Genomic DNA, 56,232 nt, shown 5'->3' on the forward strand with positions numbered 1-56,232 from the left:
CACATGAAGCTTCGAGCAATGAACCCTTTTCCGAACCAATTTGCTGGAAAGCTTCAAAGCTTCATGAGGCTTCATCTCGCCATCACTAGTTTTTATTGTAGGCAATGTAGTCCGTCCGTTGCAGGCAACTCTAAACTTGTTAGTTAAAATATTTTGCAAATATCAAGTTTCGAGGCATTGCCAATGTTTCACTGGGGTATGTAAATTAAGACAACTATTTATTAGCATGCAAGGTCATTGATTAATACCATGCTGTAACCCAAAAAAAAGGGTGCGACCAAATCATGTGCTTGTGTGACCAACTGAGAAAGTTGGGAGCACCAGTGCTACCAGTGGAAAAGTTAGTCTAGAGCCCTGGACCTATAACAGAAACAATGCAGATGTTAAAAGCAGAAATACTGGTACATATAACACATGTATCACCACAGGACCCAAGGTTTCATTTCAGTTTATTCAGTTACGCTGTCCAATCACAAAGGTTTATTTGTACATTCATTACCATTATGAACAGTGTAAAACCTTCTGGACATGCACGTCTTTATGTGTGAGCGTACGGGATGTTATATTTGATTAGTGCTCTATTTACAATTCAATAAAACCGCTTACAAATATTACATGCAGTATACATTTATGAACAAAATCAAAAAGCGCCTTTTTCACAATGCATCACTTAGAAGATGTCGTCCATCATTGGCCAGCAATGTCCCACATTCAAAACTTTAACCTTTTCTTTATATACACTTCATAGGCCGCAACTCTATGTAGTTGATTCTTTATTGATAATCCAACAAACATTTCAAGTAAGTCCAACTATTGCAAGTGTGCTCTCCCTGGTCAAAAAGTCCTTAAGTAATCCACTGGGGGAGAAGATTCTAACTACACGACTTACCAATCCTATTTCAGAGCCCACTGAATTATTAAAAGGACTTTTACATAAAACCTTTTCCAACATGTAATCTTACTTTGCAGCCTTGTCTGCGTGCGCAAAATAACTTTGTAATGCTGCATTGAACCAAAATAGGAAAAAGGAATTTTAAAAATATTGAAATAGACAAAACAGCAGCGATTAAAAAAAACAAAACACACGGTGAGATTTAAGGTTTTGGATGTGACGTACCTTCTTCACCTGAGATTAGATTTCTTTGTAAAAGAGCGGAAGATGAACGAGACCAAGTGGCACTTAGAAAGGCTTAATGCACTGATTAATGCTGACATGAAAGTAATAGTGATTGAGAAAGACACACAAACATACATACAGTAAGTGACATATGTACAGGGCTGGGTATCATTTGAAGCTATTTGATACTGGTGCCTATTCAGTACACGCATATAATCACATTTTTCTACACAAACCTGCCTGATTTCTAACATAAAATATCAGGCAATATCTAATTAAATGACAATGAGCAAGCATTCTGTGCCAACATTCAATACAGACATTGTTATGTCTGTACTTGGTATCAAGGTTGGATACCCAGCCCGACATACAGCACATATTCTGACTCGTCTTTTCAAAAAGAAACCAGAACAACAACATAAAGCTAAGATGATTGTTTGAGATTTGTAACACAGTCAGCCAAATTGTTCAGTGTAAGGCAACTACAAAAAGGAAAAAAAAACAGTGCTTCATTTATATTTAAATGAATTGGCCATGTCATCCAGTTCAGTCAAGGTTGTCAAAAAGGCAACATTGTCTTTGCATTGTAATGAGAGGAGTTACACACCGTCATTGACAGAGCAGCAGTACTCTAATCAGTGTTAATGTTCAGGACAGATTGTAACACATGCACTAACATGTACTGACTAGAATTTGTAGTGAAACTAAAAATGGTTTTATTCCTTCACCCAGTAAAGCTTTAATATCGGATGATATTACAGACTATTTAAAAGCATTAATCTGCAAAGAGAACAGAAGCTACACTTGGTCTAAGTTGAAAGGCTATTTAAGGATTCTGTAAAACTCAAACATGGTCTTACTAAATGAATAGTGCAGAAAGGGATGTTCTTATTTAGTGGAGTGGCCGGATCTTACTGTACAGTATGATGCCACCAACCACTGGTGCAAAATAAAAGTTAGTAACAGATTCTTCACACAGACTGTAATTGACCGATCCCCATCCCCCCCTTAGCTACTGTTGCTGGGTCGGACAAGCTTGACAAAAAGAAACATGGCGACGCTGGTCCGTTTAGGTGGGTGCCGTAGTGTGTATTAGATCGACGATAAGGACTACAGTATGCGATATATTCACGATGATAACTTATCCCGTTGGGATGCTAGACGTCATGTATATCCAAATAAATAACACCAAAAGTTACATCGGGGCGGCACATAGCCTTACAAAGATACTATAAACAAAGATAAGGTAGCCTCGATCTTTTCCGATAATTTATGTCATCTTAAAAACATCCCAGCAACCAATCAGTTTGGCGGGACTTAGGAAGGGTCAATTCTTACTCCATATACTTGCCCACACTAAAGGGGAAGTGCACATCTGCTAATGCAGACACAGAAGTCAATAGCAAAAGAAAATATCACTAATCAATTGAATAATTTAGTAACAATTGTTCCCAGCTTCTCTACAATGGAAATACAAAAGCAAATGTTAATAATGATATTAACACAAAACCACAACTGGTACCATTAAAAAAAAAAAAAGACTAACAGCAAAAACAATGTGCAAGTCTGCATGGAGGCCTCCACTCGTCTCTACAGAGTGGAGATAAAAGGCAAGTCTGTTGCATTTCCTGATTTCTTTTTTTTTTTTATCTGAGTGAAAACGTTTAAATTGGTAAGCGAGATCTCAGATATACGACATGAGCGGGAGAGCAAGTCATGTACAGTGCAACTGTTAGATATTCTTCATATTGAGATCCTCATTCTCTCAAGCGAATGTACAATGTGACAATAATTCAGTGTAGAGGTATGTGTGCCCTTATACGAACCAAAACTGAATATCAGACACTTCCACAACCATCAGTGATGCATTGATACTGTACAGCATTATATATATGAATGCTCTAGTAACTGTTACTAAGCGAGGAGTGACTTTTATCTTCACACGGTTGTGTGACTTGTGCGATCAGAGAGCGTTACTTCTGTGTGTGCAAGGCAAGGAGTGTGAACTTTTCCACGTTGTACACGAGCATCAGCTGCCCCCTTCATATATGGCTTTCTTGACATATATCAGATTTTTTTTTTTTGTGAAAGAAAACATTAGTAATTCTCTTATTTCACTGTGCAGGGAAGCTGCTGGTAATGGATCCTTCCTCCCCACTCAGCTTCCTCAATGTACTAAATACGTTTAATCATTTTCCGTCCTGTCTATATCTCAAAGTCAAGGCTTGAATTTGACGTTTACTTTGTGGAAACAGAATTCTCAAACTCTATTCAGCAGGATATATTTGAATGTATTGAAGATAACACAACTACTGTATGTGTGTTCTGCAATTATCTATCGCCATTTCCTACAGAGCTTTTTCCATACGGAGAGTACAAAATATCATGTGACCCCAAACTTTTGCTGCTATTTCTTAAGAATCTCTAATGAAGGAATAATGGTAATGTATCACTAGGATCAAATACAAATCTGGTGTATCGTTCTGGTAATATTTGTTCATTTCATTTCATTTCAAGTGAGAACATTCTTGCCGTTGCATCGCTGCGATGTGATGTGCCGCATGCATTGCTACTTCTGCAGGAGGTTTCTCAGATAGAAACATATCATCGGTGAATCAGAGGTGCATCACCAACCAATAACCATGTCTGGTTTTCAGCTTAGGACTCATTAGTTTACAGTGACACACAGACTGTATGCCAGAGTTAAATCCATCTATCCTGGAACTATAGCAGACTGTTTGACTATCAGTCTGTCTCACTGGCTACCCACAGGTTAAGTGTATGGGTGCATATGTGTGTGTCTGTCAGCACCAGGGTTCCCGCTGGGCTCTGCCTCGGGCCAGACTGTCTGCCCTCTGCCAGGCGCTGTTCATCAGGGCGAGGGCCTCACCACAACGCTTCTGTACGGACGGATCCCACACTTCTTTGTGAGGGAGGTCAACCTGTGTATAGTGAGGACATACATGAGGGTTCAGGCAGATGGGACAGCCAGTGCTAGTAGTTGTTGGATTTAAGATCTTGAATGTTAATATTTTTGGGACAGCGAATATTGCTGTATTATATATATATTGCAGATCTTTATTTCCCTAAAAACACTGATAACTACATCTATCTACCCACCTGGAAAACGGCCTTCCATGTGTTGTCTAATACCTCCAGCAGTCGGTCTCTCTCTTCACAGCCGCTGAAGTATAACACCCACGGAGGAAGGAACTGGGTCCGATCTGCCGCAAACTCCTACAGAGGGAGAAAGTGGGAAGGCTCACATTAAAGGTCCTAAACACAAGAGAACTATACCAGTGCTATACACTGGTCAATCTCGGAACCAATCGGCTATCGATCTGATGACATAAACCTCATTGTTTACATTCCGATTAGCAACTTGGGATGCGAGACTATAGTTGGAGTTCAGAGATGACGTGTCCGACCGGATTGTTTCACAAGTAGCCAGTTTACAAACTAATTTTAATCCAATAAAAACCTAAATCATTGTCAGACGATAGCAGGTGGGTTCCCAGAATGCATTTCGGCCAATGCGCTATGCCTCTTTCGCTCCCCACACGGACTGTTTACATGCATTCAACCAAAGCCTACTCGAACGTGATTGGTCAGTACTAATCGGACAAAATCTTGTCCCGTTGCCTACAGATTGTACATGTGAATGCAGAATCTGTTTATTATATTATGATGACATTATATACTTTTATATACTGTATAATGTACTGTCTGTTAATTGTTTATACCTTTAGATACATAAGAGTAAAACAAAAATTGAGCTAATGCTATAAACCTAATTTCCTCTTGCTCTCCCATCATTATGCGTCCATCATGTTAGTTATGGATCAGGAAACCATATTTCTGAAGCTGTAAATAATGAATGAGCTCCGTTCAGTAATGCTATACCGTTCTCTTAGTCTCATTTGAGGTTGTTAATTAACAGAAAATGTTGTGGTGGAAGGCACTTCATGACAAAAATCAACTAGATTTTAATTAAACCCTAACCCCATTAGGTCTCATAAGATGGGGAGATGCCTGAATCCTTTAGCAGAACACTACTAACACCCCAACTAAGTTAGTCAAGTTTGTTTGGTATACACACACACATGATGAGGGCTGGGCCTCTTTTTGGAAACATAAAACTTAATTTGTGATGTTTTCCCATTCAATTTAATTTGTAAAACATCACAAATTATATATATTTTTAATGGTAATAAGCATGCATACCCTGAGCAAAAGCACATTCCTGAAATTTAGGAGAACCCAATAACATAGCTTAGTTCCATAGTTAATATATTAAAACTGTGCGACACATGAATACATAAAGTAATTAGTCTAAAAAAAAAAAAACACTAACACCAAGAGGAGTTAAACAGAGGGCCACTCACAATGACACAGTACTGCTTGTCGGCCTCCACGCTGACAGCAATGACATCACAGATATCGGCGCTGCCCAGCGAACGGAAGAAGCTGGTCTGACAGTCCTGATGGCAAGTTAGCAGCCTCCTCTCTGTCATCACCAGGCAACATGGGATACATGGAGTGGGGGCCACACCCTGAGGGATGACCTGCAGGTAGAGGCTGAAAGTTAATTATACCTTGCATATACAATGCAATGTATACGAGACAACCTGGATACCTTTTGCACTTTATGAACATCAGCAGCTGTTGTAACAAAGTCCTGTACAGCCAGCACAGTGCATGCCTGCAGGGATTATTTGTCAAGGAGAGTTCACTTCTCACAGTCCCTTCTGGTTGGAAGCTGTGAGGAAAGCCAATCCAATTTGACTGATGAGTTTCCCCACTTAAAGGGCGGGTCCATCTGCATTCTTTTCGGTTTTCCTCAAATGGCAAATCAGCCGTTGCAAAAAGCAGGTAGGTTACCATAGTAAGCTAATCAATAAGGTTATGAATAATGTGAATGCTAGCTGAGTCAACTTTAGCAGAAGTTTGGAAAAAACTGAAACGGTTAGTTTGGATTTTTTGAAGTGGGGTTGTATGTATACTCCTGTGGTCTGCAAGTTGAAATGACTGTTTTTGTGAATGGAGTCTGGTGGCTTTGAAGAGAGAGATATAACAGCAGCAGTCCACAGCAGTACGTTGTTTAGCTTTCGTGCCAGTCTGCTTCTCTAAACTGGGAGCATGCCGACCGCCATCTAAGTTACTTTATGTACTGTTAATACACTGACTATAAGGATGTATATATACTGTACATGTAGCAGCGTCATCATGCAGAAACCTACGTCAGGTCACGAGGGAAAATGTTATTAAGGGGGTTGAAGGGAAAATAGCATTTTGAAGCTAAAACATACATACTTAGGATTTGAATACACGAGGAACACCACTGGGAAGCTACAGAATGATATAAAAACCTAAAAAAAACGTAAATAATGGACCCACTCTTTAAATTCAAATTAAATGCAACAATGTGTGGGATATCACAATGAGTGCATTGCGAGTTATTATCACAAGAACAAGTGCTCGCTTTGTTCTAATTAAGCAAGTTTGAATTGTTTCTTTTTTAGGTAAAAGTATATTGACAGTACATGCCACTGATCTAGTCTTACAGCATATACAGTTGAATAATTTTAGTTTGAAGATGTTTTTTTGCACTGTACTAATGAACAGGCTTGTGACAACCATTATTGTCCCCCTGCGTTTTATTAAAATATTGAGATACATGTATTATTAGAAATGTAAAAAGTGTTTTCTAAACACATGGTGTATGTGATATACAGCTCCTCACCCCTTTGGAAACGGACTGGCAGAGCAGCAGCATCCAGTCGGCCATGTCCTGCTCATTGTTGGCGCAGAGCTCCAGCGGAGGACGCTCTGTCAGGATGACGTGGAAAGCGTGGGGGCGCTCTGTGCTGTTTGAGCGACGGCAGCCTCCACAGTGCTCGCCTCTGTCGGGCACAAAGAGCATGAAAATATATCAGTGAACACCATTTTCTTAGAGTTTCTTTTACTGCTTTTTAACAGTAAAGGCCCCAAAATGTTAATCTTTCAGCCAGTTGAATCTTACCCCATAGTGACTGACAGCAGAGGTGTCCCATCAGTTCTCTCTGCATACAGGTACAGAATCCCCTTGCTGCAAGAAAAGAGGAAAACTATTTATATTAACATATGGTATATTACCTATGTATCGTGACATCCCGAAGACATATTGATACCAGCTGAAAGGGGCGATGATGTGTACGACCTGCCCATACCTGAGGACGAGGTAGCAGCTTTTCCACAGCTCTTTGCCCAGGTAGGTGGATCCAGCCCGGAACTGCAGAGTCCCCTCCTTGGTGCTGGAAGGTTGTCCAGGGATTGGTGGGCCACCCTGGGGTGACAAAGTCATGTCCATAGGATCCTCCCAGTGGACCAGTGAATACAGTTGGATGGACACTTCATATACCTGCAGGAACATGGAATAATATTTCATTTGTAAATTCTTTTCATAATTCATTTTTTAAAATGTCAAAATAATGAAATACTTTGTAATTTTGTCCGTTTATTCATAGATTAATAAATGAATTTGTAAACACATTTATTAATGCCTATTTTTACTGTACAAATTGTTATTAATCAATTAAATGCTCTATTACTATTTACGTGACTCTTGTGTTTTACTCCATAAATTAGGGCTGTCAAAGTTAACGCAGTGGCAACACGGTAATAACCCGGTGGCAACACGGTAATAATGCGAGGTGTGGACTTAAGTCACTAATTTGATGACTTTAGACTTGACAAAGTCAAAAAAGACTTGCAACTCTACTTGGACTTTAACACCAGTGGCTCCTGACTTCACTTGGACTTGAGCCATTTGACTTGAAAATACTTGCTACCCTGCCCCCCAAGCTCAAAGATTAAAAAGTATGTTATTTAAAAAGTGTTCCTTTAATGTCCTGGTTAAGACAAGACTTTGTAATTTTGTGGTTGATGAGTTACATGTATGTCAGCTTTCTCTCTGTTCAGACCAGACCTGTAATGAAGAGCTAAAACAGTATATGTGAAGTTCAATGTGTCTGTACCTCACAGTGAGATTCCTGCGAGACAAACTTCGTGAGAGACAGTTTTTCCATGGTGGCATCAGTCAGCACAGATGGGTAAGGAGGCTCTCGACAACCCTTCACCATGGATGACTTGAGAACAGACAAAAACCACCTGTAAGTGAAGAAGGATGGATTGGACAAGGTCAGAGGAGGGACTAACTGTGATAATGTGTCCTGTATGGCTCACATATGACCGCAGATGAGTAGTTGTGCATGCTGGCTCTTTGCACAGGGACACAAGGACGGCTGTACAGAGATATACAGGTACACTCACTGAGTCAGAGAGGCATCAGCTGTGTCCAACAGGAATTTTCTTCGTCTGTTGGTGCAAACCACCATCACTGTCTGTTGGTCGAGGCCCACCTAATGGAAAACAGTATTACAAATAATTTATCAGACACTCCAGCGGACATATTCGTGCGAGGCGAATATCTGCTTTGCATTTGGTCTGAACACACCTTAAGATGTCCATAAGAAGACATAATGAAAGGGTTTGTAGAAACATGTGTAGGTCAAATAAGAGCGGCCCGAGCGTCGGACAAATGAGAGAAAATGACAAACCCTGTTGTGCAGGACACTTACCGACAGATAGTCTATCTCATTATAAGAAACAGCATCTTCTACTGTGTAGGGCTTCTCTGCTGCACCTGTGGAGGAAAGCGAAAGTAAAACCAAGACATGCAGTAAGCACATGTTCATGTAGAGTATTTTCTGACTACAGAATAACCTCATTTAAATGTGTTCTCTACTTCCTAGAACGTCTCATGGGAACATTACAATGGTAGAAACTGTCAGATCTGCAGGGATTTGTCAGAAAAATAAACTCTCAGGGTTGCTAGTAGACACTATTGGTTTACAAAGTCATGGTCAAAATTGTTTTCCCTAATTATAAAGAAATTACGAGATCAATGCCTGTTTACCATGTGTAAATAAAGTCAATACACGCTGTGTTTTTAGCCACTTACCCTTCCTAAGCAGGTAGATGTAACAGTCAGTCAGCAGCAGGTAGAGGGGCTGCAGGTCGCCCTCCATGTGGCCTGTGCTCATTCTCACCATCTGAAAACACAAAGATATATCAAGTCAAGTGTCAACAACCTCCATATTCATCTGTCTCAAACTGCTCTGTTCACTAGTGATGGGTTCTGGCAACTGGATAGCAGCATAGCACAAATGTTGCTTTATTCACTTGATACTTGAAATGTTTTTAGAAGCTATTGTGATTTGTAATAAAACTGCATCTATTTTGTTTGCAAAGTGTGGTGCAAAGACCGAACAGATAGATTACTATAGCCTGAGTAAAAGCCGTTAAAAAGGCAATTGGCAAACTGAGCCTTGCAACACTTCCACTGAATAACGGTCTCCAAACCACTTCTGCCATGTCAAAACAAGTATGAGGTAAACAATACCAAAACTGGTTTAAAGGGATAGTTTGGGTGTTTTTAAGTGGGGTTGTATGAGGTACTTATCCATAGCCAGTATATTACCTACAGTAGATGACAGTCAGCACACCACCAGTTTGGAAAAACAGACAGGAGTTACCGCACTGAAGCAAAGCAATGTACTGTTGTGGACGGGGCCGGCAGCAAAATGTATTTTAGACACTATATTTAGAATATTTTCACTGCTTTACCTTGTTGTCAGACAGCCCTTTCAGACAGGGAACTGAAGCCATTGTAGCCATCTATGCTCTCACCAAAACAACCAGACTCCATTGAAAAAACATGTTATTTTACCTCACAGAACACGGGAGATGCTGGTCTACCATTGCCAGCAACCCCTGTGTTCTGCGAGGTAAAACTACTATAATTTTCAATGGAGTCTGGTTGCTTTGGCAAGAGCATAGATAAAGGCTTCAGTTCTCAGTCCTAAACATAGACTATATAGCTGCTTCACGGCAAGGTAAAGCGGTGAAAATATTCTAAATATAGCGTACACTTAAACTGATATTGATTTTTTTAGGTGGGCCTTTCTTTTAGGTGTCTAAAATACATTTTGCTGCCCCGTCCACAGCAGTACATTACGTGCCGACCGTCATCTACTGTAGGTAATACACTGATTATGGTACCTCATACAACCCCACTTCAAAACACCCAATCTATTCCTTTAAAGACTCCTTTCAAGACAATTATGACAGTAATTTACTTTCAGGTGGGCCTGGTAAACAACCATGACGTCACTGTGTTCCCTTACTTCTCTAATTTTTATCATTTGATTGTTAATGTTACAGTTGAGCCATTAAACAAATACATTCACATTTTCTCCAAAGAAAGTAACTTCTTTCAAAATAAATAAAATCACAATGAGTCACTGTGTCTTCACCTTGAAGAGCTGCTCCTCGTTCTCTCTGAACACATGAATCATGAGAAGAAGATGGTGATTGTTGTCCACCCTGAAATATGAATCATGAAGAACATTAGACACACTTTAAACAACATTATAACAACAAACAACTCATTTTGTAGAAATTCCTTACTTAAACTCTGCAGGATGAGAATTTTCTGTTTCCTCAGTAAACGCATCCTTGTTGGTTTCCTCTCCTTCATCTGTTTCTTCCTCCCTGGTCTTCATCTCGGGCTCCTGTCCAGTTGACGCTTTTGCCTTTCCCTCATCTTCAAGGCCACCTGAAAGAGTCTGTGATTGGCTATGCTCTGTAGAGTCATAGTGGCCACCACCCGTGGGAGTAGAGTCTGGACTGTCAGGGGTAAAGCAGCGTACTTCTGCAGACGCAGGAGAGGCCTGCAGGAAGTTGTGGCTTGAGGCAAGAGGGGAGAGAGACGACTCTCCTGGAGCTGGGTCAGGTGGCTTACCCTCTGAATCCTCCCGAAAGGGCTGCTGGGCAGGAGGCTCAGGGCCCCGGTCACAGCCTTCACGAGTTTTCTCCTCTCGGTGCTCCCAGACCTCCTCCCCATCCAGAGCCCCGTTGAGCCGGTCCATGACATCACGGAGGGGTTGGCCCACGGTTTCCATGGAGGTGTCCGTCATCTCTGGGAGCCGTAGGAGCCCTTCTACTTCGTCCTCACCTACTTCCTCCACAACCTCTGATCCCACCCTGCTTCTCCTCAGTTCCGCCTCGGCATCCAGCTGAATTACCGTGCCGTTTAATGATACCACATCCTCTGAGGCCAGGTGGCTGTTGTCCATTTCCATGTGCTCAGAGGACATGGAGTTATGGATGCTGCTGATAGAATCTGTGGAGCCCTTCCCTCGACGCTTCTTGGCTGGTTTCCTTCGTCTGGCCATCCTGGAAGACCAGAGTGGTTAGTTGTGGTTCCTCCGTTTTATTACAATTATATTTAAGACCTTTGCACACCAAGTCCGTATTCTTCATCCAAAATTGATGCACGTTTAATAATAAATACAACCTCACATTGTGTCAATCACGTTTACATATGGAATTCAAAACATTGGTCCGTCATTAAAGTTTTCAAAACAGGTTAAATTTTCTGAGATTTTTCAATTCTGTCAGAGTTGTTTGACCACTCAGAGCCACCGTAAATACAAACCTCATCATCCAAAATATGGCATCTGATAATGCCGGGTACACACTACACGAGAATCAAGCTGATTTTGGGTGCGATTTCTCGCTCCGAACAATCGTCAGCAAAGCCCTGATTTTTTGATGGTTCTAAAGATTATCTTGCCAGATATTCCTGTGGTGTGAGGTACGTTAAAAGTGTTTTTTACATCCCCCGATCAGCTCGGAAGTCCATCCTGGCCGCACCGATTTCACGTCGCCAATATTAAACATGTTCAATATTTACGATCGGATCTCCTGTTGTGTGTGGGGAACCCTGAGGACAGCCGATGACGCAGTCACGTGGGAAAGAACGAACGAAAGAATCCAAAAACATAATGCTTCCAACCGCAGCTATCTCCGGCGCGGAGGCATAAAAAACGCAATGGAGTGTGCAAGGTTTCTGTGCATAACAATTTTTATCAGATGAAGGATTAAAAAAAACGCAAACATAATATACGTACTTGGTGTGCAAAGACCTTAACTGTGCAGACAGAATATGAGTCTACAAGCCAGAAACTAAAGCTGTACCTGATGACCTCCAACTCATTGTTGGTGCTCTCCATCTCCTCTGCAGCGGTGACTGAGTTGTGGCGGCTGGCCACATGAACTGGCGTGACGTCGGCTGAGGTGCTGGTGGTGTTAGTGTCCGAGTCCTCGTTGAAGGGGTTGTGTCTGAACGTGGGGCTGTGTGGAGCGAGAAGAGATGCTACCTTCACCTTGACGGTGCTGGTAGAAAGGACCACCGTGTCGCTGATGACCGTCTGGGGATCAGAGCCACTGGACCGCGGGCAGCTGGCCTGGTCAGTAAGGTCACCCTCTAACATGAAAAGAAACACACAAGAGTTAAAGAAGCAGTCACAGACATTTAGTTATATATGTATAAGAAATACACAGAATTTTTGGCACTGTCTCGCCAGTATACATCAAAAAGTTTTACCATAGAAAGTCATTTATAGTTAGATAGAGTTGTTTGCTGTTGTTTTTGTTTGTTTTCATCACCAATGGAAAGGTAACCAGCGAGACAATTTCACAAAAACTTTGTGTATTTCTTCATCAGCAACGCACACAAACAAATGTTAGAGGCTACAGTGTCCTTTGTAGTTCTTCAGCAGGGTCAGAGAGGCACAAAACACAATGCGTAAGACATCAAGTAGGCACACAGCCGGGCAGCAGCTTTCTTTGCAGTGGCACAGGCCTAGGTCAAGCATTACATCTGCAGCTAGAGATGGGTCATACAAATATCTAATAATATAATTTGCAGGAATTAGCATGAATGGACTGACCAAGCTATATGGCATAGACCAAACCAGACCCTCTGATCACATTTAAAACAAATCCCCCAATTTCTCTGATGCTGTTTCCACTGAACTGATTACTTTTATAAAGTTATGTGTCATCAAAACTTCAAAAGTTTACTACAAACTGATGCTGTAGTAATACAAAGTAATAGGGCTGTGCAATTAATCAAATTTCAATTACAATTATGATTTTGGCTTCCAACAATTATGAAAGCAAGATATAAAACCTCACACTACAGTTGAGCTGAACCGAGGCCAGTGCCACATTTCATACAGGAAGAGAAGACATTACAACAACGATACGCCAGACAAACATGGTGTAATGTAGACAGACTGGACGAGGTGAGTACCAGGCAGAACACCAGGCATTTATCTTGCAGTGGTAAATAATAAGGCAGAGTAAGCATTCGGAGGAACATTCCCCAGATGAGTAACACATGCAGAACATGGAAGATAACCGTTCCCACCCAACACTGAGTTCCCAGTGAGCCAAAGAGCTGCGCTTCTTCCCAAACTTACCAGTCAACTTATAATGTATGAAGATTTTTCTTGTTTGTTAATCCATTCCCACAAATAGAAGCACTTTTACCCATGTTTCATGTCCTGAGATCAGCAGTCTTTTGCACCAGCTAGCTGTACTTTACATATTATTAACATGTCTAAATACTGGTTAGAGTACCCAGCATGCATTAAGCACAAACTGCGGGGTGGCCATGCCAGATAGGAGGGAGGGAGGGATATGAATGGGCAGGTAGGGGAGGGGTTGACCAATGTCCCACCTTCCCAGTCTGCACTTGGCAATGACTGCAACACAGGGAAGATGTCACCGAAATCATAATCTAAAAAAAGGAAGGATAACATTCAACATTAGAGAGAGATGGAGTGGAGACAGGAGAGAAGAGATGGCACAGAAACAGAAAAATAACATGACATATGGTATATGAAATAACAGAATCGATGGGGGGGAATAAGACAAAGTGGGAACTAAAACTAAAACAGGGAAAATGACTCAGTACTTTGTGGAGAGTGTTGGGAAAGACATTCAGTGAGCGCTGCAATCACCCCGATGAGAACATTCTTTAATCACGAGCCTCTGCACGCCAAGTCATCCATTTGATAAAATGCACTTTGGTATCCATGAGTCACCAAAGAGTCTGCAAGGATCAATCCAACTTCTGCTTCAACATGCCATTAGCTTGACATCACTGTATGCATTTGTGCCAAAGCATACGAGTGTGTACTTGTGGCCTGAAATCATAAACCCAAAATAAATGCTGCCATTCAGTAATAGTCACATTGTGATGAGTCCATATAGTGTCCAGATTAGAGGCACACAGAGACATATAGAACTGACTCTAGATGTATGATTGAGCTAATTCAAAGGGGAACAATACTGAGGTCCAAATGATTATCAAACCAATTAGTCTAACTGTCTAAATCTACTGTGTTTTGTCCACCTCAGCCTGCTAGTGTTGCAGCGCGTTGCTTTCCTTAACTACAGCCGGCTCTACACTGTAGGTTGCACATGGGAGTGAAAATTAGGTTGTGAATGTTAAAAATGATTTGGCCGCACTGGTGATTGAACTCTGAGTTGATAAAATACTAAGATTCGCTAACCTCTGACTGTAGCAAATCTGTTATCTCTCCTCTCTTATCAGTAAATATCAGTGTACAGAACATTCAGCTGGCAGCTTCCTCTTTTGACAAATGTCAAAAAAATAAAGTGTGCCAACTTTAGAAGGCTACAGCTGTTATTTCAATGCCAGATAAATATTTAATCAACATTTAAGTAAATATACGTATCAGATTAGACTGCTGATATTTGGGTATCGGCAGATATCCAATAATAAAGAACACAGATTGGCATTGGTGCCAAAAAAAGTTGATCCGGAGTTTAAACATCCCAACTGCTTACCTTCACTGGAGGGGGCTATGGCACTGTCGTCCCACTCCAGGTTTGTGGAGGTGAGGGAGGTGAAGGAGTGCAGGGACAAACTGTCTGAGCTGGGCAGCCTTTCCTCAAAGTCCAGCAGGTTGTGGGGTTTGTAGTATTCTGGCATGTAGGGGGCCACGTCCAGATAGGGTGCATCCTGAACCATTAGGACCCAACAGAAACATTACATACATGCTGCTAACATTTAGGAGCAGCATTTCTATTGATATTATCATGAAATATATGCTAACCAGCTCCAGATCAAAGCGGATGAACTCAAGGCCAGACACCAGCGTGAGGAAGAGCGTGAGGTGGTCATGACTGCAGACCAGTGCGTTCCTAGCAGAGAAGAAAATCAGTTAGCTTCATAAATACTTGAGCGTATCAATTTGTCCTCAAAAAAACACAGAAAGTATTTCCTAAAATGCATTATAACTTCCACTTGTTACATAGCATCAATCTGTGAATTGGATGGATGACTTACTTGAAATAATACTTTTGTAATAATCCTTGGTTCTCCTGGAAGAGGCGTAGATAGCTCTCTAAAGAGCTCTCACTCAATGCGAGGTATAACCAAGCACGGCCTACACAGAAAAGAGAAGAGTTTGTATACATATAACCCACTGAATGACGCTATACCCCAAAATTCTAGATACAGACTGTAGGTACCATCAGGGCTTGATAATAACATTGTCCTGTCGGGATTGTGTATGTTGAAGTACATGGGATTTATTGTTTTACATTTGTATTTTACCGTGGCATCGAATTGGTATCAAGAATCCAGGAACTTCACTGGTATCGACTATTAAATTTTGATTACTCACTTCGACCAAGGTTGGTTGCTATGTGCTGAAGCTCGTCTATCTGGCGGACGGCCTCTCTCCTGGTGAAGTGAAGGACCAGGACCCAGTAGCCCGAAGAGATGTCCTGCAGGCTGTAATGTACAAAACAGTCAATAGTATCACATGCATTAGGCCAAAAGGGGGCAAGGGGAGTAGCGTGATCACACGAAAACTGCATTTTCAAAGAAATGCAACAGTAATATACTGTGATGTATCTACACCTAGATCAATTATTTGTAGCGTGAGTGTCAAAGCTGACAAAATTGTGACAGTTAACATGGAGGGACATGCAGAAAATATAATAAAAATAGGATTTATAACAGGAATTTTTTGCAAGACAAATAAAAACAAACCAGATTACTATTTGCTCTATGCACCTTTCCTCTTTCTAGTGTGCAATTTACTTGCAGTAAGCCTCTTACCCATACAGCAGAGCGTGGTCAAGGTGTTCACAGAGGCGCTGAAGGACCCGGTCGTGATTTCGGATAGCCGGAGTCTCATCTTCACAGGCCGCAAAGTAACTCTGCAGCTGTAAAGAGACAAGGTTTCTCTGCTGTTTATTTTGCTGGGGAGAGGGAAATTTTAACTCCAATTCCAGTTAAAGTTACAACTATTTGTCAAGAACTGATTGTATTTGAAAAATTATCACAAAGGACAGACCTCTAAAGTTATATCTATTTATTTTCTAAACAGTTAGGTTGGATTCTATAGGACTGTCAGGCTTGGGTGCATGGATCTGGAGAGGAATGTTTTTATTATTTATACTATATATACCTGAAACCAGCTGTTTAAAAACTTTGGAGGTAACCAGGTACGTTACCTCTACTAGTCCCTTATCAACGACTGTTGAATCGCTCTCCAAGGAAGTTGGTGAAAGACTTGCAAAACTGGCAGTTGTTAAATAAAGAAATTGCTTTCATGCAAATAAGCAAAACAATGAAGTTCTTTGACTTTGAATTTGAATTTCTAACCTGATGATCAAGTTCTTTCTTTGTTTTGGCTCTTTGTACTCATGCACACTGGATTTGAAATAGAACAGTGACTACAGTATGAGCAGACACTGTTCATTAAGCGTGCTTAATGGTTTTCACATTAATATGGGGGGAACACTGTAGGAATTGTAGCCAGGCTTCCAACACATTTTCCATTTCAGATTCCATACTTTTCCAGACTCTTGGTAGATTTTATAGACTATATTTGACTTTGTGACTTGGTGACACAGGGAGGATGGTGTAACAAAATTCCACACAAAGTTTGAATCCAGCTTTCTTATCCCATTTGGACATTTGGAATTGTTAACCAACCAGGCTTTGTATTTGGGATTGTCAAGCCAGCCCTTGGAAAACTTGCATTTTCCCATTTTGCTCAAGCTCGCTTTGGCATGCGCTCTCTCACACAGTGGTCCAAACGCCATGAAAAACTGTCCCCTTTTTGTGTAATCAATATATTTTTTAGAAATTTTATATTTTAGAAAACAGATTAGGGTCAACAGTCTGGGAAAAAAAAGGTTTTTCCTTACTCTCTTTTCTTTTTTCCGTACTTATCCAGACCTGGAAATTACTCAAATCAAAATTCCATTCTTTTCCATACTGTGTAGGAACCCTGTGAGCTCTTTTTCTACATGATCCAAGGTTTAGGACAGTGCAGCAGGACAATGATCCTACAGTCACTTCAACACAAAGTCAAGCAACCAAAGAATTTAGTGCCAACAGTGGAATGTTCCTGACCTAAATCCTACTAAGTATGGGTTTACTGTTGTGACTCCAGTGTGCAGGTGCTCCTCGTATTGCAATTTTACTGCTGAAGACCAAGCTGAAGGCAAGTAGCAGTGAGTGAGCTGGCTGAAGCACAGGTCTGGCAAAGCATCGCCAGAGAAGATAGGATAGGATAGGATACGGATGTAAAGGATATGCAGCCAAGTACATTTGATCACCTCAAATTAGGGGACTATGTATTAAAAGGGCTACAATTCCTACATTGCACATCTGGTGTAGATGTATGATCAAAGGTGCCACTTTTACCCTTATAGACATTTTCATTTCAGATCCAATGTGCTGGCGTACAGAGCAAAAGCAACAAAAAACTCTGAACGCACTACATTGTATGCGTCTTATTTCTACTGACAAATACAAAGCACAATGTTAGATGCAGGCAGCTCTACTGAAAGGTACAGTTTGTTCAAGCAGATGATGCCGAGTGTGTTTCCTTGTGGTCCACTGTCCTGCATTGACCTGCAGAAGTATTGAAACCTTGAGGCATGACCAACCTAAGTGTAGGTTGGAGTAGCTTTGAGGATTGTGTCCCAAAGAAAGAGGAATTTTATCCTGTGTGACTATCTTTCCACACATGACCAAGCAATGTTTGTTTCAGGTAAACACTGTGCACTTTCTTGGAAGCTTGAGGCATACCATTCACGGTCCTTTATGAAGTCTTTACAGGGAGATAAACGGGGTAATTGGACTAAAATGTATTAAGACAAATGTGGACTAATGAAGCAAGACACAATACTGGGCTCATTGCATTAAACACTGGTGAACTAGAAATGGGAAATTACTGAGACAGAGACAGATGAAGGCTGACCCCCATATGAGAACTATGAGGACTTTGAGAACTTTAAACACTATCTGCAACCATCTTGGACTCTAACCACTGGCGCACTTTACACTTACTTTACACTATACATCCTATATACCACTTTATAGACTGCACATATGTACATATTACATTCATTTATTGTACATACTACATTTATTTATTGATGGACTGTACACACTATGTTCACCCATTCACTCTGTATCTTCTATATCTCTGCTTATTGTTTTTATAATTTTTGTATACCTTTACCTCTCCTGTGTTTCACTCTGTTGCTGATGTTGATGCTTTGACACCTGAATTTCCCTCCGTTGACTAATAAAGGTTCATCTTATATTATCTTGTCTCATGAGGAAGCCCATACAAAATAAAAAACTCAAATACACAGTTTTGTAAAGTGAATGTACAAGCATGCAGGAGGAAGAAGCAAAGATGTGTGTCTGGTTATGAGAAAGGAAGTTTCACAACAACAGACAGGCATAGCTAGACACAAAATATGTCGATTTACTGGCTATTGTGGCTAAGTTATGTTGCAAATATGTGTCTCTTAATATAGTTGCTTGCAGATGTGTTTACAACACATGCCGCAGTGAGCAAAACACAGGGGGCTTGATGCCACTACTGTTCCCCCAAGAGGTCAAAGAGAGAAACTAAAACAACAACATGACAACAATAAAGGTGGATTGATAAATTGTAGGGAATAGTCTACAGTGAGGAACAGGCCCTCCCATGACAGCGAGCTGATAATGTCCCACACCGACTTGAAAGTTGCCCTCTTTGGCAGACAAAAGATGACCTAATGTTACAGTCATTCATGTGAAAATAACATTTTATTATTTGTAAGTGTGCTGATCAACCAGACGGAGCTTACCTTCTTGACAGACAGGGAGATGTTTTCCAAGATGCGATCCTTTACTTTCAGTTGATCCATCACTGGTGTGTTTGGCAGCTTTCAGCAGCCTGTCAGCTGACTCCCAAAGAGCTCTTGTTATGCTAATGCTAATGCCGCCTTAGCTTAGCTTAGCTTAGCTAAATAACATTATCTTTCTGCCTTCCAATGCTGCCAAACTAACACACACAGCTTTGGCTGCTTTCACGTTCAATTAGACAACAACCGCTAGTTAACAACCATCATATTAAAGCTAAAACAAGCCGCGGTGAGAGGTCAACGTCTGTCAACGGCTCCGGTTAGCCAACAAGTAATGTTAGCCTAGCTCCGCGTTAGCTGCTAAGTTAGCCACTTTGACGCTAGCCTCCGGGTGGGGGTGGCTAGCAAGTTTTTAGAGTCAAGACTATAACTTTTAGCAGCATTTGTGGTTATCATACTCTCCGTTTGGTCTTTGTGGTTAGCTCTTGTGAACTACTTTGAGTTATCTTTTCCCGCATTAGCCTCTATAAGTAAGTTAATTAACATCAAAGTCACAGATGCTACGGGTACTTCTTGTGCTACTGACCTAACTGTGGACTCCAACTGTCAGTGCATTACGTCACCACTAGCCAGCGCGTGGGGAGACTATAGGGGTTGAACCTCATTCATAAATATCACTATTAAAAGTTATATTTGCTCAACTTTGTGCAAAAAACATAAAACATCATAAAATATGACTTGATTTTAAATAATCAGAATTAACTCTTCAATTCGGCGCGCGCAAGACTCCATGTTTTAACTTGTAAATAATACAATTATAATAAATAAATAATATATAATATAATATATATTTTTTATCATTAATAAATTGCGTTTTTAATTGGTTCACCCTCTTAGTCAAATAATGGTAATAAAATATATCCACAATAACATTCTTACTAGTAGAAATGTTATTTCAAGATATCTACAACTTTGATTGTACTACTCAACACCGAAGTAAAAATATAGGAATATCTTATTTTATCTTTAACATTTAATAGCTAGATTGGATATAGTGCAAAAGAACATTTCAGATATTCACAATGACATTTTTCCTATCCACAATTGTCATTTTAAATATCCACGTCATTCTTCCTAGGCAAAATTAACAAATTGAATGTAATTTTAGTCCCTTCAATTTGTAACAAATAAGATATAACTTTGATTGTACTACTCAACAAGAAATAAATTAAGAATAATTCATAATTAAGATATCTTTAAATCCTTAAAAAAAGTAAGTGGCTGTTTTAACATTTAATAGCTAGACTGGATATAGTACAGAAGAACATTTCAGATATTCACAATGACATTTTTCCTATCCACAATTGTCATTCTTCCTAGGCAAAATGAACAAATTGAATGTAATTTTAGTCTCTTAAATTTGTAACAAATAAGAAATCCATGTCAACGACTACAATTGATGTTTTATTTATACTACATTCTGCATTAAAAAATATCACTATTAAAAGTTGTATTTGCTCAACTTTGTGCAAAAACACAATACATCATAAAATATGACTTGATTTTAAATAATCAGAACTAACTCTTCGAATCAGATATCTTTAAATCCTTAAAAAAGTAAGTGGTTGTTTTAACATTTAATAGCTAGACTGGATATAGTCAAAAAAGAACATTTATAGTATCCACAATATTTTTCCTAGGAAAAATTAACAAATTGAATGTTATTTTGATTCTCTTAAATTTGTAACGAATAAGAAATCCATGTCAATAACTAAAAATTTACTCGGAGATGTTTGTCTGAAGAAGTCTGCCACTTAAATAATCCTTATTTCTGATTTAATTTACTGTATTTTTCTATTATTATTTTTATAATACATTCTGATGTTATTTTTCCTCTTTCTTCATTAACTGAATTGGTATGAATGATGGTACTTCATGTACTTCTATTTCAATTGTAAATTTTAACAAATGCTCTAAAAGTTTTGTTTGTTTTTCAAAACAACTCATTGTAAATGTTTGACTTAAATACAGTTTTAAAAAAAAAAGGAAATAAAGAAAATCCAATTGATACTTGTCATAACTTAAGTGTGCCATTTTGGCGTATCATTATACAGAACAGATATCCACAATACATTTGTGGATATCTACAATTGCATTGTTTCTAGTCATAATTCTAATTGTAGATATCTGAAATTAAAAGCCCACTACACATGAATGGCTAAAGTGGCGTAATTTTTCCTAAGAAGAACTGTAAGCTACATCTCTACAACCAACAACACTATGTTTGTTAGTCACAGCGAGTAGCGTTATTAAGTAAAATACCATCTATCAGGACCAGGAGACAGATTTCAATGCATTGTGGAAATCAGAGAGTACAATTATGTCATGTCACAGAAACCGAGTGGAATGTCAATATTTTATTGTTAAGATGACTCCAACTTTTTTTGGAAACACTTATCAAAAACAAATGAACAGTTGGCATATTCAGTGCATGTACTTACCACAATAAGCTTTACTGGTTGAGAACATGTGGGTCAAATTCTAATATGGATTTCTTTCATGTTCTAAGGCAAGTGCTCTACTTAGATCATTTTATCAAATGCAAAGCAACTTCATACAAACGCTGACTGACTTCAGCACATTTACAGGCCTTTGAATGATTTCAGTACAAAACAAACCCCAACCGCTGCATCACAGGTCACCCCTTTTGGCCTCCAGCCCCCGATTAGTCGAGTAACCCAATAACCGAACAGAAACTGTATTTTTACTGCAGTTCAAGTCTCTGTGTGAAGATTCAAGCCATCAAGACATTCAATTTCAACTCTTCACACCACAAGTTTAATTCTATTATCTTGTTATCCCTTCAAAGTTGTCTCTCTGCATTAGTCTGACTTCTCCTTCTCTTTCATGTGCAGGAAGACCATGCTGAAGACGAAGAGTCCTGCCATCATGGAGAAGACGCTGGCATAGTATGGGAAGGCTGAGGGGATGAAGCGCTCATACTGAGTGTGCTGCAGGGGACGCACTGATACCTGTAATGAAGAAACAAAGCAGTAGAAGTTAGGCCGCCATACATTAGAGCATGGGTATTAAATGTATTATAAGTAAAAGGAACCTCTTCTAAGCCATAGTACTCAGAAAGTAAACTTATAAATAATACACCAAGGTTTTGACAAAGGTATATAAACTATAAATTATTCGATCTCTAGTATTTCTGTCCATTTGCCCACTTTCCATACCAGTATTTTGCTTTGGGTATGCCCAAGTGAAGTTCTGATTAACTTGCCTGAGTGGAGGAGTAGAGATGTGTGAATCCCAGTCGGTTGTAATCCACCTTGAACTGGAAGACTCCGTACACATCAGGCAGCTTGAACTGGACGCTATATATATCTCCTGGAAGAAATAAAACACAGAAACAGCATTAATAGTCAGTTTGTGACTGCAAATGTGCATACAGCTCAAACCCACAAATCACAAAGATGCAATACATTTAAGCCCCGTTTTGACTGCAGGAACTTTTACCCTGGAACTAGGAACCCTTAGAGGAACTTGTTGCGTTTCAACCGCAGGGACCAGGATCTAATTTAAGTTCCCGGGACATTTTACCCCCAAAAAGGCTCTAGTCTAGTCTCTAGTCTATAAGAAAATTAATTGAATTGAATTGAATAGATGAAACAGGTGGACACACTGCACTGCAGGTTGCAGAGTGTGTTTACTACTGTGGCCACCTGCAGCCCTTGTCCCATGTGATGTTGCTTTTTTATATGTCAGTGGACTAATTTGACTAATCTTCACAGGTCTTTGGACTGCTATGTAAACGCAGACAACAATGGGCTGAAGGAACCTTTTAATTCCTTTAAAAGTAGTTCCAGGAGCTAAAATTACCAGGAACTTCTTGGTAGAGACCGAGCTTTAAACTGTAAGCATCAATTAAAATGAATTAATTAGTACTGTATATGTTCTATAACCACAGCAACGTACCTTTTCTCTTGAGATAAGTCCTGACGAAGGGATCGATCCTCACAAACTCGAGCTGAATATCATCTCCGTCGAAGGGAATCCAGCGGCCCTCAGACAACATCTCAATGACAATGGTGAACTCCTGCGTGGGAAAGTTTTACACTGATTGAGATATACACGTAAAAACACACAGCCAAGACAAACATCTTCAGGGTGATGATTGTTCACATAAGTCACAGAAATGTTATACTCACCACAAGGTCAGTGATTGTGTATGCTGCAGGGGGAGAGATCTCTCCAACAGGATGATGGGTAACAGCTCCCACCCTGAGGACTCCAGCCTCCTTGAACACCCAGCGAGACAGAGCCTCGGCCAGCTCCATGTTCCCCGTCTGCTCGTACCTAACAAAAACCACGACAACAAGAGGAGGGCTTTAAATACAGGAGACGGATAAATGGATAGCACAGACAGATGACAGCCTGATGACAACTCATTGAAAGAAGCTGCATTGGTACGGTCTAGACATGCTCTACATGAAACGCGTCTTGAGATAACTTCTGTTATGATTTGCCGCTATATAAAAATATATTGAATTGAACATGGTTGAGTAGTAAGTGGACATCTGTTCTAACATCAAGCATTCTTAAGACAGAGAAAAGGAGTGATGTGATGAACAGTGAAGACTACCTCTGGGAGCCAGGCGTGGCCTTCTGCACAGCAGAGTTGAAGAAGGCATCACTGAAGAAGTCCAGAGAGCCGCTGAAAACCACTCTGGCATTGTTTCTGGCCTGAAGGCCGGCGATCATGAGCGTGTTCTTGCCAACAGCATGGGGGTACTGGAGAGGAAAATATGTTATTAGTCAGAAACAAGGAAGTTAAATCCTGTGTAGTTCATTTTTAATCTAGAGACAAGGCTATCTATGGTTTCTAACTCTCCACAGAAACACTTGCATCTCCAAAAGCTTAGTCATAAAGCTTAAACACAACAGTATTTCCATTCAGGCCTCCAGTAGCTATATTCCCATCCGGCTATCTTGTGGAGGCATGACAGAGCAAATAAGCTGCTTCTAGTCAAGTACAGGACATCAGGAGGAACATTATGAATAAACCTCTTTATAAATTAATAATCTGACATAATTGTTGTGTTCAGTGATCTTACCTGAGAGATGGGTCTGTCGGGGAAAAAGGAGTAGGTAGTAGACGAGCCGGTGAGGATGTCCAGGACAAGAGGGTTCTCTGGGTCTGCCACCATGCTGCAAGAGGGGGATGGGGCATTGCATGTTAGTCAGATTTTATATGGCTTCCATTTGCAGTGAGTAATGCAGTTCATCTTTGAACATTATTAAACAGGTGCAACGTCAAATGCCGTCTCTTTATTCAAAAGTCTCTGCTACAGCCAAGTACAGGAAAGACTCTGTGAAAACGTTAACCTGGGGAGGTGCTGCTCAAAGTAATAAAGTCATCATTTATTTTATTTAACATAGTAATTATTTAAAATTTGTAAACAAGTAAAACAGAGTGAATGTCTTTGACGCTGCTTTGGAACATTAATAGCGTCGACATACTGAATGTCAGGGTGGAGAAGTGCAGAAATATACTTTGAATACTTGGTTGTTAACATTTAAAATCAGATGTGCTTACCCAACACCCTTGAATAGGACAGGTTTATTGGTGGGCTTGCCAACAATAGTTGGAGCTTTCATCAGGTTCTCTGGATCAGCAACAATCAGGTTGTGCTGTAGAGGAGAAGGATCCCTTGTAAATAACAACATGGATTTGAGAAACAAACTGGATGTGTCTGCTGTCTGAACAGAATTCTGTTTACCTCTCCAGCGTCAGACACATCATAGCTGTGATGGTCAATGACGGAAGTCTTTTCCTCATCAAACTCAATGCCACACTCACTGCCCAGCTCCCTCAGAGGGTCACCTGTGTAACGGGAGAAGAGCATTAATATATGCAATATTATGGCATTTTATATAATATTACAGAAAAGCTGTTTGGAAATCAACTGACCAATATCTGAACTGGCAGCAACCAGGACATTGCCTCCACCATCGATAAAGGATGTAATGGTCTCCACATTTATATTTCCTCCAAAGTCTGCAGATAAACAAAAGACAAATTAATTTTAACGATTGTTTCAACAAGGAAAAAAACAAGCCTGTAAATTTGACTTTGAATTAAAGAGAGAAGAAAATTTACCCTCAACTGATGGCGCGAAGATGATTAAGTGGTCATAGAGGAACTGGCCATATTTGATCAGAGATAGGGAGGGATCATCAGCCGTCTTGAATGAGATGTCAAAGCCACGATCTGAAAAAGGAGAGATACATGATTATCGCTGAAACATTGACACACTCATCATGCATTTTTGCAGTAACTTGAACAAAATGGCAGGGCACTGCGTTTCCAAAGGACTGGGAACGTCCATACTATAACTTCCTGGCAATAAGCGCGGACGATAATCAGCGAGGATCGATAGATGGATAGATAGATAAACCGTTTCCTGTCAGTGGTTATCATCAAGTGTCAGAATTGCAGAAGTTGTATTTTCTAAATCATGTATATGTTCTGTTTGACTTCCTATGTACAGTCACCCACCTGATTCAACTATTAGCAGGCTATTAAATAGGCGTTATCGGTCGCTATAAGCACTATAGATGTGGGTCAATAGGGGCCTACTACGTTGTAAAAGTGAATGTGAAACTTAAAAGCAACATATTCTAACAATTGTGTTCTTTTATTCCTTCTTTCTGTAATCTACCATGTGAATAGATGATTAAAAACCTACTATTGGGTGTAGTAGGCCCTTATTGACCCACATCTATGGAGCTTATAGCGACTGATAACGCCTATTTAATAGCCTGACATAAGTCTAATCGGATACAAATGTCATTCCTTGCCTACAAATGTTAAATTCTACTGTCCAAATGGGAAAATAGGTTTCCCCTACTACATAATGTACCTGCAAATCTTTAAAGCATTTTAGCTACAGATAATAGAATTAAATAGATAATTCATACGACACCTTCTCACACGAAAAGTACCTCAATCATATATCTTATACTGTATATACTGGATATGTTCTTAATGTAAATACTGGATATGTTCTTAATATAAATGTTCTTAATATGCCCTTGTACAAAGTATTTCTTTTTATAATTGTAATATAACTTATTATTTTTAATGGAGCTTCCCAGCAAAAAGCATTTCACACGATTGTACCTGTATAACCGGCGTGACGATAAACATCTTGAACGCCCTTTACATTATATTAGCATGCAAATCATTAGTTAATTCAGGATAACATGTTAATATCCTGTTAACAACCTTTTTGTATATTAAAATCAAGACGTTATAATGTAGCCTCGATCAATGGCATCTGGCATAATTGAATATTTGGTTGATGACTGCTAAATAAATTATAAGATATAACTGTATTAAATTATTAATTATTTGGTGTAACGTTACAAGAAGTATGCCGAATTGAAGAGTGGCCCTGTGTCGATTGAATGCAATGTAAGTTAACATTACCAAGCACGTACAATTACATTAAATGATTAAAAATACATAAAATTGCAAGTTTTTGAATGGAGTTTGGCGAGGACATAATACAGCTCGCTAGGATGACGTTACCAGCCTTGTTTGCTCAAGTCCAGAAGGCTCTAACGTTATATTCCCTGCCAGAGACTTGTTAACAATACATATCTAATATAGGTATAGCAATATAGAGTCTTTATGGATGAATCTCGTACTGACCTGCCAGACTGCGGAAGAAGATTGAATGGGTGTCTCTGATGTTGAGGTTGTCCAGCAGAACCAACGTTTTACCGTCAGCTACAGCACAATGCAACATGCAGGCTAACGACAGTAAGAGGACATTGTTGTCCAACAGTCTGAACCTCCTTTGGGTCATCGTTCCGGTGCGTTTCTTGGAGGATAATAATAAAGAACCGGACTGATTCGTCTGCACGGCTGCTGTCAACCACGCCATTTTGCTGCAGAAGACGGACGTCAGCGTTAAGAGACGAGTTAACTTTGACCCCCCGAGATTCAGCCAATCACAGAGAGGAACGCGTCATCTCTGACTAGCCCCTCAGCCAATAGGATGAGAGCTTTATTATAAGGCTGACAATCACGGAAGTAGATGGTCATAGGCAGATAGATAGATAGATAGATAGATAGATAGATGGATGGATGGATGGATGGATGGATAGATAGATAGATAGTAAGATAGATAGACAGACAGACAGATAGACAGATAGATAGATAGATAGATAGATAGATAGATAGATAGATAGATAGATAGACAGACAGACAGACAGATAGATAGATAGATAGATAGTAACTTTATTGATCCCGAGGGAATATCAAGTTTCCAGCATCACAGTTCCATAGTGCAAAACATGTTAGTAAAAAAGTTAGTAGTGCAAAGTACAAAGTACAAAAAAATATACAAGATGTAAAAATACAAGGAGAACTGTTAAAACTGAATATAGTGCAGGGTAACAGCTGTGATACATGACTATTAAAATAGTGAATACAGTGCAGAAGAGACTGTTAAAAGTGAGTATAGTGCATTATTATCTGTCCTGCAGACCGTCCTCCTTTGTCCCCCCCCTCCCTAGAGAGGTGTTGTACAGTTTGATGGCTCGGGGGACAAAGAAGTAGTCAAGTCGAGGGAAAGAAAATCGAAAATCACTACTTTATTTATTTAATAATCATAAATAATTTAAATAATTCATCAAGTTGAGGTGTAGTGCCTCCATGACTTTAATTGTCCACGTTTGTTGATGTTTATCTTAAGAGATGCTGCAGTATGTTTGCCAATAATTTGGATGAAAACAATTTAAATGCAATCAATGTGTAGATGTGTACACTATTAGGGCTGCAACTCACAAATATTTACATTGTCGATAAATCTGTCGACTATTTTCTCAATTAATTGATTAGTTGTTTGGTCTAAAAAATTTCAGAAAATGGAGAAAAATGTTGATCAATGTTTCCAAAAGCCCAAGATGACGTCCTCAAATGTCTTGTTTTGTCCACAACTCAAAGATATTCAGTTTACTGTCACAGAGGAGTAAAGAAACCAGACAATATTCACATTTAAGAAGCTGGAATCAGAGAATTGTGTTGTTGTTTTTTTATCGATCATCAAAATAGTTTGCAATTAAATTAATAGTTGACAACTAATCAATTAATCATTGCAGCTCTAAAATTAGTTATGCTATTATCCTGAAAGGTGACTTATTTTCTTTATTGAATTTATAAATTTTATTACTTTATATATCTTGAACGCACCTTTCCCTGATATTCTAGATATTCTGAGAGCAATGTAAACTTAAAGGAAACAACAGAATATTGTTTTTTATATAAATAACAGCACAAGACAAGGCTGGTCAGACTGTGTGATGACTCTTTATTGATGAGATGATGACTTCCAGCGAGTCTAATCAATGTTAGGATGTTATGCAATGATATCTAACATTGCATCTTGCAGAGGTCTTAATATAAACAGACAAAAATAATGACATAAAACCATTGGTGACAGACGGGGAACTGTCTTGTGACCATTTACTGCAATACCAGAAAAAAATGTGAAACTGAGAATTTTTGACCAGGTTGTCATCACCACACCTATTTCTTTTTATATTTTATCAGAGGTATTAAGACTTTTTTTTAGAGGACACATAACAAATATACAAATATTATACATGCACAGCATTTACAATGTTTGCCTGTACATGAATATATGACATTCCACTTCTGGAAAGAGGAGGAGGTGATAATCACCCCTCAAATCTTTAATACCTCCACATGTTCATGTGGATAATCTCTGTATAATGTCATTTTCAGGAAAATACTTACAACTAAGTACAATAAAATAGTTTGACTATTTAAGGAAAATGTACATATCTCATCTAAGTGAGATGGGAAAATAACACAGAGGTCTTTCTTTAAGTGGATAAAGGTAAGACAGAATTGTGATCTAAATACAAAGGACATTGCACAGTCCTGCTTTAAACAAACTATACAAAGTAGTATAACCATCTCTGGAAGAATTGATCAACAGTTTTCAACTGGATCTGACCTTGTTTCCTGGAATTAGGACTGCAAAAAACATGATTTTTGACCATACATTCAAAGGCCTGTTGAAACTCCGAGGCCTCATCAACTCACTTCATTTCTTATATTTCCTTCCTCTGTATAAATTAGATTTCTGTTACCAGCAACATTTCATTCACTCTTCACAAATCTGCCTCGCTACGCCTGACTCTCACATTCCATCTCCTCTTCTTTTTCCTCCTCCACCTCTGCTGCAGCTTCATCTTTTCCTTCTGTGTGGAGCTCAGTGTGAGTTTCCACCTCTTCCTCCTCCCTCCCCTCCTCATGAATATCTCCTCCTGTCCCTTCTTCTTGTTCTTGTGTCTCCTCCACCATCCCTCCCTCTTCCTCTTCCTCTCCCTCTCCCTCTCCCTCTCCCTCTCCCTCTCCCTCTCCCTCTCCCTCTCCCTCTCCCTCTCCCTCCGGGTACGGAAGATCAGCTCTCCTTCCTGGATGACTTGTTCAGCTGTGGGTTGCCATGTTGTGGCAGAATCCCCCTCGGCGGTGGCTGTGGTGTACTGGTAGAAGTCGGAATCTGCCTGAAACATGACCAAGGCCTGAGCTGTGTGGATGCGTACGTGCTGGGCCAGGGAGCTGGCGTCCAAGAATTTATCACCACATGAATCACAAGCGTACAAGATCTGGGTGTTTGGGTCTGGGAACAGAAGAAGAGTTGACAAACAAAGTGAGCGATTAAAATTTCTCAAACTATGATCCCTTTAATGTTAAGACACCTTTTACCAAGAAGTTCATGGTAATTTCATTCCCGGGACTACTTTTCAAGGAACTAAAAGGTTCCTTCAGCCAATTGTTGTCTGCGTTTCCGCCGTGGTCTAAAGACCTGCGAAGACTAGGCAAATTAGTCCGCTGATGTATGAAAAAGCAACATGACATGGGACAAGGGCTGCTGGTAGTCCATTTAGACCCTGGTCCCTGCGGTCGAAACGCAATGACTTCCTGATAACTCAACCTCCAAACCAATTCTACCGAAATCCAGGGTTTGGTATGGAATAATTGCAGCCACTGGCTCAGCAATTAATTAAATTCCACTCAGGCATCCTGAACCCTCACCACAGCTTTGCCCTGTTTTTTTTTATATTAAACTAAAAATCTTATATTCCCTACATTATTATTATTTTTTTTCTCCCAACCCATGTCAAATATCCTGTTATGTTCTAGGTGCCATTCCTGACCCTGTAGTTTGTATGGCTTTCAAAAGCTATATTATTCAATTACAGATGTTTGAGTGCATACTGTATAGCAGGGGTCTCCAATCTTTTTTCCTCTGAGAGCTTATTTGACAAAATGAAAGTGGCCGAGAGCTACTCTAGTCAATAGCCGTCATCATTTCTGTCTTGCTTTTATCGTCCTTTAATAACCTTTCAGTCACCGCAGTCATCACCTCTATTCCCGCCATAGGTGAAGGGCTTTCTGTGTTTTGTTGGGATGTGTGCTACTAAACGAAGCCTCTGTTGCTGCGTTGGCCTTCTTCTTCAGTTTAGTAAATGGAGACTGTTGTCTTTTAAGCGTTGTTTTCAGCTCCTTTACCCTCTCTGTTTTCCAGCCGGAAAGTCCCATGAAAAGTCTCTTTTACCAACTGACACACATATCATTCACATTCTTGAAAAAAACAACAACTCTGTTACCCATTCCTCATGAAAATAATATTTTTTTTTGCCTTTTATTGGTCTGGCTATTTTCTGTGGTCATTGTCATATGGCAGATGATAATTTTGTGTCGGAAGGGGGCCGGATGTCTATGAATTTCATTGGAAAGAAATTTAAACAGATTTACAAAGCGACTTTGTTTTCAAATGTATGTACATATTCTTTAATGCTTTAGTGAGTTACTGGTAGCTCTTGTTGGGAGACCCCTGTTGTATAGTGATTTCCTTGTAGTCTTACCTGCTTCTTGCACTTTCTCTACTGCCTTGGTGATTTCAGCTTTCAAAGCCTCCGTCTCATCTGCAGACACTGAAGCAGCCACTGGAACTACTGTAAACAGACACATGACACAAAGTAAAGAAACACTCATCACTGTCTAAGTCCTTTAAATCCTCATGCTTCTTGTATTTTCTACAGAAGTTCAGGGTGATATCTGCAGCCACAGATCCAAGACTGGGATAATAATATTTCCCCCTAATATCCGTGAATATCACTGAAGATGAAGATGCTTTCTTACCTGTCAGCTGAGCTACAGCACTGGCTGCCAGGGCCTCGGTTGCCAGGGTGACGATGTCCTCTGTGGTGACGGTAACTATGTTGATCTCGCTGTCAGAGGTGGACGCCCCCGCGCACCCATCAACCCCGTCGTCTGTGCTGCCCCCGGCTACCACCAGCCGTTTCATGCCGGCCTTTCCTTGGTGGACGGTCTTGACGTGGGAGCGCAGGTTGTCCACCCGGTTGAACCCTCGGCCGCATTTATCACACAGGAAAGGTTTCTCCCCTGAGAGAGCAGGGCGAAGAAAAAGGAATCAGCTGAATGTAAGGGTGAACGATGTGAGCTCTGCTGGATGTAGAGACAGAGAGAAAGTCTGTCTCCCTATTTTTCTCCATTACCCAAAAGTCCCATAATGATTCTGTCCATACCCGTGTGAATGATGATATGCTTCGATAGATCTCCCACATTAACGAATGCCTTGTTGCACATCTGACACTTGTGCGGTCGGACGTTGTCGTGGTGCCGAATGTGATTGGCCAGTTGACTGGACTGCACAAACCTGTCCAGAGAGAGACATTAAATGCATCCCTCAATTTGCTTCCTGCATATACTCTGGCATTGCAATTTAAAGGGCCAGTTCATAAATATTATAAAAGAAAAAAAACAAAACATATTATCTTACTTACTTATAGCTGCAACGTTTATTAAGAATTTCTTGGCAGTATATTACTTTTTGATGGTAGACTGAACAAAACACCTGCTAAGCCATACATAAGACCTGTGATTCCCACTTTTTCCTATGGAAGATCTGCTCCTGCATCTGATCTGTAGCTACTAACAGAGTGCATTGCTTGTGATTAATTGGTTTACCTCAGGCTTATGTTTGCATATGTGTTTTTATTTAATGTGATTTATTGTGGTGTCTGGTCTTGACGCAACAATCATCCCAAGACAGTTTTCTTCCATGGGAGACAATAAAGTAACCTTAAGATAAAACTTTAATGCAATAGTTAATGTTCTCTGCTCTCTCTTCACATATTTCCAAATCTCCTTGTTGGATAATCTCAGGTTATATTCCCCAGGTACAAGTGAATTTGAAAAATTTGCAACAGCTTGCTGACCTTTTGCCGCAGCGATCACACACGTAGGGTTTCTCTCCGGTGTGCTGGCGGACGTGAGCGATGAGCGAGCTGGCCTGGGTGAAGGCCTTGCCACAGATGAGACAGACACAAGGCTTCTCTCCTGTATAACATGAATTACAGTCTCACGATGGGGGGGGGCTGGAGATAATATTTGTGTGGAGTTTCAGATTGAAAAATGACAATATGTTGCTTTCACATTCCATAGTCTCGCTGAATGTCATGAAGTACTGTACCCGTGTGGATGCGTTCATGCCGCTGCAGAGCTCCAGGGTCACTGAACGCTCTCTGGCAGTGCATACAGACGTACGGTTTCTCCCCACTGTGGACTCGCAGGTGTCTCTTCAGATTTCCTAAAGAGTAGAATATCACACAAAGGTCAGGCCAAATGACAACTTATTTTAAATAATGTGCATTGTGTTTGCTCCAGAACTTTAACTGAAATCATGTGACAACAGTGGGGTGGCAACGCTTATTTTCATCATCCCCAAAGATATATTTTACAATCATAATATAAGGAGAAAAGCAGCAAAACCTCACATTTGAGAGAGTTTGGGTATGTTGAGTCTTTCATTTGTATCAGCAAAAACGGCAACCTCAGAAAACTTACAAGTTAAGCTCTCTGTAAAACAGAAGTAAACATAATTCAAGAAAAATATGGTCCATACTATCTTCTTACCTGAAGTAGTAAACTGTTTGCCACATTCCTTGCACTTAAGAGGCCCGTCTGTGATATGGATCTTTAAGTGAGCCTTCAGATTTCCCGGCTAGGAAAAACACAAATTCAGGCAGTGAGTTAGTTAACACACTCAATATAATATGATCAGTAACACATCACTGGTAATTATATGTGGCTTTTCTACAGTTAAAGATAATCTGTTAATGATTGTAGTACAGTTGTTTGATACCTGGTTGAAGCGTTTGTCGCAGTATGAACACTTGTTGCCCTTCTCCGTGTCGTGCGTCTCCAGATGTCGCATCTTGGCGGTGGGGTCGGAGAAGGCCTTCTCACAGTAGTCGCAGTGGTACGGCTTCTCGCCGCTGTGCACCAGCTGGTGGCGCTTCAGGTTGCCAGACGTGGTGAAGAGCTTGCCGCACACTTCGCAGCTGTACCGCGCTTCGCCCGTGTGCCGTTTGCGGTGCAGGTTGAGCAGGCTGATCTGGCGGTAGCTTTTTCCGCAAGTCGAGCAGCTGTATGGCTTCAGAGGGCTAAGGAGGCGACAAGAGTGCGATTTAAAGACACAAACCTGACAGAGCTCAACAGGCAGGTGTCGGTAAACTGAATAAAATAAGTAATTCACCTGTGTGTTTTCTCGTGGGCTTTACAGGCTGCTGGGTCAGAGAAAGCTTTGTTGCAGTCCCGACAGCTGAACGGCTTCTCTCCGGTGTGAATACGCATGTGTCGCTTGAAATTACCAGTGTGGGTGAATTTCTTCCCGCAGTCCTGGAAAGAAGAAAATATGTCATGAAGAGTGAGCTGACAAAAGATTTTAAAGGAAGAGTGTATAGGATCTGGCGGCATTTAGCGGTGAGGTTGCAGATTGCAAACAACTGAAACTTCTTCCGTGTGCCAAGCGTGGTTATTATAGTAAACCAAAACTGTAACTAAAAAGCTAAAAACAGCATTAAGTCTGACAAACACTAAAGTAAAGAAGTTACAAATTATAGCTGTACTCCGTTACTTCCCTCCTGCACCCAGGCTGATGTTCCTCACCTCACACTTGTGCGTCACGGAGCTGTAAGGCTTCGACTCGGATCGGCTGCTCATAGACGCCGACAGAGTTTGTCTCCCGTCTCTGTCGCTGCCCGAATCGGTTCCTTCCATCTGCTGGATAACCTCGACGTCTTCCTCCTCTCCAGACCCCTCTTCATCATCAGCTTCCCCATCGCACGTCTCCCCACAGTCACCGTCGTCGTCGTCGTCGTCGTCGTCGTCGTCGTCGTCGTCGTCGTCGTCGTCGTCCTCTTCTGCGACCTCTTCTACCGGCTCCACCACCTTCTTCTCTGGTTTTCTCTTTGATGTGCCTTCTTCCTCTGAGTCGTTGTCTACGAGGGCAACAATAGAGAGAAAATGACACCCTGTCTGTATATCACATAAGTCTCGACTTGAAATGGCAATTGGTATCACAGCAAAGTCTCTGTGGGTTTCTGTAACCCTGTCGCTGATACCTGGAATTGAATATAAGACTAAAACAAAAGAGACACTAGAATAATTACACTAGGTCTATTGAAACCTTTTCTTTGACTTTCTCTGTCTGGAATATGTTTCTGTATGATGATAAGCTTCAAAGACAGGAGCTGATAAAGCAGAGAAAACCAGCAGCAACTCACCAGGCGGGAAGTTCCGTCGAGGAGGTTTTCTGATTCTTCTCCCTCGAGAACTCATGTAGGACGAGCTGCCGGCAGATTTCAACAGTGATTCTGTAAACAAAGATAAAATAGTATCTTAAAATCTCTTAGTTTATTGGTCAAATAAAAAGAGCAACATTTGTTTAAGACACTGTCATGCCATGTGGACATGTGGTCCTTAAAAGGGACATTTCATGCTCATTTCCGGGTTCATACTTGTATTTACATGTTTACATGCTTTAATGTTCAAAAAACACATAATTTTTCTCCTACTGTCTGTCTGAATATACCTGTATTCACTCTGTCTGAAACGCTCTGTTTTAGCGCCTGTCTCTTTAAGACGCCCTCCTGAAAAAGCTCAGTCTGCTCCGATGGGCTTGTGAGAAAAATATGGCACACCTTTATTTTCACTGTTGATTAATCGATCAGTTGTTTGGTCTATAAAATGTCAGAAAATGGTGAAAAATGTCCATCAGATGCAGAGCAATAATGATTAATCAATTAGTTGTCAACTATTTTGATAATCGATTAATCGGGTTGAGTAATTTCTTAAGGAAAAAAAGTAAAAAATTCCAGCTTCTTAAATGTGAATATTTTCTGGTTTCTTTACTCCTCTATGACAGTAAACTGAATATCTTCGAGTTGTGGACAAAACAAGACATTTGAGGATGTTCTGACATTTTATAGACAAAACAACTAATCAATTAATAGAGAAAATAATCAACAGATTAATCATCAATGAAAATAATCGCTAGTTGCAGCTCAACTCAAATGTCTTGTTTTGTCCACAACTCAAAGATATTCAGTTTACTGTCATTGAGGATTTAAAGAAACCAGAAAATATTCACATGTAAGAAGCTGGAATCAGAGAATTTTTACTTATTTTTTTCTTAAAAAGTCCCTCAAGCCGTGGGCGGTTTATTCTAATGCATGTGACAAAGGAAGGGGAGACAAATCCGAAGGGCATTTTAAATCACATGTTTTCTGATCTAGGCAGCCCACAAAAAACTGACTAGGTTGTCTTTTTTCACAGTTTGTGGGTTGGTAGATATTCCAGATACCCAAATATATGAGCACAAGCATTGAACAAGTGAGTTTTTCATGATATGTCCCCTTTAAATGCCAAATGGTGAGATTAGAAGACATAAATATGTACTTACTGGGCGTGTAGTCTGCATCAGAGGGGTCGTCCTGAAATCCAGGTGCATCTTGTGCAACACTTTCTTCCTCCATCTTTACAGATATGTTCTTCTGAGGAGAGACGGGGCTGGTTTTGGGGGTTCGTCCTCGGCCTGAGGTGGGGCTGGCGGGGCTGGCTGGGCTGGGCCCAGAAACAGTCTGTTGTGTTTCAGTGGAGATGTCTTCTTTCACATTTTCCTCATCTTGTGTTGTTTTTGTATCTTCTGTTGGAGTGCTAGGACTCTCCTCTGCTTGAGATGCCACTTCTGTCAGGTCGCTCTCCAGTTCCTCTCTCTGCTCTACTTCCCCTTGTTTTTCTTCTTGTTTGTTAGTAAAGACAAAAATGGAAAGGTTTCCTTTTTTAATAGAATATTGTGGACAATTACTGTATATCAGGACCTCCACATTTCATATTTGGACTGCAATGTAAAATTGAATTAAAGTGTTGAATTTGAATCCGGTTAATAGCTTAGCATAAACAATAATAAGTAGCCAGAGTAGACTGATTGATTTGGCAAAAAAAAAAAAGTGGAATTCATTAAATTGTAACACTTTTTTTTTTTTAGATTATCAAATTCATTCAACACAGAAAACTTATCTTGTTAACCTCATCTGCTCCTTTCTACACTAGCAACAAATGATTGGTTAGTTTGTAAGTTGAAGACAATGACTATTACTTTAAAGATTCAGACGTGAAAATGTAAAGAGGTTTGAAGCATTTATCACAAAATAAATATTATATTGAGTATTTACAGAAGACCTGCATTAAAAAAAAAAGCAGACAAAAGCTTTGTGAAGATAGAACTCACCAACGGCGAAGTCCAGTGTTATGAGGGACGGAGTTGGATTTGCCATTGACTGGTACGCAGAGCAGGCATTTAAAATTTCTTGCATCTGTAGAAAGTTAGCAACAGCTATCACGTCTTCTACATTCTGTGGACTTAAACTCAGCTTGGCAGTGTACATAAACTCCAAGACCTGACCCAAACCTGTAACGATAATCAACAATACAACAGGTCTGGTTATACAGCAGTGATGGTGAGGTGCATTTACTATTATTTAAGTGAAGCACTGTGACGGTATGCAGAGTCAGAGCACTGGAAGATGAAAAGGAGAAAATATATTTATGTGAAAGAATGCAGAAATACGAGAACTATACCTGCTGCGTTGCTGATGTCCAGATGCACCACATCTTTCTGGTCCAGGAAGAGGGTGCGGAAGTAAACGCTGCAGGCCGCCAGCACAGCTTTGTGGGCCTTGAAGTCCACCCCGTCCACGACAAAGGTGCAGTCACACAGCAGGCCCTGCCTGCGCTGACGGTTAAGCTGCTCCAGGACCTTCCCGCTGTGCCACGGGAACTCCATCATCCTGAAGGCTTGAGGATGGTGGAAGAGGCTGGCGGGCAGGAAGAAGTCACATGTGGCACATTAGGAAAGGCTCAAAAGGTCGATTGTCGGCTTGACTAGATTGTCTTTACACTGGCCTGACATTCACTGGCCTTTAATTAAACCCTACCAATCAATCAGTGTTGTTCACCCCTGATATGACTCAAGGCTGGGCAATATATTGATATTATACCGATATTGTGATATGAGACTAGATATCGTCTTAGATTTTTGGATATCGTAATATCGTGATTATGGCATAAAAGTTGTCTTTTCCAGCTTCTCAAGGCTGCATTACAGTAAAGTGATGTGATTTTCTGAACTTACCAGACTCTTCTAGCTGTTCTATTATTTGCCTTTATCCACTTAGTCATTATATCCACATTACCAAAGATTATTTATCAGAAATCTCATTGCGTAATTATTTCGTGAAACCACCAATAGTCAACCCTACAATATTGTTGCAATATTGATATCAAGGTATTTGGTCAAAATGATTGTGATATTTGATTTTCTCCATATCGCCCAGCCCTAATATGACTACATCTCCTACTTCTGCAAAGTAAAGCAATTTATTATTATTATAAATAATAATAATAATAATAATTCAGATGACTGACTAAAGCAATCATTCCAGTGAGTGATATACTCTCCAACATTAATAAAGTTCCATAGTATCAAAACTGTAGTCAGGATGGATAAATGTTTATCTTTAATGTTTTTTTCATTATTTAAATGTAATGAAACATTATCTTTGTTAACCAAAAATGAGCAGTGACATGTAGATGCTCAGAAGTAACAGTAGCTCCAGTTCTAACTGTCCTCAATTCAAACTGTCATATGAACCTACTGTGTACAGTATGACCAAGGTGCTATATAAATAAAGCTTGATTGATTGATTGATTGATTGATAATGCAAAAGTCCTCCCCTCCCTTCCTTTTTTATTTTCTATCAACTCATTTGTTGATTTAATTTATTATTACTCTCGTATTTTTGTATTATTGTTTTTTTAACTCTATTGTATCTTTTTGTCATTATTATTATAGTTATTTCTTTTCCTGGTTTTGTTTCGGTTTTGAATGTCGAGCTTGTTTTCTCTATAGTGTACTTGATGGGTTTGTCTGTAAGCTCATCTACTTAAAAGTTGGTTTATAGACTGTTGTAATAACGAACAGCGTATATTGCATATACGAAAACAGCCTTGAAAAAAGGGAAAAAATAAAGTATAAAAAAATCAAAAGTCAAACAGGTAGGCTACTTTATTGATCTTAGATAGATAGATAGTGTGTCTGGTTTGTGCTGCACTGTGTTAGTGAATGAATGGCAGTGGTGTCTGCACTAATAGGTGTAAATATCACCTTTAGTTTACAGGAGATATTCAATGAGATACGATTTCAACCCCAAACTGCGTTTTAACAACAACAACAACAAAACAATCTCTAGAAAACACAGCTATCTTTATCTAATATAAGAACAAATGAAGCAGAATGACAGCAGATTAAAGCTCCATCTGATGTCATGATGTCAGAGCAACTAGTTAAACACAAAATACAGCGGTGTTAAACCGCAGTAAAGATGTTTTGTGACTAAATTAAGTTTTAAGACAGGTCGGGTTTGACAGTGCAATACATCGATTACAATGCCTCCATCCTTGTAGCTTTGTGATCAGGGATTAATTTAGCGTGCCTTGACATGCAAAGTGAAGGGGACAAGATGGCGGACCAACCGTCTTCATCTCTTGTTGTTTTCTGTTTCCTTTAACTTCAAACCGCCATCTTAACAACTAACCGCTGATTTACCTGCTTGATGTCGCTTCTTCTCTCCGGTTTTGAAACCGCTGCTCGGGCCGTTAGATACGGACTGTTTCACTCTGTTGGGAAAAACAAAACCCAATCGAGTTTTTCGGTGATCGATCCTGCTGCGCTGACTCCATCCAGCGCCATCTTGCTCTCTCTGATCGATTGATAGGGACCGGCCGGATGTCTCGCAGCAGAGCACGCGCAGTGGGAACACGTGCTGTGGTGCATGATGATGACCGCGTGGTGGCGCAATAGGATCGAGCTACATTAAATACTCTATTGATTATTGACTATTATATATATTATATATGATAGTATATATTATATATAATACTATATATTATATATATAATAGTATATTATTATATTATATATACTATATATAATAGTATATTATATACTATATATAATAGTATATTATAATATATATAATATTATATATAGTATATATAATAGTATATTATATATTATATATAATAGTATATTATAATATATATATAATAGTATATATTATATATACTATTATATATATGATATTATAATATATTATATTATAATATATAATATACTATTATATATACTATATATAATAGTATATATATTATAATATCATATATATACTATTATATATATGATATTATAATATATACTATTATATATATATAATAGTATATATTATATATATACTGTATAATAGTATATTATTATATTATATATAATAGTACATATTATATATAATATATATAATAGTGTGTTATATCATATATAATATATATAATAGTATATTATAATATACTATTTATAATAGTATATTATAATATAATATATATATAATAGTATATATTATATATACTATTATATATATATGATATTATAGTGTTGTTGTGTTAATATTTTGAGTATTTTTGACCAGCCAACAGTATCTAAACTGAGAATAAAGTTCTTCAAATACCGTTCCACCCAAAACAAGAGAAATTCACTACAAAATAATGAATGATTTTTCTCTTCCAGTGAATTTTTTAAGTTAAGATTTGGCTTTGACAGCAATGAGTGTGTTTTCTGCAAAGGTGATATTGAAACAACAGATACTCTCTTTGTTTTATGCTCCCATACCTAGTTGTTCTGGAAACAATTCATGGAAAGGTTAAAAAGAAAATCCACAGCAAAACCTAATATTGATCATAATAGTATTATTTTTGGTGTTTTATTTGAAGACAACAATTGGACCTAATGATTCATGTTAATTTAGCCAAATTCTTTATTCATCAGGCAAATAAAGACCCCACATATAAAATATAATCACTTTATCCTTTTTTCTTTTTTTTTTTACTTTTTTTTCTTTATTTCATGTTTTTATAATAATGTATTTTTCTTACTTTTTAAAAAAATTTAATTTCTATTTTTGTTGTCTGTGTTAATATTTTATGTCTACTAAATCTGGTCAGTTTTGAGGATGATAACTGTAATTGTAATGATTGCTTTATTATTTGTAAATTCATCTTGTGAATAATAATTAAAGGAAAAAGAAGCCAACAGCAGCAACACATAAAACGTTATTAAACTGATTTACACATCAAAGTTGGAGCCATTGATGTACTGAATGGTAAACCCACTCAAACCCATCTTTTTAAGCTTTTAGTCTTACTTTTTATTTCAAAATAACAATCATAGCATAGACCTACTATACTGTACTGAATAGCCGAGTATCAAATTAATGTCTATTATGCAAGGTCTATTAAGAATAATTAATCACTTCCAAGCACTCTTCAAAGGAACATAAAAAGCATTCATTTCAAGGCTACTTGGTTACAGCACAACATTATGGGCTAAATAATGTTGTAATGTGGTCTTCCACATGGAGAAGCATGCCAAAATGCAAAGGCCAAAGTCTGGCTCAAACACAGAGTAAATTACAGCCACATAACAAAGACGCCAACATTATTTTGCTTGAATAGAGCCTTTGAAATTCTTCTCTCATAAAAGCAGGACAGATGCCTTGTGTATGCCTCCACACACAAAAGAGTGAATAGCACCTTCTATCCCCTGAGCTCTGGCTCATATTGATTTTGAGAGTAGTTTGGTCGATGGTGTTCACTGCTTACCCACCTTTAGGTCTATATTTGTCTTATTTTTATCTTTATGTGGATATATGGTGAAGAAAACAATGGTGTTGGTCAGGTCATATACTTTCAAAAGTGGATTATTAATTCAGCAGCATATTGAATAAAGACAGGAATGGTTAAATTATGGCACTGTTCTAAAAAAAAAAAAAAAAAAGTTAGTAAAATTACTCTGATTGTTTGATGTTTTCACATGTTATTTTTTCAAATTAACCGTTCAGGTTAATCTGTTTTTCTAATTCTGTTTTTCTAGCCGATTAGACTGTTGTCAGGCTATTAAATAGGTGTTATCAATCGTTATAAGCGCCATAGATGTGGGTCAATAGGGGCCTACTACACCTGCTATAAGGTTTTATCATAAACACAGCGTTTTCACCCAGGAGACTGAAGTTCGCATCCTGTGTGAAACCAACAATGTGTTGTTCTGTCTATGTTCGTCGTTATTTTAACCCAAAACACAATGTTTTGTAGTTTTGTTGCCTAAACCTAAAGAAGCCTTTTTGTTTCTTTTCAAAACATGATGTTTCATTAGGTTTTACAACATGTTAGAATGTGTTGCTTTAAAGTTCCAATTTCACTAGTAGGTCCCTTCTGACCCACATCTATGGTGCTTATAGCGACTGATAATGCCTATTTAATGGCCTGATAACAGTCAAATCGAGCGTTTTTATTCTGTTTTATTATCCAAAATGAAGCGCTAAATGGTGTTCCAAGACTTCTTCAGAAATATCCCAAAATATAAGTAGTAGGCTATAGTATACAAATATGGGAATCAGCTTTTCAAATCCCCAGGATGTGTGAGTTCTAATAATAGAATATTATACTATAAACTCTTTTATCATACCCTACGTCAATCAAATGACTTACACATTGCCAGATGTTTATTGTCAAAGCAGGATAATTTTATTCACACAAATAATAATATACAATAAATTATTATTAACGTGGCAACAATCAATTTCAGAGGAGAGTCTTCATTTTTCAGACCGTGTTGCAGGATTGCTGTGTGTGTGTGTCTGTATAAGTGTGTGTGTGTGTGTGTGTTTGTGTAAGTGTGTGTGTGTGTCTGTATAAGTGTGTGTGTGTCTGTGTAAATTTGTGTGTGTGCATGTCCAACCCCCGTGTCTCAATATGTTATGTGCAGGTATGACCTATAGCTGCTGTGTAGGCTATGGTGAACTAACTCAGAATATAAATGAGCAGCAACAGGCATAGTTGCAGACATAGAGGAACGTGGCGTGTCTTTTTATAGAGCTCAGTGCCAACTCTCTGCTGGGTGTTTTATTAAAGTAGAATGGTTTAAGTGAAGACAGGAAATACAGGAAGTAGCATAAAAACACAAAGAGTGAGAGGTTTGTGATGAAGAAAGCGGGTCCCTCACTAGATCTTGATCTCGGTGCGGAAGGTCTGTACGAGCTCGTGTTTGGCCGGGTTTCGCCGTGCCGTGACTGTCAGGGTCCCCTCGGTGCCCAGTGATGACGTCACTGAGGTGGGGTCCACATCCTCAGGTAGTTGGCACTTGTGGGTGAAATTGTTCATCACCGTTCCATCCAGGGCCAACTGACAAAGAGAGAATATTGGCAATGACTTAAAGGGATAGGGCAGGTGTTTTGAAGTGGGGTTGTATGAGGTACTTATCCATAGTCAGTGTATAAAATACGTTTTGCTGCTGGCCCCGTCCAGAGCAGTACATTGCTTTGCTTCCGTGCTATAACTCCTGTCTGCTTCTCCAAACTGGGGGCGTGCCGACCTTCATCTACTGTAGGTAATACACTGACTATGGATAAGTACCTCATACAACCCCACTTCAATTGCATTATTGCAACCCTACAATTAAGACCACAGAGCCCAGTTTAATAAGAATTTAATCTCAAGATTTGTCCCTCATCATGGAAACACCATCATTGTTTTAAAGACTTATGTCACCATTCCAAATCAAAAAGAGGTCCGCCCACCTTTTCTGCACGAACTTCAATCTGGTTGTTGGACGTGGTGACGATGACATCTTCAGGGGAGAAGTCTCGCACGTCAACCGTGAACTGGTATGAATCCCCAAGAGTCTTGATATTTCCAGAGCTACCTATAAACCCATGACCAGATGAGGGAGGATGTTAGACCACAGGAGGAAACAGAAGTATATTGATATTTCTTTCTTCGCCAAATCATTTTCACAGCATTTTCAGTTACACATATACACATGTTAAAGAGGGTAAACTCACATCTGGTCTGACAATGCAACGTGTTCTCATCCTGATAATTGTAATACAATACCTGCAGGTGGTGTTTCATTAAAGATCGGTTACATACATGCTCCAGGCTCTCAGTGATTTACAGTAAAAGATTACATCAGAATTTCAATTATTTTCATTTACACTACATGCTAAAGAGGATAAACTCACATCTTTCTGGTGTGATAATTGTAGGCTGATGATAATTACAATACCGGCTGCATATGTTGCAGACATGTCACAGGCTCTCATTGATTTCTCATGTTATTCAAAGATTTTTAATTATTTTCATTTCCGTCTTACATGCCAACAAATTCATTCTAAAATTAAATATTATTCAGGCTCATTATTTTCTGTTTTACTGGGTCTTTGCATCACAGCCCATAATGTATGCATAAAGTGGCATCATCAAATTAAATTCATGGAAGTATGGATGGGCTAACATAAAATAATAATAATAATAACAACAACAATAATAATTTATACAATAATAATAACAATAATAATAATAATAATAATAATAATAATAATTTATAATAATAATAATTTATGATATAAAATAACTTTTATAACTTGACCAGCAATTTAAGTAAAATGCATGACATACTGTTGACCATGACATTAGTATATATTGATAGATTTTTGGAATTGGTTTAAGTGAATGACTATGAGAATTATGAACATAATTGTGGAACAGAATTAAAAATTGTAGGATTAGGATCTCTGTGGTTATACCATAGGTACTGTAAGAACTAGCATACCTGGCTGTAATATTGTTGTTGTAAATAGAGAGTCACTGTAAAGTCACAGTTCAGATATAGCAATGGTGTGATTTCCAAGCCAATCAAAGCAGACTGGGCTTTTTCGTGAGGGGGGCTCAAAGAGACAGGCGCTAAAACAGAGTTATTCAGACAGATGGTATGAGAAAATGAATGTGTTTATTGATCATTAAAGCATGTAAATATGTTCAAGTAGAAACACAAAATACAAGTATGAACCTGAAAGTGAGCATGATGTGTCTCCTTTAATATAAAATATATTGATTAGCGCAGCTTTAATGATCTGTATGGAAAAACAGGCTCATGGCGGTAACAGGATACAGTAGAGGAACATGATAATCATCAGTGACTGTTTGTCCCCAGTGATTCTGAGCTCAGTGAAGAACTACGCGGTAACACATGACCTCATATACACACTGGAAATGAGTGTGTGGGTGTGCAGCCCGATTGCACTAAATGGTGTAATAATGACATGGTAATTCGTAAGTAATTTTGCGTGTAATAACAACGCTGTTCTTGCTTTTGGCGTGTCATTTGTATACTATGTAGTCTGTATTGACTGCAATGTAAATGCAAACGCAGCACTTTCAACCAGGAGATTTTGTGATTTTTTTAGTGAAGTTTGTGACATGTTTTCTATACCTCTGTTACGTTGTTTCGGTACATATTTTACTTAGTTTACGTACTTATTTTAAGCCCAACCATGATGTTTTTTCTAAACCTAACTAAGCAGATTTGTAGACTAAACCTAACTGTGGACATTACCTTAGTTTTGTTGCGTGGGGTAAAAATGACACGAGAAAAAAGGCTTACAAATGACACACAGAATGTCCTTGTAATGTCGCAGGCTGTCCGTAGCTAAACCTACGAAAAGTATGAACTGTAATGTGTGTATCTCCCAGGAAATCTATTAGTGTGTAATGCACGTAATCGTGGACCAGGAAATATAAAGAGCAGCAAACGCCGTGTAGGGAGAAGGTCGAGGTGGATGGGTAGGTCAAAAAATACAGGACTTTCACCCGCTGTTTGTGTCCCGTGTGAAACCAGAAGTCAACGCTGATTTATTTGTCATGTAATTAACGCCACTTCTGGAGTTATTTTAAGCCAAACTACCTAACTAAGTAGTTTTGTTGCCTAGACCTAACTAAGTTGTTTCCTGTGAAGACGGAAGTTTATTTGAAAAGACTGTATGCATGTAAGTAGAAATTGACACGTGTTGCTGGACATTCGTTGGAAAACAAAAGAATAAGGAGGAATAACTTTTTTCGTAAGATATCATACGAGCCGTTGCATGAGGATACGTTTAATGCCGTTATATTTACATGTCTTCCCATGAGATCAGGTTGGTGTATCAGATATTAGCTCTGACTTCACATATTAGTTTGACTGTGTGACATCATTCCAACTGTGTGTGTGTGTATGTATTTGGTGTGTACACTCGTCACCAGGCAACCATCTGGTCATTCCTTATGCAGGCGTCATTCCAGATACTCAGTGTGTGAAGTCACACTGCTGGCAGTCAGTCCAGCATTCTCCATGCATGTGTGTGTGTGTGCTTTCCCTTTAGCTGCACCCACCCTCACGCTCCTGTCCTGCACCGATGGGACACCAACAATGGCTCCAAAACAATTCTGCTCCGACCCTGACACATGAGCCACATGGACTCCAAGTCCATTTAAAGTTCAGATGTCACACATTCACACGTCTGTGTGCGCCAGCAGTGACCACTTCACACCAGCTCCACGCTACGACTGAGCTAGAAGACGAACCAGATAGATAGATAGATAGATAGATAGATAGTAACTTTATCGATCCCGAGGGAAATTCGATTGAGGCACTGCAAAGTGAAATGTCTCCTGAACTTAATGTGTATTTTAAAGGTTTTATTGATAAAATGTTTATGTAGAAGTAGAGTGCTACAGGAATGAGTCCTAAAACCCAGAAATGAGTTAGCATTTGAACACTTCCGGTTCCCTCGTCTGGCAGTCAATAGCTTTTTTTTATGTGTTTTTAGTTAGATACCTGAAATAAAGTGAGAGATTTTAACGTTTTGTTCTACGACATAAAGTACATCAATAAATATCACACTTGTGAATTTTGAAGCCTTTAAATGTCTTAAAGGTGCTGAATAAAAGTATGGCTTTTCCAGAAAATAAATATTGTGATTGTGAATTAATCATTTCAAAAATGTTGGCGGGTCCAAAATGAATGTTTTGTTTATCTCTGTGGAAGATATCTAATGCTCAGTTCTCACTTCTAACGAGGCTTGAGAGTCAATAGTAAAACAACGTTAGTTTCATGTGGTATCTCTGGGTCGTCAGTTAGTGGAAAAAATGGATAAATGGATGAGATTGACAGTAAGTGCCTGGCAACTACTTGTTGTGAAGTGAATGTAATGGAACTGGGGAAGGCAGCATCTAATGGCTGAATGTTATCAATGTTATCGATCGCACCTTTAAACACACAAACAGCTAAAAAAACCTAGAAGAGAAGGCCGAGCAGTGCCACCATTTCTACAAAAATACAACTTAGAGTGTTCCCTCAAGTATTTTCTTTTCATCTTTTATTTTTTTAAACTTTAGTTACTCCATCAAACCATGGCTACACTCTTAGAAACACATTTGTCTACACATATCCACCACACCAGAGTTCCTTTGCCTTTCTGCTTGTTGTCTCCCTCCTCTGAACTGTCACCTCAGACATGTTTTATCACCTCTCTATGGAGAAAAACATCCCACTTTAAACAATTCGCTACCAAGCATGGACATAAATCTACTTTACAGTCAAAGCTGTCTCTTCAACATGCCACTGCTATTATTTTCACACCACTTTTGTATATATGAAACGAGTTACAGAGACCTGAAATCGCTTCCTACTTACTGGAAAACCCCAAGGCGTCGCTCCCAGGCCTCATGAAGGAGCCAAAGTCCTCGGCAAACAATCCCCGGCTCTTCTCCATGTATGGGTTACCAGAGGACGAGGATGAGGTCTGGTGGAAACTACGCTCCGATCGATAAGCAGAGGAGTTGGTCGCACTCATGGATGGCTGAGAGTGCTGGGTGAGGCAGAGGAGGAGAGTAAAGGGAGGGAAGAGGGAGGCGGAGAGAGTTGATTCTTCTATCTCTAGGAGTCTTCCAGAGGCTTAAATGTAAGAAATAATACACCTCTGTCTTCCTTCTTTTTCTTTATATTTTATTTTTTGTGTTAGGTAATTTCCCACTCTCCAGCAGCCACCCACCCTTGGCCCTTATATACTGTATGGTCCCATGCGTACTTGGGCGGTGCACGTGTGTCACAGCTCACTGGGAAAATAGCGTTCTATATTTATCAGGAGACGTACAGAGCGATAGAGAGGAGGGTCTGTTGTTGGACAAGTTCTGGGCATTGAAGGCTATGAGGTTAAGAGGAGGCGAGAGAGTGGGATTTGATAGAGCGAGGTAGAGAAGGAGCAGGGGGTGAGGGAAGAAGGGGGGGGGGCAACAGTTGTTATTTCAAACCCTGAAATAGCCTCCCTCTCTTCTCTTTAATTCACTCCATTGCTTCCATCAGTCTGTTCTGCTTTCATGCCTTTGTCCTGAAACTGGACCCTCACATGGTTCTGCCATTAACCCGTGATCCGGACCGACTTTACTGTCTTTCAGAGGCTGTAGCGGGTTCAGTTTTAGAGCTTGAGTAAAGATACAGATATCATATGAAATGACAGATGACCTGAGGAACCCATTGGTACCAACCATGTCATACTATAGTATGACATGGTTGATACCAATGTGAATGAAATTGGGTTATATGGGTACCCACGAGTCTCCCCTTTACAGGCATGCCCACTTTATGATAATCACATGCAGTTTTGGGTGTTTTGGGTGTTTGAATATTTCTGCATACTGGGGTCCATAAACAGTCTTGGAATTACATAAATTGGGTGTCACTGTATGGCTGAGACTGTTGTGGATCCAATAAACCAATTATATTCATGTGTGATGATGTTAGTCCCCATAGTAGCCATTTCATTGTAGTGAGACTATTTTTTGAAATTTGACCTCACTGTATAAAATGACCTGAGGTGACCTCTAGGATAATCACAGCCTCGTGAAACTTTACAACCACATACTAAAGACCAAGAGCATTCAGAGGATGGATGGCTTCCCTAGGTAGATTAACAATAAGGGGGTTACTGTGCAGTTTCCAGAACAGAAGTGGTCGCCATCCAATAGCTCAAAAATACAATTCTTGCAAAAATCTCAAAATGTCAAAAGTTTTTGATACCAAATCACAGCATGGCTTTTTCTATGGTGTTCCTCAAGGTCTTGGTGTCTTAATGTGGTATTTTGGAGGGATTATTAATTATTTGATTCAATTCTCAATTTGTAAAAAATGGTTAAATTTAGCACCAAATCTGTGTAACAAATGGTCTCAACCCAAAAACTGTGAGCATTGGAAAGACCATCATATACTTCTATTATAGCCCTTACACACTTTCACAATTTATTCTAATTAATTAATTAATTAATGTTTGTTTCTGATTTATGACTAGAACAACTTGACACGCAGTCCTGAGCTGCATCTCAAATTAATCTTCAGGTTCGCAGCTTTCAGATGATGTACACTACTTCTATGTGACATCTACTGTTGACCTGCTATCACCCCCTAAAGACCCCCTGTACTCACTTAAAAAAGACAAAAACAGGTCTATTGTGGGTCTCAGAGGGTTAAATGCCATAGTGTCCAATCTTTTCACACCATGACTTCATGCCATTAGAGAGATTTATGTCATCTGTTTGTTGATTTAATCTCTCTTACGTTAAACCTCCGAGCACACGCCAAATGACTTGCTGGAAAATGCAATTTTCTCCTGCAGCGCTGGGTGGGCGAGGAGGGAGGAAAGAGAGTTGAAAAGTGAAGAAAGGGAGCCTTGTCTCTTATCTCAGAGGACAAGTTAAGAGCAAAACAAAGATGGAAAGAATGTGCTTGAAAACAAAGCCGTCAGCGGGAGCAGGGGATTTAGTAGTGACATTGCTTTGTTGCTATTAATATCTGCACGGGGGGTACAGGCCATCGCGATTAGAAAACACTCTCCTCTCTAGTTGGTGCTGCTGACAGCTAATCCATTAAAATCCATTTATGGGCTCATTGACATTACATATCTGACATCCGCTTTGACTTGTCAGTTAAGAGTCTGCCTTTAATTTAGAGAATGACCTATAGATGACACATACATCACAACCGCAATGCCGAACACTTCGAACAGTCCGCTGTTGAAATAAAACACACAAAGGTTTCCGTCTTCTGTTTTGAAGCCATGTTTGAAAGGTTACCCAGCGGTACCAATGACACCACACAGTGATATGTGCTTCCAGTCTTATCAGTATACAGAGCCCACAGCCCCCTGCTGAAGGTCTAAATCCAGCCCAGCAACTCACCGAGTCCCTGCCAGGGAGCGAACAGAGGAGCCTCCTCCCCGTCATAGTAACAGCACTAATAATGTTAGTTCACACCGGCCTTTTATTCTGAATTAAACTGTGTTTAGCACCTCTGATGAAGCTGCCATCCTAGTGGTAGTCTGCAAGATGTGTCATGAAATATCAAAGTTGGTGGTCATATTCATCATGTTTTTGACATTTGTTTTAACTGATCTCAGGTGGTATCTCAGTTTTCAAAAAGTTGAAAACATTTTTTTTTTTTTTTAATTATCCAAGCAAATAAAAGTAATTTACCCAAATCCGTGGTTCCCAACCTTGGGGTTGGGACCCCCAGACGGGTCGCAAGATAAGTTTGAGGGGTCATAAGGTGCTTAATAAGAGAAAAAATAATTACAGAAAAACATTTTTGATGAACAAATTATGTTTTTTCTTACTTTTTTTTTTTTTTTACTGTGAAATACAGGAAGGTTTCACTTCTTTAGGCTTTTCAAAAAACATTCAAATAGAGAGGCAAAGTCCCTCCTGTTCCGGTGGACCACAATGGGACTTTATTTTGGAAAGAATATGAACGGTAGTCAACGGGGAGAGACAAATATATTTTTGATCCCGTTTGAATTGCACCATGAATCACACATATGATGTTTGTCAATTTAAAAGATAATTTTGCAAGTCAAGAAAGTAACGAGTTTTGCTCGTTCCTTCACTTCTCAGCTGATAAAAAGACCAGCAGTCGCTGGATAAAACACATCAGATAAGATAACGTTTCATTTGGGCGTGGTTATAGCTAAGTTAGCTAGCCTTCTAGTGTTGGTGACGAATATTGTGCGAGACGAGAGATGTAGTCCGCTGAGCGGTTTCACACAAAACTAAATGATACTATGACTTGAGTCAAATGTTTCAATAAGAGAGATAATCACAAATTAATAAGCTAAAATATTGCTGCTAATAATAACTTCAAGGAGCCGTCCAGGAACACAGGAATGATGAAAATGACAAACAACAATAACAAGAGAGGAAGAAATTTAAAAGTCAATCTGATTTTAGCTGCCAGTAATCCACCTTGTCTCACCCATAGATATATCTATGGTCTCACCGGTGACATTGAGTCACCTCTATGTGTTTGTGTGTACGTTCCTATCTGCCCACATAGAGTACACACACACACGCACACACACGCACACACACACGCGCGCGCACACACACACACACACACACACACACACACACACACAACACACACACACACACACAAACAGTCTGTCTCAGCTGCTGCGTGTTACATAATGTTGCAGACCCAGTGACAGACACAGTGATAGACATCTCTCACTGCTGCCGATTTATATGCATTAGTAGTGTGTTCACACGTTATTATTGTGTTAACTTTGACACCCTTAATAAAAGTACTTGCATGTTTCCCGATATGACAAAAAACAATTATAAATCAAAACAGAAAATAAATCCCTACTTCTGCAACAAGACTAAATGTACACATTAAGTACAGAATACACAACAGCAGCATGATCGGTCGACCTGCTGTGTTATTGGGTTTGGTTGACCTACCCACTCAAATTGTTCTAAATGTCAAATCACAAGTTAAAGGGACTATTCGTAACTTTCAGAAATGCTTGTTAACAGCGACACCTGTGGCCGTGAAATCAACGAAAGTCAGCGTCGGGCTCGCGCTTGCTCGCTCTAAATATACCTGAACGAGCATCGCTCAACACAGTCAGGAGACACACGTCAGCTAAAACCACAATATCACTCTATATTTCAGCTGCTTGGCAGTAATGTTAGCTGACCAGAAGAAGGTCTCTCCATGAATCACTGCTGATACTAGTGTTGGCTTTTCCTGCCTCGGCGCAGGCTGAGGCAGCGGGGCTCCGCAGCTAAACGTCTCGTCCCCGCCCATAGCCGGAGAGAGCAGGAAGACTCCGGCACCCGGTCGGTAACGAGACAACAACGTTTCTCTCTGCGGAGCCCCGTCACTTCACAAGACACGGGAAACCTCTGTTAGTCTGGAGGAGCTGCAGCATTTATTTCTGCACAAACGTCCACTGTACATTCAATAGATATTCTCAGAGCTAAACTAACTCTTCTGCAGTGTGTAGTGAGCGCGCGTTCACGTCTAGAGGTGGAGCGAGTACGCGAGAATGCGCGCGCTGTCTGAGTGAAGGCAAGCAGGCGGAGGAGGAGAGTACAGCGGCCACACGCGAGCGCGCATATGCGAGCGCGCATGTGTCCCGACCTGGTACATTTATACGCTTACAAAGTTACAAACAGTCCCTTTAAATTTATAAAATAAAACCTATTGATGTTTTTTTCTCTCTCAGTTCAATGAAATATTGTTCTGAGAACACTTTAAAATCTCTGCAAATCACAGATTAGTTTCATAATTTTTCATTTTATATTACCTTTATAAATAAAGGACATTTAACTTGTGCCTTTTTGTTTTACATTTGTAAACATATTCATATTCAGTTTTGGAAACGATTGAATTATTTGATTTGTCAAATTGTATTTTAAAGTATTTGCGTGAGGAGAAACCTCTCAGGTTGTCAACGATGATTGTTAATGAGAGTTATGAAAAGTAACCTCCCGCCTGGTTCCCCGGTCGCCTGCTGTTCCCATGGAAACAAGTTTTTATACCGAGGAAAGCGTTCTGTATGTGAACATTTACATGGTGTATATGCATTAATGTGTGGCTGACGCTCACAGCATGCAGCTGTCAAATCTCTATAATGACATAAGTGTTTATTGAAAGCCTGAACGAGAGGTGGAACTGAGATAAACATTAACTAAAGGCTCATTTAAAGTCTGTGTTTGTTCCAGGATCTGAACAATGATTACCTCGACCTTGAGCAGTCTGCTAGAACTAACAAAACCTTGATTCTTTTTTACAAGTGTCGAATATTTACAGGATTCATGATTACTGTTTCATGTTCAATGTCTTTTTTTCTGAGCCCCTTGGGGGCTTTTTCAAATCAGTCTTTGAAGCCAATCACTGACAGGAAGGTCATAGCAATGACGTCTGTTCATATTCATCTGAGCTGTAAAATCACTGAATAGATCTATCATGGTACTAATGGAGGACAGATCATCACAATAAAACTTTTAATTCACGACCTTGTGTTTAAGAATTATTCAAAATAATTAAAAGTTTTTGAACACCAGTGGTGCTATGGAGCAATGTCTTTGGAGAGGGCGACCGTTGCGTCACAATATTCTACTGATCAATAGTCGGGGGCCAAGAAAGTTAGAGTGGCGAGGGCGATGAGAGGAGAACAACAATTGCAGCCCAGGAAATACTGTCTCTAGAAAACTTAAATATTGTTTTGAAAATTGATAAGGCGCACAGACTTGTCACTGACACAAGACACAAGAGATGTGTTTTCAGAATGAACCGAATCTTTCATTAAATAAATCAAAATAACCATAGAGGCAGTGACTGGAGCTGCTGGGGAGGAAAGGATATTAAATGAAATGATTAAGTGAAAATTACTGAAACCAATAAAGGGAATACAAATAGTGCTTTTACAATTTTAGCAACGTATCTAAAACTACCAGTTAGGGCTGTCATTCGATTAAAATATTTAATCGCGATTAATTGCAAATTAATCACACATTTTTTTATCTGTTCAAAATGTACCTTAAAGGGAGTATTTAATACTCTTATCAACATGAGAGTGGTCAAATATGCTTGCTTAATGTAAATGTTTGTATATATTTATTACTGTAAATCAATTAACAACACAAAACAATGACAAATATTGCCCAGAAACCCTCACATGTACTGCATTTAGCATAGAAAATATGCTCAAATCATAACATAGCAAGTGTGTCAGTGTGCTGACTTGACTATGACTTGCCGCAAAACTGCATGTGATTATCATAAAGTGGGCATGTCTGTAAAGGGGAGACTCGTGGGTACCCATAGAACCCATTTTCATTCACATATCTTGAGGTCAGAGGTCAAGGGACCCCTTTGAAAATGGACATGGCATTTTTTTTCTTGCCAAAATTTAGCGGAAGTTTGGAGCGTTTTTTAGCCTCCTTTGCTACAAGCTAGCTTTGACATGGTTGGTAACACTGGATTCCTTAGGTTTTCTAGTTTCATATGATACAAGTAACATATGAACATACTTCTGTGTAGCTGTGTAAATGCTTTGACAGCCAGTCCAACCTAAACTAAGAAAAACGGGGGACACTGAGCCGAGGCCACTGATAGAGAGGCAGACTTCACTGAGGAGGGATCCGTTGTTACCGTTTACTCACCACAGGTGCAACACAGCAATCCTCACACTAAAAAATGGTGCATTCTACATTCGAGTCCCAGTGCTTTTACTTGCATTCATAAGGTATAGGGATCTCACTACGGCTGCCTGGCCTCCCAACAATCTGGCACTCTGCTTCACTGAAAGAAAGGGAAGGAATACAAAAAGAATCAAGAACAAACCCAGTTGGTTTGACAATACAGGCAGAAGAACGACAACTTAAGCAAAACAACAAGGAGCAAAACAGCAGCAGGTGGATACAAAGGGGAGATTAACAGGGTTTACCGTGCTGCATGCTAAAATTATACATTTTGATGTTGTGACTCACCAACTCTGGTACGGAGCATTAACACACAGGAGCAGTCAAACAGGTATAAGAACGATGGGGTTCCAACACACACAATATGCTCAGCCAACACATCAGATCAGCACTAGAACAGAAGGCAGTCAACTTAGTATGCAGTGTAAAAAGGATGACTTGTGCATGTTAAGTGATCATTTTAACTACATACATATAAAGCTGCATTCACACCAGACCAGGCAGTGCGGCGAAAACGCCAATCCTCCCATTCATTTTGAATGTGGGTAGTGTGTTTGGGCTACAGTGGTGAGGACCACAGGGGGTGCCAGAAAAAAACAAAAACGCTGCGACAGAAAAGTCAAAACAGAATCAACTTTTGGCGTAACGCCACTAAACGTCACACTGGCCAAGAGCCAGAGCGTTACAGCCCAGCCATGAGGGAACTAAAGACGTTAATCGCCGTGCAGTCAATGGGCCATTAAAGTGACTCTCCCACACTGCCACATAACTTGATCTTGAACACCTGATCTGGTGTGAATGCAGCCTAACACCAAACACTACCCGCCATGACAGAGACAGAGGACATAGGCCAACAGGTGCCTTATATAATCTGTCCCTAATTAGGGAATTGTTGGGGGAGGAATGGGGCTGCGTTCACCAACGCTACACATGATACTGTCTTCACTTGCACTAGGGAGGCATTCTCCACCACATTAACATGCCAACAAAAGCACGGAAGGCCATTAAATGTGCGTTAACAGTGTTTATAAGCCTCATAGATGTGGGTCAGTAGGGCCCTGCTACACCCACTAGTAGGTTTTGTCATCTATTCACATGGTCGATATCCAAAAGAAGGTATAAAAGAAGACAACAGCGACCTCTAGTGACCTTAGTAGTTATGACAGGAGCAAAAGCTTAAGTGAGGATAGTATAGACAGCGAGAAACTCCATAATGGGGTGGAGGGCGGGGGTGGTGGACATTGTGAAACCAACAGTGTGTAGTTGTCTTTGTGTTCACAAGCGTGAAGTTTCACTTTTGAAACTTAGTTATTTTGAGCAAAAACAGGATCTTTTTCCCCAAACTTAACTAAATGGTTTTGTTGCCTAAACCTAAAGAATCCTTTTTGTTTGTATTCAAAATGTAACGTTTCATGCAGTTTTACAACATGTTAGAACGTGTTGCTTTTAAGTTTTGCTTTAATTTTACAACGTAGTAGGTGTAGCAGGCCCCAACTGATCCACATCTATGAGGGCTTATAACGAGTGATAATGCACATTTACTGACCCGATAAAAGTCAGGCCATTAAATGTGCAGCCGGCAAACATGGATGTAAACAATGAAGGTTTTGAGTGATCAAACATCGGCTTTGCAAACGTTTCGTGAGGCAGGAAATACAGTCCACATATTTGTGAGGCCTCAAGGATACACACAACACTTTTTAGTGAACAATGCATACCGGTAACTGTGTTTGTTTACAAGAAAACTCCACAAGATACCTTTAATATGACCTTTTTATAACAACAATGTATCAAATGACAAGGTGAAAGGGGTCGCTCGTAGTGGTGAACCTTTCGAGAATCACCTGAATCTGCAGCTCCTCTCAACCTTACGGAGCTTTATAGTGAGTTTCAGCTCATTGTTTAGCTGTCTGGCTCGCAACTTTACTGTTTTGGTTCACTCTCGCAGCTCTCATAGCTTCATTTTCGACTGAAGCACGCAGCTGTTTTAAACGAAAAAGCTCTAAAAAACCACAGTGAACTACCTGCTCAGCGACTGGCTGGTGAACATCGTGGAGCATTTAGCAGCTAAAGAGACAGATATTTCCCT

The 56,232-nt window shown here is 39.6% G+C and overlaps 4 protein-coding genes across 5 annotated transcripts; all 4 read right to left on the reverse strand.

Moving 5' to 3' along the window:
* Positions 1-3,309: 3,309 nt before the first annotated feature.
* plekhm2 (pleckstrin homology domain containing, family M (with RUN domain) member 2) lies at positions 3,310-19,822 on the reverse strand. 2 transcript variants are annotated; one of them, XM_074644621.1, is made up of 20 exons: positions 19,208-19,822; positions 16,167-16,273; positions 15,727-15,836; positions 15,387-15,486; positions 15,154-15,241; positions 14,885-15,059; positions 13,749-13,808; positions 12,200-12,488; positions 10,628-11,395; positions 10,474-10,543; positions 9,120-9,210; positions 8,737-8,801; positions 8,429-8,517; positions 8,134-8,266; positions 7,327-7,517; positions 7,140-7,205; positions 6,861-7,020; positions 5,503-5,682; positions 4,238-4,354; positions 3,310-4,059 (listed from the first exon to the last, which is right to left on the reverse strand). In XM_074644621.1, the coding sequence occupies exons 1-20, from the start codon at positions 19,265-19,267 to the stop codon at positions 3,922-3,924; spliced, it is 3,057 nt and encodes a 1,018-aa protein (XP_074500722.1). In that variant the 5' UTR covers positions 19,268-19,822; the 3' UTR covers positions 3,310-3,921. The 2 variants fall into 2 exon arrangements, with proteins under 2 accessions (XP_074500722.1, XP_074500723.1); XM_074644622.1 differs by lacking the exon at positions 13,749-13,808.
* Positions 19,823-21,606: 1,784 nt separating this feature from the next.
* On the reverse strand, positions 21,607-27,192 carry ddost (dolichyl-diphosphooligosaccharide--protein glycosyltransferase subunit (non-catalytic)). The gene is made up of 11 exons (XM_074644623.1): positions 26,928-27,192; positions 25,371-25,481; positions 25,182-25,268; positions 24,991-25,094; positions 24,807-24,901; positions 24,325-24,418; positions 23,853-24,001; positions 23,419-23,566; positions 23,186-23,306; positions 22,491-22,597; positions 21,607-22,236 (listed from the first exon to the last, which is right to left on the reverse strand). The coding sequence occupies exons 1-11, from the start codon at positions 27,160-27,162 to the stop codon at positions 22,087-22,089; spliced, it is 1,401 nt and encodes a 466-aa protein (XP_074500724.1). The 5' UTR covers positions 27,163-27,192; the 3' UTR covers positions 21,607-22,086.
* Positions 27,193-28,570: 1,378 nt separating this feature from the next.
* Positions 28,571-39,443, reverse strand: zbtb17 (zinc finger and BTB domain containing 17). Its single transcript, XM_074644624.1, has 16 exons — positions 39,289-39,443; positions 37,263-37,498; positions 36,913-37,092; positions 36,085-36,423; positions 34,907-34,996; positions 34,290-34,621; positions 33,877-34,019; positions 33,484-33,784; positions 33,255-33,342; positions 32,812-32,928; positions 32,558-32,678; positions 31,865-31,995; positions 31,458-31,721; positions 31,181-31,270; positions 29,707-29,931; positions 28,571-29,650 (listed from the first exon to the last, which is right to left on the reverse strand). Exons 2-16 carry the CDS (start codon positions 37,468-37,470, stop codon positions 29,436-29,438), a joined length of 2,844 nt encoding a protein of 947 aa, XP_074500725.1. The 5' UTR covers positions 37,471-37,498; positions 39,289-39,443; the 3' UTR covers positions 28,571-29,435.
* Positions 39,444-42,288: 2,845 nt separating this feature from the next.
* On the reverse strand, positions 42,289-47,715 carry hspb7 (heat shock protein family, member 7 (cardiovascular)). The gene is made up of 3 exons (XM_074644625.1): positions 47,296-47,715; positions 43,364-43,488; positions 42,289-42,968 (listed from the first exon to the last, which is right to left on the reverse strand). The coding sequence occupies exons 1-3, from the start codon at positions 47,453-47,455 to the stop codon at positions 42,789-42,791; spliced, it is 465 nt and encodes a 154-aa protein (XP_074500726.1). The 5' UTR covers positions 47,456-47,715; the 3' UTR covers positions 42,289-42,788.
* Between the last annotated feature and the right edge of the window lie 8,517 nt (positions 47,716-56,232).

This window comes from Sebastes fasciatus, chromosome 8, assembly GCF_043250625.1.
Source record: "Sebastes fasciatus isolate fSebFas1 chromosome 8, fSebFas1.pri, whole genome shotgun sequence".
NCBI lineage: Eukaryota > Metazoa > Chordata > Actinopteri > Perciformes > Sebastidae > Sebastes > Sebastes fasciatus.

Coding starts and splice junctions, on each gene's coding strand:
- zbtb17 (XM_074644624.1), bottom strand. CDS start 37,470: ATGATGGAGTTCCCGTGGCACAGCGGGAAGGTCCTGGAGCAGCTTAAC. Junction 37,093..37,262: donor GGACATCAGCAACGCAGCAG/GTATAGTTCTCG, acceptor TTATCGTTACAG/GTTTGGGTCAGGTCTTGGAG. Junction 32,679..32,811: donor GCATGAACGCATCCACACGG/GTACAGTACTTC, acceptor CATGTTATACAG/GAGAGAAGCCTTGTGTCTGT.
- hspb7 (XM_074644625.1), bottom strand. CDS start 47,455: ATGAGTGCGACCAACTCCTCTGCTTATCGATCGGAGCGTAGTTTCCAC. Junction 43,489..47,295: donor CGACGCCTTGGGGTTTTCCA/GTAAGTAGGAAG, acceptor ATGGGTTTATAG/GTAGCTCTGGAAATATCAAG. Junction 42,969..43,363: donor TTGAAGTTCGTGCAGAAAAG/GTGGGCGGACCT, acceptor TCTCTTTGTCAG/TTGGCCCTGGATGGAACGGT.
- plekhm2 (XM_074644621.1), bottom strand. CDS start 19,267: ATGGATCAACTGAAAGTAAAGGATCGCATCTTGGAAAACATCTCCCTG. Junction 15,060..15,153: donor TCCGCTTTGATCTGGAGCTG/GTTAGCATATAT, acceptor CTAATGGTTCAG/GATGCACCCTATCTGGACGT. Junction 4,355..5,502: donor ACAAGCAGTACTGTGTCATT/GTGAGTGGCCCT, acceptor CTCCCTCTGTAG/GAGTTTGCGGCAGATCGGAC.
- ddost (XM_074644623.1), bottom strand. CDS start 27,162: ATGGCGTGGTTGACAGCAGCCGTGCAGACGAATCAGTCCGGTTCTTTA. Junction 24,902..24,990: donor ATGTGTCTGACGCTGGAGAG/GTAAACAGAATT, acceptor TCTCCTCTACAG/CACAACCTGATTGTTGCTGA. Junction 23,307..23,418: donor ACACAATCACTGACCTTGTG/GTGAGTATAACA, acceptor TTTCCCACGCAG/GAGTTCACCATTGTCATTGA.